Here is a 60,948-nt window from a genome sequence, read left to right as displayed (position 1 = left end):
ATGAAATACACACTGGGCAAAGGGCATCCTATTCAATAAATAGTGCTGGGACAGCCATATGCAGAAGAATGAAACTGGACCCCTATCTCTCATCATATACAAAAGTAACTCAAGATGGACAAAAGACTGAAATGTAAGTCTTGAAACTCCAATAATTCTAGAAGAAAATGTAGGAAAAACTCTTCTGGACATTGGCCTAGGCAAAGAATTTATGACTCAGACTCCAAAAGCAAATACAGAAACAAAATAAATAACTGAGACTTAAACTAAAAAGCTTCTGCACAGCAAAGGAAAGAATCAACAGAGTAAATAGACAACCTATAAAATGGGACAAAATATTTGTAAACTATACATCCAACGAAATGTTAATAGCCAGAATCTACAAAGAACTCAAACAAATCAGCAAGAAAAGAAACAACCCCACCAAAAAGTAGGCCGAAGCCAAGAACAGATTTTCCTAAAAAGGAGATATAAAAAGGCTAACAAACATGAAAATATGCTCAACATCACTAATTATCAGGTAAATGCACATTAAAACCACAATGAGATACCACCTTACCCCTATCTGAGTCACCATTATTAAAGTCAAAAACAACAGATGTTAGCGCAGATGTAGTAAGAAGGGAACACTTACACACTGTTAGCAAGAATGTAAACCTCTATGGAAAACAGTATGGAGATACTTCAAAGAATTAAAAATAGACCTACCATTCCATCCAGCAATCCCACTACTCCCTTACCCAAAGGAAATGAAGTCATTTTATCTTAAATTAAAAAGACACCTATACCTGAATGTTTATCGCAGCACAATTCACAATTGCAAAGATATACATCAACCTAAGAGCCTACCAGCTAATGAGTGAATAAAGAAAATGTGGTATATATACACCATAGAGTATTACTCAGCTCTAAAAAGGAATGAAATAATGTCTTTTGCAGCAACTTGGATGAAACTGGAGACCATTATCCTAAGTGAAGTATCTCAGGAATAGGAAAACAAATACCCACAAGTTCTCACTTATAAATGGGAGCTAAATGAGGGGTGTATATGATCATAAAGTGGTGTAATGGACATTGAAAACTAAAAAGGGTGGGAAGGGGTGAGAAATTAAAATCCAGCTGTTGGGTACAATGTGCACTACTTCTGTGACAGGTATACTAAAAGACCTGACTTCAGTATTATACAATTTCTCCATGTAACAAAAAACACTTGTACCCCTAAATGTACTAAAAAAAAATTTTTTTTTTTGAGACAGAGTCTTGCTCTGTTGCCTGAGCTAGAGTGCCGTGGTGTCAGGCTGGCTCACAGCAACCTGAAACTTCTGGGCTCAAGCAATCCTGCTGCCTCAGCCTCCTGAGTAGCTGGGAGTATAGACATGTGCCACCAAGCTCAGCTAATTTTTTCTATATATTTTTAGTTGTCCGGCTAATTTCTTTCTATTTTTAGTAGAGACGGGTCTCACTCTTGCTCAGGCTGGTCTCAAACTCCTAAGCTCAAGTAAGCCTCCCAACTCAGCCTCCCAGAGTGCTAGGATTACAGCTAACACAAATGACCAGCAACGATAAGTAGAAAAACAAAATGTGGTAAATATATACAATTAAATATTATTCAGCCATAAAAATAAATGTAGTATTGATACATGCCACATGGATTAACTTTTAAAACATTATACTATGTGAAAGAAGGCAGTTACAAAGGACCATATATTGTATTCCATTTAGATGAGATGTCCAGAATAGACAAATCTAGCAACACAGAAAGTAGAAAGTATGTATAACCTCTTCAAATTAAACTATTTGTTAAATGACTGTTATTCATGTATTTGTATGCTATGTCTTTCTAAATAACATTCTTCTAAAATATTTTTAAAAGCGCCTGAAGCTGGGCATGGTGGCTCACGCCTGTAATCCTAGCACTCTGGGAGGCCAAGGCTGGAGGATCGCTGGAGGTCAGGAGTTCGAGACCAGCCTGAGCAAGAGCAAGACACCATCTCTACTAAAAAATAGAAAGAAATTAGCCAGACAACTAAAAACATATATAGAAAAAATTAGCTGGGCATGGTGGCACATGCATGCCTGTAGTCCCAGCTACTTGGGAGGCTGAGGCAGGAGGATTGCTTGAGCCCATGAGTTTGAGGTTACTGTGAGCTAGGCTGATGTCAGGGCACTCTAGCCTGGGCAACAGAGCAAGACACTGTCTCAAAAAAAGTTGTGTCTGCATGTGACTCCTGGAACTGCTAAAGCCATCTTGCAATCTTCAGGAAAGATCAGCAGAAAAGCACTTGGGTAACTGATGGTACCATTGAGCCCTTTTACCAACAATGGAAAAGTCTTGCCTCTGGGCTTCTCCTTAGATAATGTTATCTTTCTTGATTTATGGTTTTAGCTTAAGCCATTTTTATTTGGGTATTGCTATAGGAGGGTCAAAGCATCCTAACTAATCTAGATAGCAAATATGTGTTTACTTTAAGTATCTGGTTTAGGAAGTTAGACCACTGCTAATTAGCTGACTCAACATTACCAGTGTTTCTACCTTGCTCCCTAATGTTTCACTGACATGTTTTCACTAAGAAGCAAGCTCTATGTAATTATACTCACATCCATGCTTCACAGTAAAGTCTGTTTCTTCTGCTACTCTTCCCTAATGGTCAGTAGGAAGGTAGTTTTTCTTTCTCAGTGTATTTTTCAGTTTTGCCTGCTTTTAACAGCATTACAGATATACCCTAATTTTTACACTGCATTTCCTTTTTTACTATCAAACTCCAAGACTATATTGAAATCACGATTGATTGAAAATTTTCAAAGACAAAATGTTAAAGATAGAATAAAGATTTGTTTTTATAGAGGGTCCTTCATATAGATTAATAAACAGAGCTGGCCAATCCCAGCTTGGATTGGGAGGCCAATCGCAGTCACTGGCTTCCCAATGCCTATAATCCCAGCACTTTCAGAAGCCAAGGCAGGAGGATCACTTGAAGCCAAGAGATCAAGACAAGCCTGGGCAACACAGTGAGACCTAATCTCTACAAAAATTTTTTTTTAAATTAGTCATTTAAAAATTACCATGCAGCTGTGGTCCCAGCTACTCAGGACGCTATGGTGGAGGATCACTTGCACCCAGAGTTTGAGGCTGCAGTGGCTGATGACATCCCAGACTGAGTGACAGAGCAAGACCCTGTTTCAAAAAAAAAAAAAAAAGCACTGAATGGTAAGGCATCTTGAATAACTGAATGTGCTATCCTCTTTATATAAGGAAAACAAAAAAATCTAACCTCAATTAAAAAACAAAGAAAAAGAGACATAATAAATAACATGTAGGTAAAATCAGACTCCTATCTTAGTACAGTTAATTTTTAAGAGACCTCACCTTTCTTGCATAATATGCTTAAAGAGATAAAGATCCTACCATGACTTTCATGTTTACTTACAACATTGAAGGAACCCTTCAGCAAGAGGTGATTAAAACCTTTGTTGATTGTTACTCAGCAATGCAGTAAAATGAAAACTTAACCAAACCAGCCAAATAGATATAATAGGCAATTATTAGGAAATGAATTTTTTAAAAAGAAAAAAGACTACAAACCCTGAAGAGTCCAGATCTTTTTCATTGATATACTTCCTTTCATTGTTTTTTGTTTATTACAAAAGCATACCTCACTAAAGGGGAAGAAAGTCAAATTTACAAACTTTTCTAAAAATTAATTAGAAACACAAAAGCAATTAGAAAAAGTTTTCCTGAAAACTTTGGCACAAAACTTTGAAAAACAACACGACATACCAAAATTACCAATACTTGAAAAAAACTAGAACCAGGGGATATTTGTTTTCAAACAATTTGTTGTTTAAGCCAAATTTTTGTAATGATGAGATTGTTTTTAACCCAAGTGTATGCTACCCTATATTTTGAAACGATAGTCTTATTTATCTGCAAGCTTTACATACACTGCTTCCTTAGTAGAGGGTTCCCTTCTAACCACACTTTCATCTGGCTGATTAATAAAGTATTAACTAGCACTTGTGAACTAAAACCAATTAAAATTAGAAATATTGAGACCTGATAAAAATTTCAAGATTTTTAGTTCTTTGTTTATTCAGAAAAAGCAATCTCTAAAAAAAAAGTCTTTGTTTAAAAAGTTAAATGTTTGATTGTGATATCATTTCTTTTATTGTATCTTTTTATCTAGATAGGGTATCAATGTCAAATATGAACTAAGCAACTTTATAGAAAAATAAAGTTCAGATAATTATTAAATTCTTTCTAAACCCAAATTAACAACTTATACATAAGACAGTGAAGTAATCCTGAGACTAAAGTTTGAGAATTGTCATTCTATGTAACAGATTATTTATTATATCATTATTATAACTGTAAGAAATTGGAAACAATCTACTTACATTTTGCCATCAATGAGAAACTGGTAAAAATAATTATGATGCATCCATACAAAGAAATACCAACCAACAGCAAAAACGAATGAGAAGCATTAGGCAAGAAAATGAAATAAAACACATTCAGATTGGAAAGGAAGAAAACTATCTCTATTTGCAGATGACAGTATCTTATTTATAGAAAATCCTAAGGAATCCACTACAATAACTATCAGAACTAATAAATGAGTTTAGTAAGGTTGAAGCATACAAGATCAATACAAAATAAATGATTGTATTTCTATACATTTGCAATGAACAATCTGCAAATGAAGTTAAGAAAACAATTCCAAGCCAGGCATATTGGCACTCACCTGTATTCCCTGATACTCTTGAGGTTGAGGTTGGAGGATTGCTTGAGTCCAGTAGTTTGAGGTCAGCCTGGGTAACAAAGAAGGAAAAAAAAAATTTTTTTTAAATTCTACTTACAATAGCACCAAAAAGAATAAAATACTTAGTAATAAATTTAACAAAAGAAGTGTAAAACCTATTTTGTATTAGTTCATTACACATTTCGAAATCACATACTGATCCCTTAAATTTTAAAAGCCAATTCTCCTAAAATACGTAAGCCAAATATACACAAGTTTATAAACCCAGAATATTACTGCTGAAGCCTTGATTCTCTTGAATTCCATGCTTGCTTCTAAATTGTCCTGGGGTTCAAATATATTTGCCACTAAGGAAACAATCTTATTCTACAGAATTTTGGGTATTCACTTCTCATACAATTTTGGAGAATTGCCATCACAGCTTGCTGGGCTCTTAACAAATGCAAAACTTACACTCTAAAAATGACAAAACACTGCTGAGAGAAGTTTTAAAAGAGCTAAACAAATAGAAAATAAATATAAAAATATTCCATGTTAATGAATCAGAAGATGTAATATTGTTACAATGGCACTAATTCCCAAACTGATCTATCGATTCAACATAATCCCAATAAAAATTCCAGCTGACTTCTTTGCAAAAATTGACAACATGAGGCCGGGCGCTGTGGCTCACGCCTGTAATCCTAGCTCTTGGGAGGCCGAGGCGGGCGGATTGCTCGAGGTCAGGAGTTCAAAACCAGCCTGAGCGAGACCCCGTCTCTACTATAAATAGAAAGAAATTAATTGGCCAACTGATATATATATATAAAAAAATTAGCCAGGCATGGTGGCGCATGTCTGTAGTCCCAGCTACCCGGGAGGCTGAGGCAGAAGGATCACTCAAGCCCAGGAGTTTGAGGTTGCTGTGAGCTAGGCTGACGCCACGGCACTCACTCTAGCCTAGGCAACAAAGCGAGACTCTGTCTCAAAAAAAAAAAAAAAAAAAAAAAAAATTGACAACATGATCCTAAAATTCATATGGAAATTCAAGGGACATGGAATAACCAATCTGGAAAAAGAACAAAGTTAGAAGACTCATATTTGCCAATTTCAAATATTACTACAAAACTACAGTAATCAAAACAGTATGGTACTGGCATAAGGATAAACATGGATGAATGGAAAAGAACTGAAAGTCCAGATATGAACCCTCACATTTAGGTCATTTTATTTTTCATAGAGTGTGAAGACAATTCAATGAAGAAGAAATAGTCTTTTAAGCAAATGGTGCTGGGACAATTGGATATTCATATGCACAAGAATGAAGTTGGACCCTTTCTCATATTATATACAAAAATTAACTCAAAAATGGATCAGAGGCCGGGCGCTGTGGCTCACGCCTGTAATCCTAGCTCTTGGGAGGCCGAGGCGGGCGGATTGCTCAAGGTCAGGAGTTCAAAACCAGCCTGAGCAAGAGCGAGACCCCGTCTCTACTATAAAAATAGAAAGAAATTAATTGGCCAACTGATATGTATATAAAAAAATTAGCCGGGCATGGTGGCACATGCCTGTAGTCCCAGCTACTCGGGAGGCTGAGGCAGAAGGATCACTCAAGCCCAGGAGATTGAGGTTGCTGTGAGCTAGGCTAACGCCACGGCACTCACTCTAGCCTGGACAACAAAGTGAGACTCTGTCTCAAAAAAAAAAAAAAAAAAAAAAAAAAATGGATCAGAGAACTGAATGTAAAAGCTAAAACTATAAAACAGAAGAAAACATAGATGTAAATCTTCATGATCTCCAGTTATGCAATGATTCTTACATATGATACCAAAAGCATAAGCAGCAAAAGAAAATATTTATAAATTAGACTTCACCAAAATTAAAAACTTTTGTGGAGGCTGAGGTGGGCGGATTGCTCCAGGTCAGGAGTTCAAAACCAGCCTGAGCAAGAGCGAGACCCCGTCTCTACTATAAATAGAAACAAATTAATTGGCCAACTAATATATATAGAAAAAAAAATTAGCTGGCCATGGTGGCACCAGCTACTCGGGAGGCTGAGGCAGCAGGATTGCTTGAGCCCAGGAGTTTGAGGTTGCTGTGAGCTAGGCTGATGCCATGACACTCGCTCTAGCCTGGGCAACAAAGCGAGACTCTGTCTCAAAAAAAAAAAAAGAAAAGAAAAAAACACCTGAAAGCACAAAAGCATGGTATGGGTAAAGAACAACAGACCTGGAATTTTAAAACAGTTAAAGAAGGAAAACTTATATAAACCTCAAAGGCAGAAAACTATTTGTCACTGTTAAATGCTACCAATGACCAAAATTACCTTCAAACTAAATTTTGGTCTTCTTTTGAACTGGAAATTACTATGAATAAACTTAAATTTGAAAATTATATGTATATATTACAAAAACAATCATAAACGTAAAGCTGAGGCCAGGAGTGGTGGCTCACACCTGTAATCCTAGCACTCTGAGAGGCCGAGGTGGGCGGATTGCTCCAGGTCAGGAGTTCGAAACCAGCCTGAGCAAGAGGGAGACCCGTCTCTACTATAAATAGAAAGAAATTAATTGGCCAACTAATACATATAGAAAAAATTAGCCCGGCATGGTGGTGCATGCCTGTAGTCCCAGCTACTCAGGAGGCTGAGGCAGGAGGATTGCTTGAGCCTAAGAGTTTGAGGTTGCTGTGAGCCAGCCTGATGCCAGAGCACTCACTCTAGCCTGGGCAACAAAGTGAGACTCTGACTCAAAAAAGAAAAACCAAACAAATAAACGTAAAGCTGAAACTCATTAGACTTTACATCACAGTAAGTAATTTTAACCTAAAGGGAACAAATACTTAAAATGTTTCTTGGGATAGTAGAAATAGTATAACTTTGGAGTCAGATACAGGGTTTTGAATCTTAGCCTATTTATTTACCAGCTAGGTGATCATCAACAACTTACTTGGTCTCTGTGGGCCTCAGTCTCCCTTCCTAATTAAATTAGGAATTACAATACATACATTAGTCCTAAAAGAAATATTCCAACTATTTACTAAATAGGGGGAGGGGTTGGATAATTTCACTGTTTTTTAAAAATGATATGTACTGTTTGAATTTTTTTACAACTTGTAATTAAAAAACATAATGACGATTTTAAAAATAAAAACATCTATTTTATAGGGTTCTCGTGAAGCCAATTTGTAAGACATGTAGACACAGGAGACTCAGTAAAAAATAATTTCCACAGCTCTTTTCCTCACTCCTTCCAAAACTGCTTGAATTCTACCTTTTTGGATTCAGGTGAACAAAGCATAGAAGAGGCAAAGTTAAACATTTATTGTTCTGAAGGCCAAGGTTATCAAGAAAGAGACAAACAAGGACAATAGAACTGAGCTTTTAAACTACCTTCCTCAAAACATACCAAAGAATTTAATCTGAAAAGAAAAAATTTCCATAAGTTTACTGATGCTAATCACATTATTCTGAAACTTCAGGTTTTGAGGGGGATGGGAGTTGCAATGTAAAAAGGTTAAATGACAATACTACCAAGTGAAAAGGAAATCTGATACCTTAATCTTTTGACCATCAAGACAAATTCTGGATTGAGGCAGAGAGTATTTTCCACTGAAAAACACAATACAAATATAATTAACGGTTTACTTAGAAAACAAGGTAAAATAAAAGTTCCATTTGTAAGGAAAGATCATTTTTGTTTTGAAAGTACATTGAGGCTGGGCGAGGTGGCTCATGTCTGTAATCCTAACGCTCTGGAAGGCCTAGGCAGGCAGATTGCTCCAGGTCAGGAGTTCGAAATCAGACTGAGCAAGAGACCCCATCTCTACTATAAATAGAAATAGAAAGTTTCTTTAGAAGGAAATAGAAAATTTCTTTCTAAAATAGAAAGAAATGAATTGGCCAACTAATATATATACAAAAAATTAGCTGGGCATGGTGGCGCATGCCTGTAGTGAGGCTGAGGCAGGAGGATAGCCTGAGCCCAGGAGTTTGAGGTTGCTGTGAGCTAGGGTGACGCAAGGGCACTCTAGCCTGGGCAACAGAGTGAGATTCTGCCTCAGAAAAAAAAAAAAAAAAAAAGAACTTTCTCTTCCATGTTCTAATAGATAAAGTGAACAAGTCAGGAAGCACAGTAGTTTCACAGGTCAAAACGGTGCCATTTTAAAATCACTAAGAACACTGGGACCTCAAACACTGGTTCATCTAGTGGCTTGACTTAATGACCGTCACTAGACTTTTAAAAGTACCTAATTTATCCATAGGAGTGTGTTACTCTAGCATTTCCCATTAAGTGTGTGTAAGTACATAATTTGACCCTCGTATAGCATAAAGTTTGTAAGTCATATACTGGATCATTTAACGAATACAAATATTTCTGAGAAAGAATTTCCTGGGGGCATTATTGCATTTCTATAGGTTCCTTGTCTTATTTTTAGACTGCTTTGGAACCTATTTCGGAAAAAGAAGAACCACAGTCAGTAAATTGTAAAGAGATATAACAATGATCTGCATAGCTACTTTTCTCAACATTGCTGACTAGATGACTGGGACAAAACTCAAAACCTGAGCGGTAAAAGCTAGTGGGTAATGTTATTCTGATGCGGCCTCGAGGACAAGTGCCGAGCTTTCGGCCACAGCAAGATTCCCCAGGCCCCTGGCTTTGTCCTTTCCAGTTTCTGCAGGCCACCTCGAAGCCCCGCGCCGGATGTCACTAAACTCTCCTCAATCTCAGCGGATGAGGCCAAGCCCTCAGCCCGGCCTTCAACCTCCGCCGCCCGGCCTCGCCTTCCGGCCCGCGTCCAGGCGCCCCGCGCCAGGCCCCGCGCAGCCGGCCCCCGCCCGAGGCCGGGCCCGGGTGGCCGCCCTGCCGCGCGGCCGGAAAGGAGGGGCGCCGTGACTCACTCACCCAGGCCCGCGGCCAGGCCGCCCGGCCCTCCCCGGCCCAGCGCCCCAACTCGCGGCCCCCCAGCGCCCCCCAGAGGCCCGGCCCCCGCCCCGGCAGGCCCCGTCGTCGCTCGCAGACCTGAGGGCCCAGCAGAAGGCAGAGGGCGGCCTCCCCGCAGCCCCTGCGGCACGCAGCCCGCCCCCGCTCCGGCCGCGCGGGCATGCGCGCTAGGCCCGCCCGCGCCTGCGCGCCCCCGCCGACCCGCCGGCACGCGCCTCAGCCGCGGAGGCCGGGCGAGGCCGCGGCGGAGGCGGAGGCGGAGGCCGAGCGCCCTGGGCGGCGCGCGGCCCCCAGAGTCCGCCCTCCCCGTTAGGCGACGAGCGCCCGAGGGGAGGGGACAGCCGGGCGGGCAGGAAGCTGCGGCTTAAAAGGGCGGCCCGCGCCGGGCCCTTCCTCCCTCCGCCGCGGGGACTCCGAGCGCGCGTCTCCGGCCGCCTCACGCACCTCGCCTCCGCCCGCCGCCATGTACCGCTACCTGGGCGACGCGCTGCTGCTGTCCCGGGCCGGGCCGGCCGCCCTGGGCTTGGCGGCCGCCGACTCGGCCGCTCTGCTGGGCCGGGCCCGCGGGCAGCCCGCCGCCGCCCCGCAGCCGGGGCTCGCGCCTGCCGCCCGGCGCCACTACTGCGACGCGGTGGCCGAGCGCGAGGACGACCCCAACTTCTTCAAGATGGTGGAGGGCTTCTTCGACCGCGGCGCCAGCATCGTGGAGGACAAGCTGGTGGAGGACCTGAGGACCCGCGAGAGCGAGGAGCAGAAGCGGAACCGGGTGCGCGGCATCCTGCGGATCATCAAGCCCTGCAACCATGTGCTGAGCCTCTCCTTCCCCATCCGGCGCGACGACGGCTCCTGGGAGGTCATCGAGGGCTACCGGGCCCAGCACAGCCAGCACCGCACGCCCTGCAAGGGAGGTGAGCTCGGCGCCGCGTCCCGTCCGCCCTGCCCCAGGCCCGGCCCCTCCGCCGCCGCCCGCACGCGCGGGCCGCTGCTCGAGCCCGGCCCGGCACCGGCTGGCGGTGTCCCCTGCCCGCCGGATCACCCGCCTCGGGCGTGGCAGGCTCGGTGGACGGTGATTTTTCCGCCTTAAAACCACCCTGCCGTTGGCCTACCCCGTCCCCCGCGAGCATCATCCCGGGCCTCTGCATGTGCGGGTGTGTGCAGAGTGGACACTACACGGGTCTCCTTTGGGTGCCAGTGTCTGTCCTGCCGAAGTGCACTTCTAGGAAAGGGAGTGACCGGCCCGTCCGAGGCTGCCCTGCGAGTTTTCGTGGGCTTCTGTGACTCTCCCCCGAATGCAAACTATGAAATAAATTCTCTGGGTTTTTTCACTCCTGTTAACAACAGTGACAGATGATACAGGAATAGAAAAAATGACTTGCCTTCTGGGCTTGAAATTTAGGCAGTTTTATTAACCAAAGGAATTTACTAATTACACGTTAATCTTTTAAATTAAGTTAGTTTTCCATTCTGTTTTGTGCAAAAAAACAAAAAACACGAGCAGTGTAACATATGACAAACACCCGGCGTCCTGACAGTAAATCCTAAGGGTGTAGGCTGCCGGAGGGCCTGCCAACCAATGGAATGAAATAGCCCCGGGGGTGTGTACTGGTCCTGGCTAGCACCAGATTTCAGCTTTGGGAAAGATAAAGTACTTAAGAAAGGAGTTGAATCTGATACAGTTTGGTAGTCACCGAGTTATCCTGTAGTTTATGTTTTTGAATGTCTGTAGATTTGGCTTCTGTAGTTAGATTGCTTTCTTCAAGCAAAGAAAAGCTTTTAATTTCCCCCCCAAATACATCTCAGTACCTGATTAAAGGTACTTAAAAGCAATCTAAAATAGAAAGGACAAAACCATTTTTTCCTACTGTACAACACAAAAATTACGTAGAATAAAGGACCGAGGCAGATGAGGAGTCTTTCTGGATGTGGATTGGCTGATAAGCACAGACGATGTTGGGCTAGACCCTTTGTCTCCCTAAACCCAGTCTTGCTCTTTTTCTATTATGCCAGCTGACTTCAAAGGATAATTTTTAGAATTCTCTCTAGACCAGAAAGAAAAACTTGAGCTGTGCTGGTGTTCCCCTGGAACAAAGGTTGCTTCCAAGGGTTTAATGATTTACTAAATTTGCATTGACCCCACCCCCTGCTAGGACTTACCTTTGGAGCTTAATTATCCTCTAGCTCTCTGGTTTCCTCTGCTAAAACCAATGTTTGAACGGCTTTGACCTCTAATTTCCCTTCCAGCTCCAAAATCATATAAAGTGTACACACTGTCAATCTCCTGCACTGCCTTCCTTCTTCCTACCACTCCCTTATTCTTTAAGCCAGGAATACAAGTTCAGACTCCCAAGAGAAGCAAACAAGGATGTTGAAGGAAGAGGCAATTTACAGCAAATATGAAATTGCATTGTTTCCTTAAAATGGACATCAAGTTTATTTTACTGTCTTGTTGGCAGCATTTTCCAGTCCCTTAAAAGATAAATAAATAAACCAATCTGTTTGGTTTTCTGCAGGATCTGATTTGGTCTCTTTAAAGTTCTTTATATTCTTCTGTTCTTCAGATGCTCAGCTCTTTCCTATCTTTGTAAGTCACAGCTTGGCAAACTCACTAGAGCAACTCACATTTATCATAGTTTGTCAGTCCTCTTTCTCTTGTTGCCACCGCAGTTTTAATGCCAAAATATTGAACCTAGCAACAAATAGCATCAGCCAAACCAAAGCATTGTTATTGTAGCACTTGCTGTACTGGAGTGTAAGATACAATTCTCTGTTCCTGTTTATTCCGTTTACCAGAAGGCATGCTACTGAAAGCATTATTAACTCCCAGCATATAAACACAGAGAAACTGAATTGTAACTAGTAAACTGTAGCAGCATTGCAAGATGATAAAACAAGAAAGAAAATTGGCCTCTGTGAAGTGATAAATGTATTATCTTTAGGAATTTGAAAGGCTTTGAGATTAGGGAGGATTATATAGCTGTGAAAAAACCTTAAAAATATTTTAGTGTGCTTAATATAATAAATAGTATACTAAACAGATGATCAACATAATTTGGGTACTGTAGATGTCCATGTTCTGCTTGCGAGACACTCCAAGATCTTCCTACCCATTTATCACCCTTGTCTGATTGCAGAGAATGTACACCCTAAGAAGGACTTATTTTCTGTGGGTTTTTTCCTCCACTTAAACATTTAAAGCTTTTTTAACTTACAAAGAAATCGTTAAACTTCTTGGTCCTGCTCTGGTCTTAGAAATACAGAATATATTAGGTGATTTAGATAAAATATGCCTTGGGTAATCTCTATGAACTTCTGAAGTCTTAACCTCTTAAATATGTTTTAGTACATTCTTTTCCCCCTACCCCACTATACTGTTGCCTCTCACAGTTTTCTTTGTGAAAGAAACCTCATCTGCCCCTCTCCATCCTTTTTCCCACCCTCAGCCTTCTATATTCTAATCTTTCCCCAAAAGTGACCTTATACATGAACATTCTAAGATAAAATTCTCAAGGTTGAGGCAAAGCAACTATCTTGTTACAATCTCTGTAAGGGAAACAGGTGGTTTTAAGACCTGCAGGTGGCAGATATGTACTTTATTCAGAGTAAATATTTAATAATACATACTGTTTTTGTGTTTCATTTTTCCTGAATACCATATTTAACCAAGACCGTTAGATTTGCCTTTGCTAAGGATTTGGAGGAGCATGCTATAGGGTTTGAAGGGAAGTTTAAGTGAGGCCTTAAAAATATTTCTAGCAAAGGGGAATAGTCTGAATAAGCAACTTCTTTGAGAAGACTTAACCAAAGGTTCTGGTGTGTTGGAAAATATTATCAGAGGTTGTTCCTATTAATTTTCTCCAAGTAAATTCTCATTATTTTATTGGCCATGATTCTGCCTGAGAACAGTCTACCTTTTTAGGAGGAAGTTTTAAAAGACAGTTTGGGGGTGGGGAGTATGGATTGATAGCAACCCATTGATGTAGGAGTCTATTTACTTTCTCTTCCAGCCTGCCCCCCCACCCTGTTGTCTTTTTCTTTTTTTTTTTTTTTCTTTCTTTTTTTTTTTCTTTCTTTTTTTTTTTTTTTTCTTTTTTTTGGAGACAGGGTCTCGCTCTGTTGCCCGGGCTAGAGTGTAGTTGCTTCATCATAGTTCACTGCAACCTCAAACTCCTGGACGCAAGAGATCTTTCTGCCTCAGCCTCCCCAGGCCAAATACCCCTTTTTCCCCACCAAGCTTGCTATAGAATAAAGACCTATGGTAATGGTGGAGATCTATACATCAGATTGTCATTCAGTCTTTCAGTTTTGTGAGTTAATCCATTCAGCACATTTGCTTTGGCAGTAAAACCCCATGTGCAGGAAGACAATTGGGACTACAGACATACTCCACCACACCTCAGCTAATTTTACTATTTTTTGTAGAGATGGGATCTCACTATGTTGCTCAAGCTGATCTCAAACTCCTGGCCACAAGTGATCCTTTTGCATTGGCCTCCCAGAGTGCTAGGATTGCAGTTGTGAGCTGCCACCACACCAGGCACCAGTTGTCTTGATATTAAAGCTAGTAAGGCAAATTCCCTGTCAGTGATTCTGTCTTCTGTCATAGAGTTTTCTAATATTATCATCATTTAAGTGTAGTTGATGGCTATAAATGGAATTCTCTCATACATTGACCCTAAATCTTTAATTACAAATATTAGTACCCAAAAAAGTGTACCCTGTGTTAACTCAGTGACTTGTTTTTAAGAACAAAAATATTAATAAGTAACAGTAGGAAGTAGATGACCTTTGGTTTTGTCTTTGGTGACCTGATGCTAGAGAAGATTGGAATCAATGCAATGTGAAAGTCCCCCTCAGCCTCTGGGATGTCACTGTTTGGTGAGTGAGTGGTAGTGCTTAAGGGAAGACTACAGAAAGTACTGATACTGTTTTAAAGTGAGACATCGGCCTCCATGGGGAAAAAAATGCTGCTGACTTATTTCAGATATCCATGGAAAAAAATGTTTCTCACTTATTTCTGCTATGCTAAATAGACAGCCCTCAAAACGTGTAACTTTGAATAAGTTACACTTATTCAAGTGAGTAAGTTACACTTACACTTTCTAATATGTTTTAAAGACTGTGTGTCTGCATCTGCTGCCACAAGATAAAATAGAGCCTTTGGAGGTAAATTTAATTTAGGAGTTAACCTTTCCGAAAGTTCAGTTAAATTAAAAGTCCTTAGCCCTGAGGTTGTTGATTTTAATACATTTTAGTTAAATATGGAATGGTGTTGACATTATAAAGCCTTTTTTATTTCATGGAGGCCAAATGCCTCTTTTTCTCCACCATCTTTCCTATAGAATGAAGACCTATGATGGTGGTGGAGATCTTCAGATGGTCATTCAGTCTTTCAGTTGTGCGGGTGAATCTATTTAGCAAGTTTGCTTTGGCAGTAAAACCTCATATGCGAGAAGACAAATAACTACTCGTTCATTATGCAAAGTATACTTTGTAAGAATTGAGGCATCAGCGCCAGTAACATATACTGCCCCGATGCCTCAGTTGGAGGATAAGCACCAGTATATATATTAAAATCCAATAAAACTGATAGCCTTTACATTTTAAGTACAAGAAATATATATATATATAATTTTTTTTTTCTTTTGGAGACTCTGTCTTGCCTGGGCTAGAGTGCCATGGGGTCAGCCTAGCTCACAGCAACCCAAACTCCTGAGCTCAAGCAGTCCTCCCACCTCAGCCTCCCAAAGTGCTAGGATTATAGGCGTGAGCCACCGTAGCCAGCCAAGAAATAAAAATTGAGCTTGAACTTTCTGGCATACAGTGGAAAGAAATTGGGTTAACGACTTTTGCTGTTAATTTAGAATGCTTAAGAAAATTGGGTTTTATCCACTATGGTAAAGATACTGAGAGTTCTGCCTGTAACCAATAAAGACTAAAATATTAACTTGTGGATGTTAAAAGAAATCTTACACACTAGTCTCTGACATGTGACTTCTGAGTTTGGTTTGTTTGGCTTTTTTATCTGTTTGTTTTTTCCTATTTGCCCAATAATTAGGTTTTTATAATCCAAGTAATAAAGAGAAAAGTCCATAATATCACTTTAATAATTCCTGTGCTCAACAAACTCATTAAAATACATATGTATGATTCAAATATTTAAGTAGTAATGAAAATTACAAAATGAAAAGTGAAGCATCTCTATTCCCAACACCACCCCTAATATAACCATGAACATTCTTAGATCCAAAGTTGTTATCTAAAACTCACCTAGCTATCCCAATAAATTAGTACTTTCCCCTTTCCAGAAATAGAAATTAATGCAGCTTGGAATGTTAATAATATATAAAATACTACAGATAACGGCCGGAAAAGGTTTGATGAAGGGCAAAAAGACAGAGCAAAAGGGAGAGAGTTGCACAAGGCCTTACAAAAAACCATACCTGGGAGATTCGGCAGCCACACACATTCTGCCTTCGCAGAGGTCAACTGGCATAGAAAGGGATAGCAGTAATAGCTAACATTTATTGAGCTCTGTTTGTGTGTGCCAGGTGTTCTAAGAACTTTTCATGCATCGTTGCTTATATGTCTCATAAAATACACTCTTGTCCCCAGTTTCCAAATGTGGGTACTAAGACTGAAGAGCGAAGTGTCGTTTAGCGTGGTGACAGGATTAGTATATAGTGGAGTTGGGGTTCAGATTGCGGTCATCTGAATCCAGCATTCACTTTAACCATTATTGTCTGGGATTTTTTTTCCCAGACATTTTATTACATTTTTTATTCATGTAAAATGTTACAAATTGGATCTTGGGGTGCGCACTGATTGAGAACCATGTCATGCCATCAGCACAATGATCCCCAGTACTTTCGATAGTGATACCTTTGAAATTTGTTAAAAGCTATTAGAAGACTTCTTCTGGGAAATAATGCACATTCAAATGACTTTGCATGTAAAAAGTCATCACAGATGATATCTTAGAGGTGCATTTATTCTAATTGCTAAGGAAAAGAAATAAAGAAATAACATTTTGAAAACAGTTTTCCATTAAAGGAGGCTTGAAGACCTTTGGTGTTTAACATATTAATGCGCTAGGCAGAACAACTCATTTTTCTACCCACATGTTATTTATCTTTAAGGGTTTTCCATTGAATAATTTTGAAATGGCTTTCTTCTAAGTGTCTCTTCATTAAAAACTAGGAAAATTCTTTGTTTGCCATGAGTTACTATTATTTCTCTTGATTATTCTTGGAGAAAGCCAGGCCAAATTTTTCTGAATTGCTTATAGGCTAGAGGAAAATGTGAAAGATGATACGAATGAAAATTATAAAGGTTGTCAGTAGTATGGCTCCTTTTTTCATTCATCATTATCATAAATATGTCAACATAGGACTTTTAAAAAGCATTTTGGGGCCAGGCGTGGTGGCTCACACCTGTAATCCTAGCACTCTGGGAGGCTGAGGTAGGCAGATTGCTCGAGGTCAGGAGTTTGAAACCAGCCTGAACAAGAGTGAGACCCTGTCTCTACTAAAAATAGAAAGAAATTAATTGGCCAACTAATATATATAGAAAAAATTAGCTAGGCATAGTGACGCATGCCTGTAGTGGAGGCTGAGGCAGGAGGATCCCTTGAGCCTAGAAGTTTGAGGTTGCTGTGAGCTAGGCTGACACCATGGCACTCACTCTAGCCTGGGCAACAAAGTGAGACTCTGTCTCAAAAAACAATTTTTTTTAATTAAAAAAATAAAAAAATAAAGCATTTTGGGCCAGGTGCAGTGGTTCACGCCTATAATCCTAGCACTCTGGGAGGCCGAGGTGGGAGGATCACTCAAGGTCAAGAGTTGGAAACAAACATGAGCAAGAGTGAGACCCTGTCTCTACTAAAAATAGAAAGAAATTAATTGGCCAACTAAAAATATATAGAAAAAATTAGCCGGGCATGATGGCACATGCCTGTAGTCCCAGCTACTCAGGAGGCTGAGGCAGAAGGATCACTTGAGCCCAGGAGTTTGAGGTTGCTGTGAGCTAGGCTGACACCACAGCACTCTAGCCCAAGCAACAAAGTGAGACTGTTTCAAAAAAAATTTTTAAGGCATTTTGTACCTACTGGGCATTAGTATGATTTACATGGCTCTTTTTTTTTTTTTAATCTCTTGCCAAGAGACAGAGCAAAGGGATAATCAAGGGTGATAGTAGCCATGTTGGGGATTTACTGAATAAGGACTGTGTTCATTATAAACTGTACTCTATATTCTAAATAAATCAAATTTTCTATTATGTGGGGGTTTTTTCCCTGTAGGCAAGATCTCTGAACTTTATGCTTAATTTAGGAACACTCCTTAGTTCATAGGGATTTCTGATAGTTAACCTGTTTTTCCCCCGCTTGGAATATGTTTTCATTGATTTCCTCCAAATAGAGCAAGCTTCAAAATCTCTTCTGTGCTATGTCTTTCTGTCTTTCTTGTTTTGAGTTTAGCTCAGTATTCTGTTTCTACATTTCCTTTCTGGGAACTAGTCAATAAATGACAGTTGAAAAAACACTAAACCATGTGTTACCGCAATAGAGTTCAACTAGGGAGAGACAGTCTTGAGCTGAAAGTAGGGGAGGCTGGATAGATGTTGGATCAGGGAAAGACCGTTTCAGATAAAGAGAAGAGGGGGTGGTCTCAGCCAAGGCAGGAGATGGAAGTATATGTGAGGGGTCAGGACAGACTGTGTGTTTGTAAATAATGAGAAATAAAGATTGTGATATAATAAATATATTAATATTGGGTCTCTGCCTTGTTCTTGACAAAGAGCTTCTAAGTTCCTAGGAATTTCCTGGGTGATAGGAGTGTCTTTTGATATAACTAGGCTACTCTTGGTGGGCTCCACATGGGGACTGGTTGCCAGAAAGAGCCATAGTTAGAAATTTGGAATTTTCAGCCCTACCCTCCAACCTCTGGGGATTGGAAAGGGATTACAGATTGAGTTCAGTCACCAAACAGTCATGACTTTGTAAAGGAACCTCCATAAAAACCCTAAGTGTTGATTGGAGGAAGAAGGGTTCAGAGAGCTTCCAGGTTGGTAAATGCATCCATATGTGGGGAGGGTGGTGTTCTCCCATTCCACAGCGACAGAAGCTCCTGTGCTGGGGACCTTGCAGACATCACCCTGTGTGCCTCTTAGACTGGCTGTTCATTTGTATCCTCTACATAAGTAAAGTGTTTCCCTAACTTCTGTGAGCTGTTACACAGATTATTGAATATGAGGTGGGAGTTGTGGGAACCCCTGCTTTATAGCCAAGTTGAACAGAAGTATGAGTGCTCTGGGCATCCAATACTTGGCAACTGGCATCTGAAGTGGGGAACAGTCTTGTGAGACTGCACCCTTAAGCTGTGGGGTCTGTGCTAATTCTGAATATTTATGTCAGAATCGAGTTATATTGTAGGACATCCAGTTGATGTCCAAGAGAACTGGAGAATTGCTTAGTGTAGAAAACCCACAAATTTGGTGTCAAGTATGAGTAGAAACAGTTTTCCTTTTAGGTTTATTGAATATTCCAGTAAACGTGGGAGAGGATACAGAAAGTTAGGCAGCAGTAGAACTGAGAATGAAGTGACAGGTAGGTAATAGCAGAGGAAATGAAGAGGAAAGGACAGATAAAACATTTTGAAGAAAGTACAGTACAATATTCCCCAACAGGTAAGATATATAGGATGAAGGAGAGTAGAGTCAGAGATAACTGCACAATATATAGTCTGAGAAACTGGTGGAAAAGGGTAAATGAGAAAAAGGATTGGATTCTGAAAATAAAAATCTGGTTTAAAAATGATCCTTAGGAAAATGGAAATACAAGCATGTGTTTTTCTCCATCTTGCCCTTGCCTGGTGGTGTCCCTGGGCCTGTGGTGCTTGCCCATGCCTTTCCTCCTGCCTCCCTGTAACTCCTCTTCCTCTCTAAGAGCCATCTCAAATATCACCTTGACTTGTAAATGATTTATATGAAACTGGATACCTGAGGTTTCAAGCCTTTACTCCCTTGAAGCTTTTTATAATGTTACCACTTTTGCTAAATGTTATCCAACTTCATATTTACCAGTTTACCATCAATCTAAGACCTGTTATGAAGATGTGGCTAAGTTTACTGTTAATCATTAGCAAGATTCCTCTTTTAATGCATAATCTTCTCTCCATTGGGCAGTAAGTTAAATAGTTCATGAAACAAAGCCATATGTTTTATAGATATGTATGGATATAAATGCAGGGAGAGTGATTTGGAGGGATATACATTTAAATGGCTAAGAATGGGCACCCCTAAGGAGAGGCTGAGGTCATAAGTGGTAGTCAAGGGAGTCTTCAGCTTTTTCTGTATTTAAATTTTAATGAAAACAGGCTAGGCATAGTGTAGTCCCAGCACTTTGGGAGGCCAAGGCAGAAGGATCCCTTGAGGACAGGAGTTTGAGACCAGCCTGGGCAACATAAACAAAACTCATTCTCTACAAAAAAAAGTTTTTTTAATTAGCTGGGCATGGCATGCACCTGTAGTCCCAGCTACCTAGGCTGAGGCAGGAGGATGGCTTGAGTTCAGGAATTCAAGGCTGCAGTGAGCACTGCACTCCAGCCTGGGGGACAGACCAAGACTCTGTCAATCAATCAATCAATAAAGTAAATATTGATGAAAATGTATATATGCTATGTAATTTTAAAATTTTAATGAAAAGAATGAAATATTTTTCCAATATCAGCTAAACATTTGCTTCCCAGAAAGCTTGAGTTTTTCCCTTCAAAATGGTTAAAATAAAAAATTTAGATAATGGATTAAAAATCTAAAGGGGACCAGGCAAGGCTATTTTCAGTCACCCATAATCCTAGCACTGTGGGCGAGGCTGAGGTGGGGAGCATCGCTTGAACTCAGGAGTTCTAGGCCAGCTTGAGCAAGAGTAAGACACCCCCCCCCACTAAAAAATATAAAAATTAGCTGAGTATGTTGGTGCATGCTTGTAGTCCCAACTACTGGGGAGGCTGAGGCAGGAGGATTGCTTGAGCCCAGGAGTTTGGAGTTGCAGTGAGTTATGATGACACCACTACACTCTAGCCTGGAAGACAGAGCAAGACTTTGTCTCCAAAAAAATATATAAAAGTGATATTTCCCTGCCTTCCTACACAGAACAGTACATTGATGCTATCTAAAGCAATTAAAGAGTATGGTTTTTCTTGGCTCCTGTGTACAATGCTCCTTCCCCATGGTAAAGATCTGAATTTGTATCCAAGACTTAGTATTTCACATGGTCTTTACTTGCTGATTGATAGTCCTAACTAATTCCTCCCTGCTTTTTCCTTCGTCACCTCATTGTGAATTAAGTTACAGAACATTATTGTGAGTTAGGAGGGTATATTAAGTGAGAAAATAGGTTCTGGTGAGTAAGTGACAGGAGTGTGAGTGCATGAATTTTGAGAATTGTTCTAAGGCCTTCTTGCTTTTCTGTGCGTTCTGTGCTTGTGTTAGAACTCTTGGTTATTGAATTAATAGTTTCTGAAAAGTAGGAGAATACAGCTGGACATTGGATTTCTGACGAATGAATCAAACCCTGTTAAGAGATCCAGGTTAAAGTAATTTTTAAAACCATTTGGATTTTTATAAATGTTTAGTTAATGATTAATTATAAAAAACAGTTGATGACTCAGTGGCTGAGACGTGTGTGTGTGTGTGTGTGTGTGTGTGTGTTTGGTTTTGAGTCAGCTAGCCAAAGGAAGAAAAATTCAAGCTAGTCACTTGTGGTTTTCACTGAATCTTATTTAAAGTAATAAGCTTGTTTGTTTTCTCCATCACTATAGCAACTTCAGCTAGTTTTTGCTTTGGATTTTTATTTCTAGAAAAATTTAGTACATTCAGACTCCTGAACATGCTAAGGAGTATCTGGTAATTAAGTTAAAAGGCATCAAAAGGTAAACTACAGGACACAAAGATAAAAGAAAAATAGATAAGAATTAAATTTTTAATAATTTAAAGAAAAAAAATTTTTTTAAAGTTAAAAAGCAGAACAGTCCTTTGCTGTGTATGGTTTGCAGATGTCTGAATTTCATTAATGTTCTTTGGAAACATCTAGATACTGTTTAACTCAAAATAACTATATGGTCAGTTTCTGTTGAGAATTGAAGGTATGATTTCAAAGTTCCCATTGTAGTATGTGCTTCATTCTATCCCTAGCCCTTCCCCCAACTTTACTGAGATTGATAAATAATAAACATTGTCACAGGTGGTGTTTCTTTAGTTTCCTCTGGTGAACTGGATGCATAGATTACTTAGTCAGCAGGTCGGAATGTGGTCCTTGGTTTTTAGGCCCTATTTCCAGTGGCATCAGTTCTGTGGTCCATGCCTGTGTAACCAACCCACTTGCTTTGTAGCTTAGCCAGCCATGGACTCCTGCTCTTTCTTAAAAGCATCACCTCCATTCTTCTTGGAGTGATAATCTGCTAGCACTGTCAACCAAAGACCAGATGATCTCTTCCCAAACACTAGTGATGTCAGTATCATTAGAGGCTAAGACATAGTGCTTTAAGACTTCAGGATACAAAAATATTATAATTTACTTTCTTCCATTTCCAGAATAAAATGTTTATCCTTCTAGTTTGTCTTGTGCCCCACCCTATCCCTCTTGGTCCTGCTCACCTTCCTTTAGCATTCTCTGCCACATGTTCTAGCCCAAGGAAAAGGAGGAAAGACTTGGTTTTATAAAAAGTGACAATATTCAGACTGTAAATAAGATCCTTCTTGCTTCATTTTTATTTAAAATATTCTAAGATTTTCTGGTTTTCTTGTATGTATGTGTATATTAATATTTTGCTTTATTGAACAACTTTGAATTGAGTATGTTTGAGATATAGTAGGCATTCAGAAATGCTAGGTTTTCCCCTTGTTTCAGAACTTTGATAGATATGTTGCATTATTTTGTCCTTCTCATACTCCTATTATGCTAATTTCTCCAAATCCACTGAATGAAGAAGTTTGCTTGCTTCCTTCCTTCTTTTCTTTCTTTTGTTTGTTTCTTTCTTTCTGTTTAGTGATATTCTTACTGAAATCTCTTAGTATCCATGTGGTTAAAAGTTTTCAGGTGACAGTTTATTTTTAGTTATCTTTGGTTCCCATTCCCAGTGGTGGAAGAGCAACTGGTTTTCCCTAATGCAGGTATCTCTTGTCTTACTGGAGTTTGTTTTGGCTCTAGTATTGCTACAGAATAGTTTATTTATGGGTGTACTTTAAGATTTTTGTTTTTCAGATTAACAGTTTAAATAGCCCTAAAATAGTATACCTACCAGTTTCCAGAATTAAAAACATGTATGTGTCACTGATTAATTAGAAAGTTAAAATGAAAACATGTTTCTTCTTTAGCTCAGGCAGTACCAGCTGAATTAACTTCTGTCTCCTGCCCACCTTCATCTGCTCCAGGGCCTGTTCCAGGGCCTGTTCCACTAAGGCTCTGCTTCTTTCTTTATAGCTCTTCCCTTGCCTCAGTACTCTGAAAGTTCTTCATTGGTCCATAACCGGAAGAAAGTGCGGTATAAGAAGTAATCAGTAGATCTACTCTCCAGTATCTGGCAGTTGTGATCTCTAAATGGGTGTGGCTGAGAAAGAAAATTTCACATTACAAACAAGAATTCCTGGGTTCCATCCAGTGGAAACTTGTTTTTTATTATACACACAAAGTTTATGACTCATATCATTCCAGGACTTTTGTAAAGAAATGGATTTATATTATTTTATTTATATTGTTTTGTAGAAGGAGAGGTCTGGTTTCTAATTAGCATCTGTGTCTAGATTATTAGGCTTGCTCTTTGAATGGTTTTGCTGTTTGATTTATGAATTTACTTGTTCAAACAGTTTTTAGTTTCCTACTAAATACATTACATTATAGGTACTTTTTAAGTTTCTAAGATAAGGGAAAGTAACTTTTCCCCCCCCATTTAAGAAAGCAAGGAAAATTGGAATAACATAGTGACTACTTCCACAGGCTCCTAAAAGGTCAATGAAAAGTGATTCATGTATAGAAGGAGAAATACTAATTCTTAATTAATACATTGTTTTATTTCTCCCATGAATTTATCTGGAGAAGTAATGAAACCAAGGTTTGTTAAACCATTTGTTCTGCCTGTCAGTTTAGACTTTTTTGTTAAATAAATTGCTTTGTTATGTGCTGCTACTGTATGAAACTTGCTACAGCAGTGGTAATAGTTGACATTTGAGGATTGACCGCTTGCAGGGCACTGTGTCAGATGCCCCACGTGCGCTGTGTCATGCAGCCCGGACACCTCGCCTTGAGAGCAGTGTTAGCACCCCTCCAGGTGAGCAGATGCTGCAGGCGGTGTCACCTGGACACGGCACCCCCCCTGGCTTCCCCTGGCTTAGTGCAGTTTTCACTAAGTAATATGCTGTATTACTTAGTGGTGTTTTTAATAATTTGGAAAGCACATTTTAGTTTTTAAACAAATGTTTGCTTTAAAGATATAAATGTTTCATATTAAAAGTATTTATAAATTTTATTTCTTTCTAATTTTCATTTTTTAATTATAAATCGACAAATTATAGTTGTGTATGTTTATGGGGTACAAAGTAATTTTATGACCTATTAGTACAATGTGACATAATTAAATCAAGTTAATTTTTTTTAAGTCAAGCTAATTAACATGTCTATCACTTCAAATACTTATCATTTTTTGTGGTAAAAGCATTTAAAATTTACTCCTAGCAATTCTGAAATGTACAATACATTACCATTTACTATATTCACTATGCTGTGTATTGTATCTCAAAAAAACACCTTATTCCTCCTGTCCAGTTGAGGATTTGTACCCTTTGACCATGATCTCCCCATTATTTCCACCCCCCACAAATTTTATTCTGATTTTTTTTTTTCTGGAGTACTTTTTAAGACCTGGTACTTTAACTTTTTAGTATTTTCATGATGTGTGTAGATACTTATGGTAAATAGCTTAAAACTTAAATGTATGTCAATTTTTGTGGCCATGGCTTTTTTATCTTTTTTTTCCCCCCCTTAAATTTTAAGAGTGAAGAATATTCATATATTCATTCAGCATGAATTTGCCTAATATATGCCATTTTCTGTGTTAGGAATCAGGAATTAAAGTAGTGAATAAAACAGGTCTGTCATAGTGCTGACTTGCCAGGTGGGGAAACCAAGTTAGTAAACATATATATAAGGTCAGTAATAATAAATGTTATGAAGAAACAAATAAGGTAAAAGGGGCTAGAGAGTGGTGGTAAGGAATAGGTGCTCTTTTAAATAGGGTGGTTAGCCTGTAATCCTAGCACTTTGGGAGGCTGAGGTGGGAAGGTTGCTTGAGGCCAGGAGTTCAAGAACAGCCTGCACAATCTGGAAGACCCTGTCTATACAAAAAATTTTAAAAAACAGTAAACTGGATGTGGTGCACACCTGTAGTCCTGGCTACTAAGGAGGCTGAGGCAGGAGGATCTCTTGAGGCTGTAGTGCGTTGTGATTGCACCATTGCACTCCAGCCCGGGTGACAGAGTGAGACCCTGTCTCTAAATAAATAAATAGATTAGAGAAAGAAAGAAGTTGGAGAGAGCCCCTCAGAATGAAATAAGCTTTCAGCAGAGACCTGAACAAATTGGGGAATAAGCTATAGAGATACTGCTATATGCTAGAAAAATTACCTGTCATTTCACATTCTAAAATTTTAATAATGAGTACATTTATTTCATAAATAATTTGAGAACTCGTTTTTTTTCTTTTATTTCATTATATTATGGGGGTACAGATATTGTTAGGGTTACATATATTGCCCCTGCCACCCCTTCCCCCCCAACTAGTTTTTTGAAAGATATAATTCTAAGAGCTGACTCTTCTAAATCTAATCATTTTATTTTTCTAGTAGACCGAGGAAATATGTTCAGCTTCAGAATTCGCTTTTTTAGGCTGGGCGCGGTGGCTCACACCTGTAATCCTAGCACACTCTGGGAGGCCGAGGCGGGAGGATTGCTCGAGGTCAGAAGTTCAAAACCAGCCTGAGCAAGAGCGAGACCCCGTGTCTACTATAAATAGAAAGAATTGGCCAACTAACATATATATAGAAAAATTAGCTGGGCATGGTGGTGCATGCCTGTAGTCCCAGCTACTTGGGAGGCTGAGGGAGCAGGATCGCTTGAGCCCAGGAGTTTGAGGTTGCTGTTTTCTGAAATGTATAAAAAGACAGCTTTTAAAATTGACTAGGCTGGGCATGGGGCTCATGCCTATAATCTCAGCACTTTGGGAGGCCAAGGCAGGAGGAATGCTTAAGGCCAGGAGTTTGAGAACAGCGTGAGCAACATAGCGAGACCCTGTCATGAAACTGCATGTTGATGAGATGTTATATATATTCGATCTGGAAAATCTTCTGTTCTCAGAATTCTTCTTTAAAAGAGATGTCCCTGGGACGCCCATTATTTAACCTCTGACTCTCAGTGGAGATTGTACCCAGCCCCTCTAGGGGAGCTGAATCTGTTGGAGGAAGGGAGAAGGAAAAAAGCTGCAGCTTCATATGGGTATCCTTCACCCACAAACCCAGGGAGCCCACGCAGTGTGCAGTCAGACATCACCCCACTCAGACTTTCCTCCTTCAGATTGAAAAGCAGTGGACTATAACAGAGAAAGGTGGCTTAATCCTGCAACAATTGGAAGAGTGATTGACCAAGACCCCCAAAGCCAAAGCAGCGGTCATCCTCACTTCCTGTGTCCCAACCACCAAACACCTAATGGCTTCTGGGTACAGGTCATTACGACTCAGAGTTGCTTGTCTGCTTGGCCACCTCCCCTCCCTTCAGAGATGGTGAAGGGAATTGCTCATCCCCAGGAAGAGGAAATGGTTTTCTTATCTTCTGGTTGAAAAAGGTTGGCAGTAGGTGAGGAAGGTAACAGGTAAGGATCTCTGGGTGTACCCATTTGGAGCCAAAACCTCTATTTAGATATCTGGCATTTCAAACTTGGTGACTATCCATTGCCCATGTTTATCTATTATCAGAGTTCTTGAACTCTCAGCTACCAAGTCACCCAAACCAAAAGGAAAAGAGTTAGTTGCCTTCTGGAAAATATAAAAAACATTCATTCCTGTGTAATTTTTGTCTTGTGAAATCACAGTTGTTGTTATTAGCAGTTTTTCCTTTTAGCTTTTAATATTGACTTTTTATAGTGTTCTGACACATGTTAACTTGTAGTGTTCTTGGAAATAGCCTGGTTGTAAAATGTAAAAAGTGGACATTTTCAATTTGCAGTTTTGTTTAGTTTTGAAATTTACTGAAATTTGTTCTAAATAACATCCCCTTCTTTCTTCTTTGACCCCCTTTTTAAAAAATAACTCCACCAGGTATCCGTTACAGCACTGATGTGAGTGTAGATGAAGTAAAAGCTTTGGCTTCTCTGATGACATATAAGTGTGCAGTGGTTGGTAAGTGATCACCTTTTTTTGCTACCTAATAACTCTTTGGGAAAACACATTTACACACAAGGTTACTTTTTAAGATGTCTTAGAAATAGACCTTATCAGAGCTGATTTTTTTTTTTTTTAAGTTGTGCTCTTTAAGACTTAACATCATTTTTTAAATACTCTTAATTAACATTTAGTCTTTTTTTTTTCCCTTTTTTTAAAATTTCAGCATAATATATATGGGGGTATAAATGTTAAGGTTACATACATTGTTATTGCCTTCCCTCCCCCCAAGATTTAGTCTTTTCTTAAGTGGGGGGATTTTTTTATAGGAGCTAATTGGATTTTCTTTTAAGTATAGATCTTTATTCTAAATCATTTTCCATATTCTATAAATAACAGTAAAACATAGCAGAAGGAAAGTAAATAGGTCATTATCTTTTAGAGCAGTAAAGAGAACTGATTTTTTTAAGAGCACTGGTTAAATACACATTATAACTTGGCTAGCCTTATAATTTCTGTTCAAGAAAGTTTTATTTACAACATTTTAGAAAGAGATCAATGTGGGTTTATTTCTGAATTTTCTGAAATTCAAGCTTAAAGCATCATACATTTTCTTAATATTGCACAGTGCTTTCTGTTGCTTTATTTTTTTTTTTACTTTTATTTGGAATAACAACTTTCCTTTCAGATGTGCCATTTGGGGGCGCTAAAGCCGGTGTTAAGATCAATCCCAAGAACTATACCGTAAGTATCAGAGTGCTATTTGTTTGTTTACAGTGGACTTGAAATTGCTGGCCCTCTGTGTATCCCCCATGCCAGTGAGATTAATGGTCCCAGTTGCTTTTTGACTGGAATGGAAAACAAGTAAATAATTAACTCATTGCGCCGGACGCGGTGGCGCGCGCCTGTAGTCCCAGCTACTCGGGAGGCTGAGACGGGAGGATCGCTTGAGCCCAGGAGTTCTGGGCTGTAGTGCGCTATGCCGATCGGGTGTCCGCACTAAGTTCGGCATCAATATGGTGACCTCCCGGGAGCGGGGGACCACCAGGTTGCCTAAGGAGGGGTGAACCGGCCCAGGTCGGAAATGGAGCAGGTCAAAACTCCCGTGCTGATCAGTAGTGGGATCGCGCCTGTGAATAGCCACTGCACTCCAGCCTGGGCAACATAGCGAGACCCCGTCTCTAAAAAAAAAATAATAATAAAAAAAAAATAATAATTAACTCATTGAGTGTTTTCCCACATAAAAGGTCACCTACTTAACATCAATGTCCTTTTTCATTACTTAGTTAAAAGATGATTAAGGACATGTGTGGTGGCTCATACCTGTTATGCTAGCACTCTGGGAGGCCAAAGCAGGAGGATTGCTTGAGCTCAGGAGTTCAAGACCAGCCTGAGCAAGACCCCTTCTCTACTAAAAATAGAAATATTAGCTGAGTGTCATGGTGCAAGCCTATGGTCCCAGCTATTTGGGAGGCTGAAGCAGGAGGATCACTTGAGCCCAGGAGTTTGAGGTTACAATGAGCCATGATGACACTATTGCGCTCTACCTGGGGCAACAGAGCGAGACTGTCTCAGAAAAAAATTTTTTTACCATTTAAATGGAAATATACCATAGGGGAGGCTAATAGGGTCCATATTAATACAATTACCTCATTTTTCAGTTAGTGTTAGTTAAAATTCAATTTTTTTAAGTGGGGAATTAATACAAAGAGGAACTGGGATTTAAGCCTTTGTTCTATCTTGTTTTTATAACCTGATTTCTGATCCCTTGTTTTCTCATCTTTATACTATTATAGAAATGCCTAATTTATGAGTCATTCTAAAGATTACATGAGATGTATGAAAATGTCCTATAAATTGAAAATATATAATGCCAACTGTAATCTGCAAGTAATTTTTATATCAAATTTTTTTTCATTGTTGCTTTTGTTTTTGTTTTTTTCCTTTATAGGACAGTGAATTAGAAAAGATCACAAGGAGGTTCACCATGGAGCTAGCAAAGAAGGGTTTCATTGGTATGTATTGCCGTGTATTAATAGATTTCTGTATAAAGTGGAAACACCTAAAAAGTGATTATCTTAAACTCCTTCTTTTATGTGTATGTGCATGAACAGAGTTGCCCTTTTACTTTGAGAAATTAGGTTCTGTGATAGACCTGGTGAGCATGCCTGGGCCTGTGTGTGACACATTTCTAATAGAAAGGTTCAGATTCTCAGTGTGCAGTGTAGGCACCAGGTAGGGATCTCTTCCCCCTCTTCTTGTACAGATATTATAAGAGTTTTGATCAGTATAACAGCATTTACATTATCTACTGAGACATGCAGAAAGACCAAGGCCATACTTTTAGAACAAATAATATCTGAATTTAAAACATATTTTTAATATGTGAAAGCAGTTTTTATAATAGCAGTCCTGTAGTTCCTAAAGCAGTAAGAAATCTGATGCTTTTTGGAGCTGAAGGTTTTAAATAGTCATAGCTGTCTCTTTAAAGCAGTGGGATAGCCAGGGAGGTTAATGTGATCTCCATTGGAGAATTCCTGAGACTCCTACTATTTGTTATAGGAGCTTTTGCCAAAAACACTAAATATCACCTAAATTATATCTCCCAACTCATTTTATGAGGTCATTATTACCCTGACACCAAGATTCAACAAAGGCATCTCAAGAAAACTATAGACCAATATCTCTTACAATAGCATCAAAAGAAATAAAATACTTTGTTGGACTTCTACACTGACTACTACAAAACTTCATTGAAAGAAAGCAAAGATTAAAGTTCTCAGTAATGTGTTTAAAGAAAAAAAAAAAGAAAGAAAGCAAAGAGACCTAAATAAATGGAAAGACAGCCTATATTCAGGATTGGAAGACTTAATATGATTAAGATGTCAGGACTCCACAAATTGGTCTACAGACTCAACACAATCCCTATCAAAATCGAAGCTCCTTTTTCTGCAGAAATTGAGAAGATGATCATCAACTCACAATGTGACAAGGCCAGGGCTCAGACTCAGGTGTGAGCCTCAATCTGAAACATTCTATGGAGACGGAAGTCAACAGGTAACAGATAAACAATTCAAGGATTGCCAAGAAGTGAAGAAAAACTCCCTTTGCCTACCTGCCAGGTGCAAAGCTTTGTGGTACAGAAGTCAGTTTAGTTCTATAGGGCTTGTGTTGAATCTATGCAGTCTTACTATCAGGGTAATACTGACGCCATAGAACAAAGTGGGAGGTGTTCCTTCCTCTTCTCTTTTTTGGAAAAGCTTGTGAAAGGTTGGTGTTAATTCCCTTGTGTGAGTTTAGATACCACCGTCATAAACTATGAAGTGCTCCGGCAGGTCTCTGAAGTCTACACACTCTTCTCTTCCCCTGTGTCTCCATGCACACAGTTACCCTTTCAGCTCTCACCATGTGCTCATGCTCTGTTATAGCAGTTGCTTTTTTTTTTTTAAAGGATGGACTTCTATCCCAGATTTGTGCTCTGTATATTTGAGACTTTTATCTGTTATTCAGGAATTACTTGTTATCTGTGCATCCCTATACATTGGTTTGATATGGAGTAGAAAACTCATAAGCCCAATAATTAGTACTTTGTGCTTTGTTTTGGGTATGGAAACTGTCTCATCTTTAATGTGTCTAGACTGATGTTTGTGAAGCAGATGATCATTCTACATGTCTGATTTGTCAGCTCTATCCCTCAGACCTGCCACTTGCCCTTCTCCAACTGGAATTGTTCTCTGAGGCAACAACTTATTTAACTCTTAATGTTGTTAAAAACAAGCAGTACGTTTGTAGATACCTCTAGAAGGATTCAGGAACAAGTTGTCATTTGTACCTTGGGAGAGAAGGAATGTGGTTAAGCAGAGTTGCACTGGCTATGGCTTTGGTATATCTCTCTAAAGGCAGAGAGAGGGAATGAACGGGAGCAGCAGAGCCCTTTGTTAGTGGAGGAGGATAGATTATGGCCTTAACCCTTCCAAGTAAGTGCTGTGCGGGGTGAGGGTAGCTGTGGGTAGGTTGGACTTCATGAGATGTATAAGGTGGCCAGGGGAAAGGGTGCTAAGGCATAGGAAAGTTACAGATTGGGCCGGGGTAGGAGTGTGGAAAACAACCCTTGAGCATTTCAAAGTTGTCTTATGCCAGCCCTGTGCCCTTGACGACACTACTTATAATTGAGATAATATAGAAAATTATAAATAAGGCTGAAATTCAAAGAGAACACAATGAATAAGTTTGTACATAACTTCTACATACTACATACACACATGGAAGTAGAGAGGGAAGGAAATAGAAGAAAGAAAAAGAATTTTTTGGAAAGGGAAACATACATGCTGTATGAAACGTGCCTTTTTCCGCATGTATGCTTTGGTGATGATTCCAAGTCACGTAGATATAAATTCTTTTTAATAGTTGTTTAGTTCTGTAAGTATACCATAATTCATTTAATGGACATACTAGAAACTTAGATGGTTTTTATTTTTACTATTTTTCAGAGGAGTATTTCTGTGCCTTTACAGATTTGAGTGAGCATCATTTAACACATTTGTATCAGAGATCTCATGGTGGCCATCAGTCTTAGTGCTATTAGTGATATCTGTAGCTGCCTGTGAGCTTATCCTCAAACTTTTTAAGTTGCTGTGATCTAAGGAACAGAAAGCCAAGGCCTAAAACTTTATATATGCTAAGTGTTGAATAATAGGTCAAACCAGCATTCTTCCACAGGTAAGAGTGTGGTGCTTAACACAGTTGCTTCAGCAATGTGACCTTCTCTGTCTCTTTCTGCTTGGCGAGGAAGGCTTACACTCCCAGTAAGCGGTGTTACTGTGCTGTCTCATAGACGTATATCCCCAATCATAATAATCCTGCTTATGTGGAGCAAGATGGGACTGTTATCTCTGATTATAGTTTAGGGAACCAAGGTCAAGAGAGGTTCACCTGATTAGCCTCTGGTCACACACTCAGGAGTCCTATGGGGTGGCTTATACCTGTTGCGCATAGCTAACTTCCACACATAGAGCAAGTAAATGCCCGTGGGATAGATGCCCATGTAACGTGTGTTTCTGAGTTTAGTAGTGAAATATTTAATGGGTCTTTTTATGACTTAGTTGCCTAAATGAGATCTAGAGTGTTCTAGCCATGGTGACTTTGTTACTATAGAGAATTATAAGGATTTTTGTGTTTGAGAAGAGTTTATCTTAAAAACTGGTGCATCATCTTACAGTTTTTTCTCCCAAGATGCTTTGTCATTTTACCTTTTCATCATCTGTTTCCCTCCTACAATGGTCTGGGAAAATTGGTTTGTTCCTAAAGTATGGTGTCTGTTTTCATACTGGATTTTGAAAACCTATTTTGGATGTAAGCTCCAGGGCCAAAATAACCACTGGTGAGGTTTAATTATTCCTTTCATGCATTCAACGAATCTTTATTAAGTTCCGTGCTGTGGGAAACACAAGGAAAGATGATAGAAACACAAAGAAACAAAAATGTCCTCATTGCTCTTAAGGAATCTTTCGGAGGCCTCAGTTTCCTCATGAAAAATGACAGTAATCATAATAACCCCTATATTTCACAGTTGTAGTAGTTAAACAGGGTAATACATAATTAAGTTTTTAGCAGAGTGTCCAGTGCATTGTAAGCACTCAATACAAACTGGCTGTTATTAATTTAGGTAGAAAGATGATAATACTAGTGTTTCAACTGATAGGCAAAAAGTATATTGTGGTTTTATCATAGTTTGAATAAAGAAGTACTTACAGAAGAAAAAGTAAAAAAAAAACCCGGTGCACTACCCTTTCCCTGTGTCCCCAGGTCCTGGCATTGATGTGCCTGCCCCGGACATGAGCACAGGCGAGCGGGAGATGTCCTGGATTGCTGACACCTACGCCAGCACCATAGGGCACTATGTGAGTACCCACTGGGTGCCCCACGGCTACTGCATATTTGCTGTCTGTGAGAAATAGCAATCCAATTGATTATATGAGACATGAAGATTCACTGGGTTTTTTCTTCTCCCCTTTAATCATAATCTTGATGTGCATATTATTTTACATTGATTTCTCTATTCTTAAATTATAAATGTAATGAACAATGATGTTAGTAAATGGAAAGAAATTTTGCTTATATCCTGTTCTATACTGGGCACTGGAGTGGGACCCTCACTAGCCAGGGAAGCACATACTGCTGAAATGTTAAAAGGTAGATCAAGAAGCCTTCAGTTTTGACTTTTCTCACAAAGAACTTTAATTTAAAGAGGAGCTAAGACACATGCAGATTAGGTATGGAAACAGTGTGGATAGTGTGGTTTCTGAAAGAAGGCTTTCTAGAAGAGATATTTGAGCTAGACCTTGAAAATGAGTAGAATTCAAACATCTGGAGATTCGAGGGATAAGAGAAAGAGAAACAGCAGAGCTCGGATTGTCCAAACGTAAGGCATATTCATAAAGGTGATAGAAGATGATAGTAAAGAGGTAAGTGAACAGACCAAAATACCAAGCCCTAGTGTTTGTGTCTTACCTGGTCATCAGTGGAGAGCCTTTGCTGCCGACCCTTCCTTAGGAAGAATAGGCTGATAGCAGTGTCCAGCTGAACTGCCTCTAGGAGTAAATCCTTCTATGGTGTCAGTGCCCAGAAGCCAGAGGACTGGGGCGGGTCATTGGCACCTGTGAGGGACAGGTGAGTGGGGTGTGTGGGATCAAGGACAGGTACCAGGTTGAGTCAGAGAGAACCAGGAAGAACTGAGTCTGGGAACTGAGCAGAGATAGTGCCACCAAACAGAACACAAGAGGAAAAAATAACCCCCATCCTAAGAGAGATGGAACCTTGAAGAACAGAAACATTTAAGGAGTAGGAAGAGAAATAGAGTAGGAGACATTCAAGGCTAAGTGTAAGCAAGGTGTTTGCTACAATTGGGATAAATGCTAGAAGTTGTTTTGAAGCTATGAAAAAGAATAATGGATCCATCCAAGCCTTTCAAGGTAAGGTCGGAAAAGGCCTCCTAGGCGATGGAAACTTCAGGTCTGTGCTCTGAGGGATGAGTGGACATGGACTAGGGGAAGAAGTAGTGGCAGGTATTTGAATCACAAGGAAGCACCTGGGTGCAAGTCCTGAAGTTCCAAAGCAACGTGAACTCAGGAGGCTAAAGGACAGCTATTATGGCCAAAATTGAGAGTGAGGCGGGAGAGAGGTCAAGAAAGGCCAGTAGGAGGACGACCAGGCCAGGTTACTGCCTGGTAAGTGACCATAAGGACTTCGGTGTTCATCCTGAAAACAGAGAGAGAACAGTGGAGAGCTTGTTATCAGGAAGTGTGTGACATAGCTGAGTGCATATTTTAAGCCTTGCTCTGTGTGTGGCAGAAAATGGGATTGTTGAGGGCAGGAGACTATTCCAGGGGCCCAGAGGGAAGAGGGTTGTGAAGAGGGACATGGGGCCTCTAACTAAGAAAAAGGGCACCGAGGAGAAACAGAAAGAAGACAGTTTGAGAGGTGGCCATTGCCTGAAGAAAATGGTTTTTGTTGTCCTTTAGAGTGTTTTTTGGCTGTGGGCTCAGATTCATTGGTGCAAGGGATAGACAGTTCAAGAGAGATGCAGGATGGTAGATTTAGCAAAGTCCTCAAAGGAAATAAAGGCTGGGGGACTTTTTCTCTTAAGGGCCCTGGTGGAAAGATGGGCCTTGGGAAAGAGGAGGAAGGTAGAGGTGAGCTGTCTCCAGAGGCGGGGTCAGGCTGTGGGGGGAGCATGGGCAGCCCTGGGCCCTCCGCCTCTCTGGGCCTTGGTCTCCTCTTATGTAAAATGACAATGATGATAGTACCTGCTCTGTGAGACTGTTGTGAGGATTAGATGAATAATAATCTAATGCACTTAGAGCAGTACACAGCCCTTACCTAGTAAGCATCAAAAAATAAACATTTGTAAGTGTTACATCAGGTAAGTTATGCAACTCCCCTGAAATAAAATGGGAGCATCAACACTTCAAAGAATTGTGATTTCCACTGCCATTCCCAAAAGGGACACTTTCAGAATCTGTCGCTTTTTTATGTTAAATAAGCTCTGGGCATGGTCTCTTGCTTGTTTTAAGCAAGACACTAGATTAAATAGTGCAAACTAGTAGGCAGTATATTGTTATTCATAGTTCATTCTCAATGGTGGCAGCAAAAGAAAGTTTTGTGAGGCGCTGCCAGTTAAAACCTTGGACTAGTAAAGAGGTTTTCCTTCTTTAAGTGATAGGAAAATCCAAAATCAAGGCCTAAGGTAAGGAAGCTATAGTTTTTGTTACTCATGTCTAGATGTGAACTGAAACCACGTGGCTCCCTTTGTCTAGCTCCACCTAGTAGTGTGGTGGTGGTGGAAGAGTGTTTTCCCCGGGCTTCCAGAACCACTGGGTATGCTGGGGTGCCTGGCAGTTGGCACCGGGCCTGACCTCAGACAGTATTTCCTTCAGCTCCAGCATTTGCATTCTCACTGTCTTAAAAGCATTTGGCACTAGATTTGCAATTCTGTATTCATAAGTGTTAATTATTCATGAAAGCAAACTGTGGGAAAACTACTACTAATTCAGTAAATCACTTTACTAGGCTGCCTTTTTTTTTTGCTTGCTTTCATTTTTTTCTGTTGGTAATTATACAAGTAATATACTTTTAAGTTCTCTCTGTAAAAATGTTTAAACAATACGGATAAAGACCAAGGGACTTTCTAAGTCACCCAGCAGGAACATAGGAGTATGCTGATCGTTAGGGATGTGGCACGAGGTAGGGCACCTATCTTGTTCACACAGGTAGCAAGTGGCTTCAACGCATTTATTGAATAGCTCATACTTTTGCCACTTATTTAAAGTTTTGTATTTATTTTCATTTTATGTTAATCATAATATACTGATTCACTCTATATAATAAGACCGTCTCTAGTTTCTCCTGTTCCACAGGTTGATTTCTCTATTCTGCAGTGTTCTGGTTGTCATGTTTATAGCATATCTGGTGCCCTGGAAGGGAAGCCCTCCCAAGCACCATTCTTTGTTTTTCTAATTATACTTGTTTCCAAACCAAGAATACATGCATATCCTCAATTCAAAGGGGACCGAAGACAGGTGGTGAGGACTGGTAACTCCGGTCTCTACTTTGCAGAGCTGGTCGCTGCTGCTGAAGGTGCTCTGCTCACATACAAGATGGGACTCTGTGTCTCACCCACATGGACCTTTCTTTTTTTTTTTCCTTTTTTTTGAGACAGAGTCTCGCTTTGTTGCCCAGGCTAGAGTGAGTGCCGTGGTATCAGCCTAGCTCACAGCAACCTCCAACTCCTGAGGTCACGCAATCCTACTGCCTCAGCCTCCTGAGTAGCTGGGACTACAGGCATGCGCCACCATGCCCAGCTGATTTTTCCTACATATATTAGTTGGCCAATTAAATTCTTTCTATTTGGAGTAGAGACGGGGTCTCGCTCTTGCTCAGGCTGGTTTTGAACTCCTGACCTGGAGCGATCCACCCTCCTCGGCCTCCCAGAGTGCTAGGATTACAGGCGTGAGCAACCACGCCCAGCCAGACCTTTCTTTTTTAATTTCTTAAATACTTTTGTTAATCTACTCATTTACATGAACATCAATATCATCTTTAAAAGCTCCTTTTAAAAAGTGGCATTTTATTGGATTTCTAGATTTGTTTGGCAGAAGAATACATCATTGAGTCCTCTCATCCAAGAAAATTGTAATGCTTTCTCCTGTCTTGGGGCTCTGTTTTGGTGGCATCTTTTGATAGATTTTAAGATACATTATAACTGGGATGTGTACTCTGACTTAGTAGGGCTTAAATATTTGGTGAAGGAATAATAGCTTTAAGATGAACTGTCTCTACTTCCGTGATAGCAATATTGTTATTTTTATTTAATTAATTCTAAATTCCTAAGCTCTGTTTCTCCCATTGGAGAATATAGACTACTTTACTGTGTATTTTCTAGGACAGAAAGTTGAAAAAGTGCATCTTACCTCTATTGGTGAAAGTGTACCTTGAATACACACATTCACACACACACATATTCCTAATGAGCATTTTTTAGTTAAAATGAGAATGTGCTTTGACTTTAATTCATTACATTGGTTAATCAGAGAATGGACATGACATTTTAGTCTTTAAATGATAACTTCCTCTTACAGGACATTAATGCACATGCCTGTGTTACTGGTAAGCCTATCAGTCAAGGAGGTATCCATGGACGCATCTCTGCTACTGGCCGTGGTGTTTTCCATGGGATTGAAAACTTCATCAATGAAGCTTCTTACATGAGCATTTTAGGAATGACACCAGGATTTGGAGATAAAACATTTGTTGTTCAGGTAAGAAAAAAATAAGTTTTTAAATGTTTTTAGATCTGCAATTTTAAAATTCGATTATTTTGAACTTCTTACATTTTAGAGTGATTGTTTTCAGAGTAATACATCCTCTGTATTTTGAACCTTGGTATGATTTCATGTGACTAGAACTGAAATAAGTATCTCTCAACTACACACAAAACAATCACCAGCTAACTTCTTTTGATCAATATTTAAACTTGAAATTGTATCCAGAAAAGGAGGTTTCTTAACATAATTTTCTAAAACTATTGTGGATAGAAGGTTTGCACATTGACCCAAACTTGTTTGATGTGCTTACATGTATTTTCTTAAGGGGATAAAAATTAAGTTGACCGTTACTTTCTTTCTTTTGAGGCAATAAGGTCTCACTCGGTCACCCAGGCTGGAGTACAGTGGCACGATCAGACCTTACTGTAGCCTTGAACTCCTAGGCTCAAGGGATCCTCCCACCTCAGCCTCCCAAATAGCTAGGACCACAGGCATGCACCACTTCACCTGCCTAATTTTTTGTAGATATGGGGTTTCTCTGTGTTGCCCAGGCTGGTGTTGAAATGGCATCGTGATCCTCTTACCTCAGCCTCCCAAAGTGCTAGATTACAGGCATGAGCCACTGTGCCCAGCCCACATTCTTAAACATAGAATTTTATTGTTGAAGAGAAGCCAATTAGTACATTTTCTTCTGGCAAAAAGATTTTGATAATTGCTTCTAAACTAACAGAATGTGGATTTATACTGGCCAAAATATGGGACTTTAACTTTTGTGTCATGGGTAATTTGTTCTTCACAGGGATTTGGTAACGTGGGCCTGCACTCTATGAGATATTTACATCGTTTTGGTGCTAAATGTGTTGGTGTTGGTGAATCTGAGGGGAGTATATGGAATCCAGATGGTATTGACCCAAAGGAACTGGAAGACTTCAAATTGGTATGTTGATCTAATATCTGAAGAGTTTGACTACCAGTTGCCTTATAAAGTTAAAATAAGTTTTATTTTTTTATTTAAATCTATTTTCATTGCTTATTTTTTTACTTGTAACTCATAGAGCTCTTAATAAATATTTATGTCTTAGGCAGTAAATGCAAACATTTAGATTCTGGTGTAGCCATTAATTCTGATTGAAAAATCAATTACAGCAACATGGATCCATTATGGGCTTCCCCAAGGCAAAGCCCTACGAAGGAAGCATCTTGGAAGCTGACTGCGACATACTCATCCCTGCTGCCAGTGAGAAGCAGTTGACCAAATCCAATGCACCCAGAGTGAAAGCCAAGGTGAAAGCATTTTAGAAATTGAAATCAACATTGTCAATGTGGAAAGCTATTGCGAGAGTCAGAGAAAAGTCAGATTGAGTTTCTTTCTTTTTTTTTTTAACAGTTTTATTACCATATAATTTACATATCATACAGTCATTCATTTAAAGTGAATACAGGGCCAGGCATGGTGGTGGCTCACGCCTGTAATCCTAGCACTCTGGAAGGCCGAGGCAAGTGGATTGCTCAAGGTCAGGAGTTCGAAACCAGCCTGAGCAAGAGCGAGACCCCGTCTCTACTATAAATAGAAAGAAATTAACTGGCCAACTAATATATGTAGGAAAAATTAGCCAGGCATGGCGGCGCATACCTACTCGGGAGGCTGAGGCAATAGGATCACTTGAGCTCAGGAGATTGAGGTTGCTGTGAGCTAGGCAATAGGGAGGCTGAGGCAATAGGATCACTTGAGCCCAGGAGTTTGAGGTTGCTGTGAGCTAGGCTGACGCCATGGCACTCACTCTAGCCTCGGCAACAAAATGAGACTCTGTCTCAAAAATAAATAAATAAATAAATAAATAAAGTCTCAAAAATAAATAAATAAATAAAGTGAATATAATATCATGGCTTTTAGTATAATCACGGAGTTGTACAACTATTACTATGGGTTTCCTCTTAAACCAAGCTTCTAAAAAGTAAAGAAAACTAGGGAAATAGAAAAGTGAAAGGTAGTCTTATATACTTGTAGAGCAAAATAACTTTTATTAATTTCATTTTTTAACTGAAATTATGCCTCTCCCCACAACCCCCTGTTCATGTGCACATATCTCTTGCCCTCAGTGGAGGGAATTCGACATTGTTGGCATTTCTGTATTTCTGACTCTCTTATAGATCATTGCTGAAGGTGCCAATGGGCCAACAACTCCAGAAGCTGATAAGATCTTCCTGGAGAGGAACATTATGGTTATTCCAGTAAGTCATTTATATTTGTCGGGTTTTATATGTACTTGGAATCATAATTATGTTTTGCAAGGAATTCAGAGAAGAGAGGAATTACTCTCCCTAGCTATAGTGAATTCTTCATCTTCATTTCGCTTTTAAGAAAATATAGTAGAAGCATGGTTAGTGTAATAAGCCTGTCTGTCACTTTTTACTTTGACATGAATGAACATTTATTCCAACTTCAGGCTCTTTCTTAAGTATGTATTTTAGTCTTAATTTAAGAGTCTGGTTATATAAATATATATATTGTGCTTAGAAATAGTATTTTAACTTAAGCTGTAAGATTTTCTATATGATTCCTAGCCTTGTACATTTCAAGTGTCCCTATTTCACTCAGAAAGCTAATATGAGGAACATGTTCTCAGGTTTTTTCAGCAAGTAAGTGTGAGTCTACATCAAAAGGTTATTGGAGGCCGGGCGCGGTGGCTCACGCCTGTAATCCTAGCACTCTGGGAGGCCGAGGCGGGCAGATTGCTCGAGGTCAGGAGTTCAAAACCAGCCTGAGCAACAGTGAGACCCTGTCTCTACTATAAATAGAAATTAATTGGCCAACTAATATATATAGAAAAAATTAGCCGTGCATGGTGGCGCATGCCTGTAGTCCCAGCTACTCGGGAGGCTGAGGCAGGAGGATTGCTTGAGCCCAGGAGTTTGAGGTTGCTGTGAGCTAGGCTGACGCCACGGCACTCACTCTAGCCTGGGCAACAAAGCGAGACTCTGTCTCAAAAAAAAAAAGGATATTGGAAGTTACTGTGGGCTCAGAATGCATTTTGAAGGACCGCCCCCCCTTGCCAAAAGCCCTTAAGATGATTAGTGTAACTAACATAGGCTGCCCTTGGATAGAGGGAGAAGGAATGCTAACCTTCTGGTGAGACGCCCTGTAGTTGGTCCAATCTAGTGTTGGTGGGCAAGCAGTTTAGTCTGAGAACTTTTGGTGAAGAAGAGGCTCTAACCAAAGTTGATCATGTACTTGATTAATAAGCCAAATAAATGATTTATTTTTTTCTTGAATGGAAAAGTTCTTAGGCAGATTGGGTAGGAGTTCTGTTAAATTAAGTGTGAAATTCTATATTTGGGAAGTTTAAAGTATAATTTCAATACCTTGGTATTAAAATTGAGTATTTAGGTTCATTTTAAGGTTTTACTAAGACTATCATCTTCTAATTTCTTTGGTGTCTTCTTGTCACATTTTTGTGTATAGGATCTCTACTTGAATGCTGGAGGAGTGACAGTATCTTATTTTGAGTGGCTGAAGAATCTAAATCATGTCAGCTATGGCCGTTTGACCTTCAAATATGAAAGGGATTCTAATTACCACTTGCTGAGTGAGTGCCAATAATTTTATTCTCTAAAACTAATCTTTTGGGCCAGCTAAAAGGCTGGAAAAAGCTACACTTAAAAGAACTTGTCCCAGGCTGGGCTCGGTGGCTCACACCCATAATCCTAGCACTCTGAGAGGCCGAGACAGGCAGATTGCTCGAGGTCAGGAGTTCAAGACCAGCCTGAGCAAGAGCAAGATCCCGTCTCTACTATAAATAGAAAGAAATTAATTGGCCAACTAATATATATAGAAAAAAAATTAGCCAGGCATGGTGGCACATGCCTGTAGTCCCAGCTACTCGGGAGGCTGAGGCAGGAGGATCGCTTGAGCCCAGGAGTTTGAGGTCGCTGTGAGCTAGGCTGATGCCATGGCACTCCAACCTGGGCAACAGAGCGAGATTCTGTCTCAAAAAAAGAAGAACTTGTCCCGGCCGGGCATGGTGGCTCACGCCTGTAATCCTAGCACTTTGGGAGGCCAAGGCAGGAGGATCATTTGAGCCCAGGAGTTTGAGACCAGCCTGAGCAAGAGCGAGACCCTGTCTCTACTAAAAATAGAAAGAAATTAGCCAAACAACTAAAAAAAACTATATATATATATATATATATATACATATACATATATATATATAATTAGCCGGGCATGGTGGTGCATGCCTGTAGTCCCAGCTACTTGGGAGGGTTGCTTGAGCCCAGGAGTTTGAGTTGCCATAAGTCATGCCACAGCACTCTAGCCCAGGCAACAGAGTGAAACTGTGTCTCAAAAAAAGAAAAAAAAACTCGTCCCTTTGGTAATCTTAGAGAATTTAGTCTCAGAACAGAAAATTTATTGTATTGTCTCATGAGGTTTAGATGAGAAATATATAATTTCTTTACAGATACTTAGTGGATTAACTCTCAAATATACCTTATATTTGGATTTTTATTCTATGATGTAATATTCCCAGAACATAATCTATAAGTTAGTACTATTATAAAAAGTGTGATTTTAAAACATGAACTCCACTGCAGTACTCATCCATTCCTGTCTCTGGTTGCTCTTAGCAAAGGCCTATCTAGTGTCAAGAATTTTTTGAGCCTGCTGATGAGAATACTTATTTTTCTGTGACTAGAGTATAAGCTCCACAGTTAATAGTAGAATCTCTCATCAAGCTGAAATAAAACCAAGACCTCCAACTGAGCTTCTGTACTCAGCCTACTCTGGAAATCTGGATGAAATGTTCCATCTATTTCCATTTCTTTTTCCCTCAACATTTTCTTTTTAATAGAGCCAAGGAAAAACCCTGGTAATGGGTGTTATGGAAACAGAGCAGTGACCTAAATTCACATTTATATAGAAAATTGGCAAAGTGTTGTATTCCTTTTTAACCGAGTTTTAAATGATTAACTCTTTTATGTCATTAGTGTTGAAAATTTCTTGAACTCCATGTTAGTTTTTGGGTTGTGGATATATTTTGAGACTACTTTTGGTTCTACTTTTTTTATAGTGTCTGTTCAAGAGAGTTTAGAGAGAAAATTTGGAAAGCACGGTGGAACTATTCCCATTGTACCCACAGCAGAGTTCCAAGACCGGATATCGGTGAGTGTGGTGACCCCAGAGTTGTGCTCCACACATGCTTCCTGTTCTTCCCTGCAGACAGAGCCAGGTAGATTGATCTGAGTTGAGTGGTGATCAGCGGGACCATAATTGTGTGATGCATGGGTTCTGTACCTTCCCTTGTCATTACGTCTTTAAAATGTGGTAAGAATCCTAGTGACTAATAACAAATATAAAATAAATAATGGTTCTGTGTTTGGTACTTTTTGCAATACAAATGTCTTAACAATGATTCTGATATAATCAAAGAAGGATTATTATGTGTTTGAATTCTTGTAAGCTTCAAAGAAATGGAAATAATTGAAAAGTAAGCATTAGATAACTGTATGAAAATTTGAAATTGCTATATGGATACAAGAGAGTTAAAGAAAACAGAAGAAGTATTTTATATATTACATTAGCAAAAACAGTTAATGAATGGGTAAATGTGTGTGGTAAAACAGTTGTACCTTTGTTTTGATGGCAATCCAGATTGGTGTAGCTCTTTGAAAAATTTGAAGAGTTATTAAAGTGTTCCTGCCCTTTGCTGCTATGATAATCTTCCCTCTGGGAGTTTGTCCTAAGAAAATAATTCAAAAGAAGAGGAATGACTCCATGCATGATGCTGTCATTGGAACTATTTGCAGTCAGTTTTTTTTTTTTTTTTTTTTTTTTTTTTTGAGACAGAGTCTCACTTTGTTGTCCAGGCTACAGTGAGTGCCGTGGCGTCAGCCTAGCTCACAGCAACCTCAAACTCCTGGGCTTGAGTGATCCTTCTGCCTCAGCCTCCCGAGTAGCTGGGACTACAGGCATGCGCCACCATGCCCGGCTAATTTTTTATATATATATCAGTTGGCCAATTAATTTCTTTCTATTTATAGTAGAGACAGGGTCTCGCTCTTGCTCAGGCTGGTTTTGAACTCCTGACCTTGAGCAATCCGCCCGCCTCGGCCTCCCAAGAGCTAGGATTACAGGCGTGAGCCACAGCGCCCGGCCTGCAGTCAGTTTTTAAGTTAGATTTAATAGTCCAATGACAGATAAATGGCTAAGTTATATCTTCTTATTAAATATTCAGCCATGAAAATAATTTTATATTATTGTAACATGGGAAAAAGTTAAATGTTCTGGTTTGAAGGAGAAAAGGTGCTCTAGCCAGACAGGATACTGTTTCCCTCAGTACACCTTCCTCTTTCCCAGAGCCACATCTCTGTTAGTTCTGGTCCTTCTTTCTGAAATGCTCTGGCCCCTGCCTGCTTAGGTGTGGCCATGTGGCTTTCTCTGAATGTCCCGTCTGTGTGCCAGAGTTGTGTATGTACTTCCCTTCCGTCACAGGTGATGTGCAGGGTGCTGGAAGGGCTTGCGGCTGCCACCATTAGAGGGTTGCTGGCCCTCCCTGGGGTCACCCCCTGCCCAGTGTGTGCTGGGAATGTGGCCCTCTCTCAGACGGAACCTCGAGGGAGCACAGAAAGAGAACGGACAGCTAGTTAGGAAGATAGCTGTGAATAACTTTTTATCCTTTTTAAAAGACAATCGATCTCCCAACTTTTGAATGCTTTCAGTGCTTCTAATTTTAGGCTTCCATGCTATTTCTCACCTCTTGCAGAGTTACTTATTACAGGGAGTCTTATAATTGTTAATTGAAAAACCAGTGTTTTCCAGCTCTCTCCCTCTAGTTCCCACCTGTCCTACCTACCCAGCTTTGGCCCTGCCAGGACCTACATGATTGACCCAGTCCTCATCCCCCCAATGCCCTCACTTCTCTCCTTGTCTAATTTAAATTCCATGCACCATCATTACAGCCACTCCATGGTCTTGTTGTGCTTCATGATTCCCCTTGTTAACACCTAAACCCAGATTAGATCCCAGCTCTCTGCCTCTGCCATGCCTGTGCACCTGTAGCAGAGGCCCTGCTGACAGCTCACATTCTGACCATTAACCTCAAGTGGGTTCCACTGCCCAACAATCATACTGCTTTTCCATGTTCCATTCATTCTCTCCCCATCCTGAGTGATGTTTCCTCCTCCCTTGCACACCAGCTCATGACCCTGGTATTTATTCACAGAGAAAATTGAAGCAGTCTGAGAACTTCACCTCTCCCCAGCCCCTGGTATCCACATCCTGGCCTATGTCATCTATGCTCTTGTTGTAGATTGGCTCCTTGTGCTTCCATCTTAGCCCAGCTCTGAGCATGGGCTGGCTGGTCCTCACCTTTGCAGATACACTTCTCTAGCAAGTCTTCCCCTCTCTCTCCTGCACCAGCAGTTGGCCCTCTACTGAGTCATTCCTCTCAGCGGACCAAATACCGTTTTGTTTTTTTTTTTAAATACAAATCTTAATCCCAATTCCCCTTCCAATTATTGCCATTTCTGTTTCCCTTGCAGCAAACCTCCTTGAAAGAGTTGTTGTATATACTCTGTCTCCAGTTCTTCTCTACTTGAACCTGCTCCACCAAACCATTCTTGTCAAGGTAGCCAGTGACACTAGCATTCCACATTCAAGGGTCATTTTTCAGTCCTTTTATTTGACCTGTCAGCAGCTCTTATCACAAGTGGTCACTCCACTCTTGAAATAATTTCTTCTCTTAGCTTCCAGGACACCACATTCTCCTGGTTTTCTTCCTACCTCACTGGCCATTTCTTCTTGTTGCCTTTTGCGGGTCCCTTTTCAATTCCCCATCCTGTTACCATTGGAAGGCCTCAGTCTCTGAACCACTCTGTCTTGATTCAAAACTTCGTTGATCTGCTTAGCCCATGGTTTAAGTCCATGTATGTGCACTCTCCTCACACTAGGATGTAAACGCTGTGAGAACAGAATTTTAATTCTGTTTTCTGCAGTGTCTCCAGTATCTGGAAGAGTGTAGTGTGTACTCATTAAATGTTCGGTAAATGAAAGAAACCACAGTATTCTGCCTGCAAAACAAGTTTGTTTCATCATCTTCATCCTCCCACCTCAGCCTCCAGGGTAGCTAGGGTTAGGGGCACATGCCACCACACCAGCTTTCAAATGTTTCTTGATTAGTATAAATGTTATAGAAATAGACTTTTTTAAGTGAACACAGTATAAATTAATGATATTCACTGCAGATAACTTTTATTGGTGACTCACTTTACGTTTTTATCTGACATTTCAGGATATGTGTTTTGTAGCTCTGTATGTCACATTATTAGGAGTGCTTAGTGATAGTTGATTGTCCTTAACTTTTCAGAAAGCATTCCAAGAAATAAATTAGATGAAGGTAATTAGCATAGGAAAGAGGTAAGCTTACTTGGTGTTGGAGGCCCAGCCCTAGGTTATATCCCAGCTCTAAGAGTAGCTGTCTGTAACCTTAGCCAGCCGCTCGTCCTCAGTTTCCTCATCAGTAGAATCAAAGAGCTGCCAAGGCCATGTAGCTTTGAAAGTTGATGGTACTACTGAACACACAGACAAGATTCTCCCCAGAGTCACTATTTTATTTAACTAGATTCCCGTGTCTAGGGTCCCTGTTCACAGGGACTGCACTGTGATGTGGACAGTGCACCATGTTGCTCCAGCACCTCTGTATCTCAGACCAGTGGAGCGTGCTGATCTCACTAGGTGCCCTCGTGTTTCTTGTTCCGCACTTTTCTATGTTCATTGTTTTACCATAATGTTATTTCATGAGTATTTGTTTTTTGTCAAATGTAATTAAAATTAAATTTTGGTTAAAGTGCAGCTACTTCAATAAATATCAAGATACTGTATCTTGATACTGTAGATTACATATATTTTTACTGAAAAATAAAATACTTCTGTCTGGTTGTTTATTGACTGAAGAATCATTTGTAATCTTACACAGAGACACAGCGTGTGTTTGTGTGGTTTTGTTGAACTCATGTTCTTTTTCCTAATAGGGTGCCTCTGAGAAAGACATCGTGCACTCTGGCTTGGCGTACACGATGGAGCGTTCTGCCAGGGTAGGTGTGCAGATGCTGTTTGTTTCTGGAAGTCATATGAAATACAGCTCAGTCGTGTTATCTTAGCTGCCAAACTCTATGTGCTCATAGAAAATAGGAATCTGTGAAATGGTCCTCATTTGTGTGTAGCGAAACCCACGCCTTATCAGTCACAAATGATCAGCAGTTTTTTCAGCGTCTTCAAATATGTTTACTAGGCTTTGGAAATAAATGACAATGCCAAGTTAGGAGGGAGCGATGTTTGGCAGTTAGCCAGATGTAGAGTAATCAGCCGAACTGGATTGCAGCTCAGCATACCACTGAGTATAGCTTTGGGAGGCTGTAAGTCAAAGTTATTTTGACTCCTGATTCCTCGTTTAAGTATTAAACACAGTTTGAGACCATATTTCCCAATTTCTTCATCAGTTCAGATTTTATCCACTTGGATTTAAGTTGAAATAACATAAACAGATATTGATAAAGAAGGTGATGCTTCTTAGTGATGTTTTTGTTAATTTTTTATTGAGATAATTGATATACCATAAATTCATCTTTTTTTTTTTTTTTTTTTTTTGAGACAAGAGTCTCACTTTGTTGCCCTGGCTAGACTGAGTGCCGTGGCGTCAGCCTAGCTCACAGCAATCTCAAACTCCTGGGCTCAAGCAATCTTTCTGCCTCAGCCTCCCGAGTAGCTGGGGCTACAGGCATGCGCCACCATGCCCAGCTAATTTTTTCTCCCTATATATGTTAGTTGGCCAATTAATTTCTTTCTATTTATAGTAGAGACAGGGTCTCACTCTTGCTCAGGCTGGTTTTGAACTCCTGACCTCAAGCAATCCGCCGCCTTGGCCTCCCAGAGTGCTAGGAAGACAGGCGTGAGCCACCGCACCCGGCCTCATCCTTTTAAAGTATACAGTTCAGCAGCCTTCAGTACTCACTATGCTGTGTAGCCATCACCGCTATGTAATTCTAGTTTTCCTCAGTTCTTCATTGCATTGTTAACTCCTTTTTTTTTTTTTTTTTTTTTTTTTTACATAGGGTCTTCCTCTGTTGCCTGGGCTAGAGTGCAGTGGCATCATCGTAGCTTACTGCAACCTCAAACTCCTGGGCTCAAGCAATCTTCCTGCTTCAGCCTCCCTAGTAGCTAGGACTATCGGAACGTGCCAGCACACCCAGCTAATTTTTTCTATTTTTAATGGAGACGGGGTCTTACTCTTGCTCAGGCTGGTCTCAAACTCCTAGCCTCAAGCAATCCTCCTGCCTCGGCCTCCCAAAATGCTAAGATTATAGGCATGAGCTACAGTGCCTGACCTGTTGTTAGTTCTTTTAAACAATCATAAAGTATATCAAATGAACTTGTACCAGATAACAGGATGTCTAAAGGGTGATTTCTTACTGCCTATAATTATTTTTATTAATTCTAGAGAATGCGTCCTTCCTGCCTAGAGATTGTTCTAGTAGTTTGGCTTTGGCTGTCTATGTCCTGTCCTGAAATGTTGACAGGATAATTTGTACCAGGCCAGTCTGGGTCTTGTGTGTTCATGGCCCAGCTACTTAAGTTAGAGTGGTCTTCACTATGCTTTCTCTTTCATTTCAGCAAATTATGCGCACAGCCATGAAGTATAATCTGGGATTGGACCTGAGAACAGCTGCCTACGTCAATGCCATTGAGAAAGTCTTCAAAGTGTACAATGAAGCTGGTGTGACCTTCACATAGGTGGATCATGGCTGACTTCTCACTACCCTCTTCCCCTATAACTTCTGCAGACCTATCACAAGTTTACATGTAACCACAAAATCCCTTTCTTTCCTGACTCATTAGATAAAGGACACCATTCTCAACAGGTCAAACCAAATCAGCCCCTTAGAAGAAAGAAATTAAGGGTAGGGAATCATGTATAATCTGATGCATATGAAAGTAGATTGCACCTACAGAGAGCCATTCTAGGTGTTTTGCCTTTAAATAAAAATTCTCATTCTGGCTTTTCCCAATACAGTGCTGTCGCTAGGGAAGGCATGGTCAAGAGCAGTAACTTCTTTTGCTCTAGACAAGTCTGGGACATGCTGTAACTTTAACACATTTAAGAAGTAGGTGTGTGGCATTTGCAGAAGTTGGCATGGTCCTCAAGTGAGTTATTGATATTTTACATCAGCAGAATAACTCAGATTTATAGATTGCAAACAAAAATAAAAGCTGTTTCTGTTTATGCATTTTATTCTTTTAGAATAAAATAAGTACATGCTGCTGTAATAAAATTGCCTTTAATCACTTAACAAGTCTAACCTTGACTCAAGCAGTGAATGCCTATAAACATAATAAATGAAAAAAGCTAGTATTTTTATATCATAAAACACTATCATTTATAGTTGTCAGTCATGTATTGTCATCCAACAAAAACAAAAAGCCCTATGAAGAATTAAGTTATCTTCATACCTGCAAGTGATGCAGGCTATTTTTGTTAAGACTGTCAGAATTTGCTAACTATAATTATGACACGTAGTCCAAAGAATGCAGTAACCTCCTTATCATGTTAATTGATTGTTCTCTTTTGAAGATCTGTTGTGTTGACTAATTGAACAGTAATTCAAGTAGAATGTCCCAGAAAAAAAAAACCACTTGGGCTCCCAGTTTGGAGTCTGGCTGGCTCTGAGTGTTGCCAGTGGCCCCTTCTCACCTGACCTTGAGTCTCTCCTTCTAGAGGCTTTGCATTCTGCACCCAGCTGTGTTAACTTGGGGCTGAACACAACCTTGGGTTGAGTGTTCTGTTTGGGAGCTGTTTGGCCAGGGCCTTTTGAACAGTAGTGTCCCAATGAAGTGCTAGATAATATATGTGTAAGAATGAGCTTGTTTTTTTTTTTTTTTTTTTTTTTAACTATAATACTCTTTCAGAAATTTCTAACTACTTTGTAACTGCATGACTTAACCTGGTGATAAAAGCAGTTATTAAAAGCCTACCTTTTCCAAAACTTACGTTTCTTTTCTGTGTTTTTATATTTGGCAGTTTGTGTTTTAGTAAGTGACATTGGGTTTCAGAAATTTTTATAACCTACGTACCATTTCCTTCTACTGTGTTGTGAACTACCCAAATTTTATTTCTGAATTTCTTTGTATTTTATTTTATTAAACAATATCAATGGCTGTTTTTGGGGAAGAGGCTTTAATGCCTAAAGCGGATATACTGAAGTAATTTTTAGTGCCTTTTTATTTTTTTTTTTTTTTTTGAGACAGAGTCTCACTTTGTTGCCCAGGCTAGAGTGAGTGTCGTGGCATCAGCCTAGCTCACAGCAACCTCAAACTCCTGGGCTCAAGCGATCCTCCTGCCTCAGCCTCCTGAGTAGCTGGGACTACAGGCATGTGCCACCATGCCCAGCTCATTTTTTCTATATATATATATATATATTAGGTGGCCAATTAATTTCTTTCTATTTATAGTAGAGACGGGGTCTGGCTCTTGCTCAGGCTGGTTTCGAACTCCCAACCTCGAGCTATCTGCCCGCCTAGGCCTCCCAGAGTGCTAGGATTACAGGCGTGAGCCACCGTGGGCGGCCAAGGGAAATTTTTATTACTAGCTCAATCTCTATTTGTTACAGGTCTGCTCAGATTTTCTGTTTTGTCTAAAGTCAGTTTGTCTGGTAGCTGTGTCTTTCTAGGAATTTGTTCATTCCAACTGGGCTATTTAATTTGTTGTTATAGTTCCTCATAGTAGCCCTTTTATAATCCTTTTTATTTTGTAGGGTCAGTAGTAATGTCCTCTCTTTCATAGTAGTATGTCCTTTTTCATGGCACATATTAAAATGTCACAAAAGCCAGCTTTAAGGAGTTTCCACCAGCCAATTCTGAGACAGCTGAACACCAAAATATATAATGACAGAATAGTATAACCACTGAATAAAGAATGTGTGAGGCCGGGTGCAGTGGCTCACGCCTGTAATCCTAGCACTCTGGGAGGCCAAGGCGGGCGGATTGCTCAAGGTCAGGAGTTCAAAACCAGCCTGAGCGAGACCCCGTCTCTACCATAAAAATAGAAAGAAATTAATTGGCCAACTAGTATATATAATATAAAAAAATCAGCCAGGCATGGTGGAGACCCCGTCTCTACCATAAAAATAGAAAGAAATTAATTGGCCAACTAATATATATAATATAAAAAAATCAGCTGAGGCAGGAGGATCGCTTGAGCCCAGGAGTCTGAGGTTGCTGTGAGCTAGGCTAACGCCACGGCACTCACTCTAGCCTAGGCAAGAAAGCGAGACTCTGTCTCAAAAAAAAAAAAAAAAAAGAATGTGTGAGTCCATGCTAATATAACTAAATAAATGAATTAAGGAAAGAAAAACTCTCGCAGGAACATGCCAACTAAACATGGAAGGAATAAGGCCGGGCTCAGTGGCTCACACCTGTAACCCTAGCGCTGTTTGAGGCTGAGGCAAGAGGATTGCTTGAGCTGAGGAGTTCAAGAGCAGCCTAAGCAAGAGCGAGACCCCATCTCCACTAAAAATATAAAAAATTAGCCAGGCGTGGTGGCATGCACCTGTAGTCCCAGCTACTTGGGAAGCTGAGGGAGGAGGCTTGCTTGAGCCCAGGAGTTTGAGGTTGCTGTGAGCTAGCCAAGGCACACTAACCCAGGCGACAGAGCAAGACTCTGTCTCATAAACAAACAAACAGGAATAAAGTCAGAAAATCTCCATCAATACTAAAACAATTGAATGAATGTTTAATGGGGAAAAGGGTATTTAAATAGTCTCAAAGTATCTCTCCATAAATTATTACAAAAGGGAAAAACAGGCTGGGCGTGGTGGCTCACGCCTGTAATCCTAGCACTCTGGGAAGCCAAGGGAGGGGGGTGGATTGCTCGAGGTCAGGAGTTCGAAACCAGCCTGAGCAAGAGCGAGACCCCGTCTCTACTATAAATAGAAAGAAATTAATTGACCGACTAAAAATATATATACAAAAAAAAATTAGCCGGGCATGGTGATGCATGCCTGTAGTCCCAGCTACTCAGGAGGCTGAGGCAGGAGGATCGCTTGAGCCCAGGAGTTTGAGGTTGCTGTGAGCTAGGCTGAAGCCACGCACTCACTCTAGCCTGGGCAACAAAGCGAGACTCTGTCTAAAAGAAAAAAAAAAAAAAAAAAAATCCATCAGTCTATTGCCAGGAGAAAAGTAAAAAAAATATATAAAAAAAAAGGGAAAGACAGTAATTTTGCAATTGAGAAACCTATTGAACACTTAATCAAAACTGATACCACTAATATTGGGAACTCTGGAATCACGTGATTCTAGACGTGATGCGTTGAGAAGGATAAAACCTCCACTCTTGTTCTATTCCTGCTAAGTGACAACAGCATTAACATGAGAAAGCACCAAGCAAACCACAAGTTGATGGACATTCTACAATGTGCTTATACTAATGTCAAGAAACGGAAACTTGTGAATTATTCCAGATTAAAGGAGATTCATCACAATTATGACCATTTTAATTCCCTTGACAATTTTTTTATTCTACCTTTTGGGGTTATTTTCTTAGTGGTTTCCCTGGGGGTTACAATTAATATCTTAATTTATGACAATCTAGTTCATATTAATACCAACCAAATTTCACTAGTCTACAAAAGCTCCTATGTAGCTCTGTTTCATATCCCCACTTTTCTGCTATTGTCATTGTCATACAAATTACATCTTTGTGTATTGTATACCAATCAACAAAGACCTTTAATTATTTCTTTATGCAGGTGTCTTTTTTTTTAAGTTTTATATTTAGTTTTCACAGATGTCAGAGGTCTGACTTAGATAATAGGTATGGACCTAACCACAATAAAATAGCATTAAAATTAAAAGTTTCATGACACAAAAGAACTTAAGCAATTTGGAGTTTCCACTAAGCTGGATCTGAACGTGGGAGCACTTTCTTAACTTGATTCTTTAGTATGAGAACACCAAGCACAGAGTTCCTAAGATTTCCAGATAGTGAACATGATATCAAGCCAAGATGGCAAAGCAGGAAATATGAAGGCTCTGGAAGCTGATACGCTAAAACTTTACCCATGGGTCATTACCAGCATGCATTTATAAAACCTTTAACATTAAGTGCTTAGGAGTTTGATGACCAAAGTGAGTTTGATCCGTAAGTGCTGAAGGAGAGAAGAGAGAGGTGACTGTCAGTTGGCTACCTCCCACTCTCTGTAAGTGCCAGAGATGTTCTTAGTTTCTCCACACACCAGCTTCAATTTCTGTCCCCAGCACCAACTGCGGGGGTGTAAGACATTCCTAGGGTTATCTAAACAGATGGCTGTGCTGATATGGTAATAACGCTCCTGAGATGTTCTTAGGCTGGAGTTAAGCAGACCTTGGCAGAAGCCGAAAATGTTCGAGTTCCCAGGCATCAGATTCTGCCCTGGTCATTATGGGCTTCATGACTCTCTGATAGCCAAAGAACTGGTGTAGAATGTACTAATTCCCTCTCTTAAATGCTAGAAAAGTAATGCCTGTTAAGGCCTTACAGTCTTTCCTTCTTAGGACATACAATATTTTGGCCAAAATCTTGGGTATGATTAGGAAAATCTTAACCACTGGTGGTGAGATCCTCATGGAGGGCCCAGGGTGAGGGGAACTGGTAAGGGTCAGAGTTACCTGAGTCTGGAAGCCTGTCAGAGTCTTCTCCAACTGCGCCACTTTGCGCAGAAGCCAGAGCTGAGCTGTGTCTTTGGAAAACCTGATACTTAAAGTTCTTTCTAGGCTGGGCGCAGTGGCTCACACCTGTAATCCTAGCACTCTGGGAGGCCGAGGCAGGTGGATTGCTCAAGGTCAGGAGTTCAAAACCAGCCTGAGCAAGAGCGAGACCCCGTCTCTACTAAAAGTATAAAGAAATTAATTGGACAACTAAAAATATATCCAAAAAATAATTAGCCAGGCATGGTGGCGCATGCCTGTAGTCCCAGCTACTCGGGAGGCTGAGGCAGGAAGATTGCTTGAGCCCAGGAGTTTGAGGTTGCTGTGAGCTAGGCTGACGCCACGGCACTCACTCTAGCCTGGGCAACAAAGCAAGACTCTGTCTCAAAAAAAACAAACAAAAAAAACTTCTCTCTAGAAACCGCCTTCTAATTCTGTAAACACAATAGTCACAAAAGCACCCAACTTCAGGTGGTGGTGTGGAAGATGGTAAAGTAGAACACTTCAGGAATTACTCTTTCATTGAAACAACTATTAAACAGACAAGAACTCAACTCTTCTGGAATTTTGGAGTCTAGTCAAATACTTGCAGTGTCCAGGGGAGTACTTGAGGAGAAAAGGCTAGTAAAATTCAGTGACTTTCAACCGTTTACATAACAGCTACCATTCCCTATCCCACAGCCGTAGGGAATACAGCCCCTATGTGACATGCTGGTGCCATGGTGGGCAATAGAGACCTCCTCCACCAAAAATCAGGGCTGTGTGTTTTCATCAGCCTGACGGTTTGATGAGGGGCTAACACAGAGGCTGGCAATAGTTTCAACCCCCTCAGGTTTAAGTGACTACCCCAGTGAAGTCAGTCAAGGAAATTTAAAGAGAACACTTTTTTTTCCTTCTGTTTTCTTATTGGATTCAGACATTTAAGGAAATCTGTCAGTTCACTGCCTGACCACAGAGACAGTGGAACAGAAACTTCAGTAACCATGGAAGATAAGGAATATAGTCTGTAGAAATCATTTGGAAAAGTCACTAAACAAATGGATGACAGCAACCTTCATCAAGCAATGACAGTAGTCCCTTGGGAGGGAGGAGACCCAAATTTCTAAAGTTACCATATTAAGAATTTTCAAAATGTTCAATTTCAACACAATTTTGCAATGCATACAATGAAGCAGGAATATTTGGCTAATTCACAAGTGGGGAAGGGAAGAAGAAATTAACAGAAACCATCCCTGAGAAAATCCAATGACTTCCTAAACAAACACTTTAACTTTCTTAAATATTCTCAAAGAGCTGAAAGTAACCATTGACAAAGAACCAGAGGAAATCAGGAGAATAATGTATGAACAAGTAGGAAATGTCAATAAAGTGAGAGGAACTCTGTAATCCTAGCACTCTGGGAGGCCGAGGCGGGCAGATTGCTTGAGGTCAGGAGTTCGAAACCAGCCTGAGCAAGAGCGAGACCCTGTCTCTACTATAAATAGAAAGAAATTAATTGGCCAACTAATATATATAGAAAAAGTTAGCCGGGCATGGTGGCGCATGCCTGTAGTCCCAGCTACTCGGGAGGCTGAGGCAGGAGGATTGCTTGAGCTCAGGAGTTTGAGGTTGCTGTGAGCTAGGCTGACGCCACGGCACTCACTCTAGCCTGAGCAACAAAGCGAGACTCTGTCTCAAAAAAAATAAAAAATAAAAATATACAGAAAAGGAATTAAAAGAGGATCAAAATGGCACAGGAGAAATAACCAAACACAAAAGAAGACAATATTGGAGGACTTGAGAAGCAACAGAGATATAAGACATGTAGAAACAAACAGCACAATGGCATAAGTAAGTTCTTCCTTTCAGTAGTCATTTTAATTGTAAATAGATTACACTCACCAATTAAAAGACAGATTAGCACAATTAATTTTAAAAAGAAGCAAAGTGACTCTGCAGTTGTCTCCAAGGCGGGCTGCACTGCCTACACCACTGGGCTGGGGAACGCTGGCAGTTCACTGAGGGGCCAGCTCCTCCAGGCACTCTCAGGCACACAGCCTGGGAGCAGGTGCATGGCCCAGGATGCTGCTAAGCTGGCTGCATGGCCCGGCGGGGACCAGCACCAGCAGAGCTTCTCCCACCTTGCCCTGGGGCAGATGAGTGGCACCTTGGCTCGCCCTCTTTGCCCACAGCCCCACCAGCATCACACCCTGTGGGCCGCAGGGGCTCATGCAGCCACCAAGCAAAATGGCACACTAGAAGCAGCCTATACAACCATGCTCTTCCAGAAAGAATCAAAAGTGGTAAACAGATATTTACCTTCAGATCAATCATCTAAGACAGAGCTTTGGGAATTAACAGAGTGGTGAGGAGAGGCAAACAAAGTGAAGGGGAAGGAAGTAGGATGACCCGCTCAGCAGGATCGGAGGTACCCAGGAAAGGCACCTGCACATGGGGTGGGACAGAGGAGAGAAACCCGGGGTTCCACCTTCCCCAAAGGACATTGCAACTGGAGCTGCAGGAGGGCGCCTCCACTGCAGCAGTTCTCTGACTGACACAGAGACCTGACTAGGGGCTGTACGGTGGCATTGCTCTGAAGAGAAGGCACAGCTGGCTTCCAAACCCCAGGCACTGCTGCTAGCACCATTTTGAGGTCCCAGCCCCAGAGTGCTACAGGTACCTGGAGGTCAGATCCATAGCTGCTGCTTCTCCCTAGCCCCTGCTGGGCCAGGGAGGGATTGGGGCGGTCAGGCATTCTTTCATGACCCATGGTCTAATACTGCATGCTCCCACCACAGCTGGGAAACCTGAGCAGAGCAGGCACCCACAGACCCAGCACCTGCTGTGCAGGGATCTGGGAGAGACAATTGCCTATGCAGCTGCAGCCACTGGACCTGCCGCACCACATGACTGCTCCACCGCAGTAGCCCTGTGGCAAACACAAAGGAAGAGGGAGATGCAGGAGAGCAGCAATGATAAAGGTTCACAATGCATCCACTCCTCTCCTGCCTGGTCAATCTTCTAGAGTAGGACTCAAGCACACCATCCAGCGACCTCTTCCTCACTTCACTGAGCAGCTAAGGTCCCAGCAGGAGAGAACAGGTGTACTGCAGAACTGTTTGTTTTCAGCCGAGAGAAGAGGTTCCAGATGAGAAGGAACCAACATAAGAATTCTGGCAAGATGAAGAAACAGATTGTTGTGACATGCCCAAGCTCTCCAGAAATGAACTCCAACCAAAAGGAAATTGTTGAAATGTCAGATAGGGAATTCAGAGTAGGGATCACAAGTAAGATCAATGGGATTGATGAGAAAGCAACACAAAGAAACAAACAAACAAAAATTCAGGACATGAATGAAAAATTCACTAAAGAGATAGATAATATGAGAAAAAAATATAACAGAACTTCTGGAAATGAAAGAGTCATTTAGGAAATTTCAAAATATCACAGAAAATTTTAACAACACACTAGATCATGCAGAAGAAAGAATTTCAGAGCTAAGGACAAGACTTTGACACTAACCCAGTCAATCAAAAACTGAAGAAAAAAGAATTAAGAAGAATGAGCAATCTTTCTTTTTTTTTTTTTTTTTTTCCTGTTCTGATGCTGTTGGATATCTTTCTGAGGAATATGGGACTATGTAAAGTGAATGAATATAATAACCATAGATAGCCCTGAGGGAGAAGATGAAAAAGCAAAATGCATGGAAAACCTATATGAAGGAATAATGAAAGAAAACTTCCCTGTGATTGCTAGAGAATTAGACATCAAGATACAAGAAGATCATCAAACACCAGGAAGATTCGTGGCAAACAGGACATCATCAAGGCAAATAGTCATCAGTCTGGCCAAAATTAGAGTGAAAGAGAAAATCCTACAAGCTGAGAGATGAAAGCATCTACCGTAACTTAAAAAGTAAAACCTATAAGACTAACGGCAGACTTTTCAACAGAAATCTAGCAAGCCAGGGGGTCCCATTTTTAGTCTTCTTAAACAGAGTAACTGCCAGCCAAGAACTCTATATCCTGCAAAACTAAGTTTCATAAATGAAGGCGAAATAAAGTCTTTCCCAGAGAAGTAAACACTAAGGGAATTTGTCACCACTAGACCTGTCCTACAAGAAATGCTGAAGAGTACTCTATACATGGAACAGAACATTCAACACCCATCAGTGTAAAACCATCCAAAAGTTACAACTCATAGCTGTTATAAAACAGCAACACAAGGGAGATAACAAAACAACTAGATAGCAATCAACATGATGACCAGAACAAGATTGCACATATCAATACTAACATTGAATGTAAGTGATCTTAATTCCCCACTTAAAAGATATAGACTGACTGAAGAGATTTAAAAAACAAACAAAACCCTATATATATGTTATTTCTAAGAAACCCATTTAACTTGCAAAGATTTTCATATACTCAAAGTAAAAGTGTGGAAAAAAATATTCCACACAAATGGAAACCAAAACTGAATGGATAAAATAGACTTTAAATCAATCATGGTAAAAAAAAAAAAAAAAAAAAAAAAAACAACATAAAGGTGGTCATTACATACTGATGAAGGAATCAATTCAACAAGAAGCTATAACAATCCTAAATACATATGCACCTACACAGGAGTTCCCAGATTCATTTTTTTTTTTTTTTTTTTTTGAGACAGAGTCTCACTTTGTTGCCCAGGCTAGAGTGAGTGCCGTGGCGTCAGCCTAGCTCACAGCAACCTCAAACTCCTGGGTTCAAGCGATCCTGCTGCCTCAGCCTCCCGAGTAGCTGGAACTACAGGCATGTGACACCATGCCTGGCTAATTTTTTCTATATATATTAGTTGGCCAATTAATTTCTTTTTATTTATACTACAGACGGAGTCTCACTCTTGCTCAGGCTGGTTTCAAACTCCTGACCTCGAGCAATCCACCTGCCTCAGCCTCCCAGGGTGCTAGGATTACAGGCGTGTGCTACCGTGCCTGGCCCAGATTCATTTTTAAAATCCTACTAGATCTAAGGAAAGAAATAAACAGAAGCATCGTAATAGCTGGGGACTTCAACACTTCACTGACGGAATTAGACAGAAAATCAACAAAGAAACACTCTACTTATGTGGGATTCTAAAATAAATGGAACTAACAAACATTTACAGAACACTCTGTACTAAAACTGCAAAATATACATTCTTCTTATCAGCACGAGTGACATTTTCTAAGATAAATCATGTTTGGCCATAAAATAAGTCTCAGCAAATTTAGAAAAATTGACATCATACCACAGTGAAATAAAAATAGAAATCAATTCCAAGAGGAACTCTCAAAACTACAGAAATACATGGAAATTAAACAACCTGCAGCAGAACGATCCTTGGGTCAATGACGAAATCAAGAAGGAAATAAAAACCTTTTTGAACTGAACAACAAAGATGACACAAGCTTCTAAAATCTCTGGCATAGAGTAAAAGCAGCGCTTAGAAGGAAATTCATAGCCTCAAATGCCTACATCAAAAAGATAGAAAGGGCCAGGCATAGTGGCTCACACCTGTAATCCTAGCACTCTGGGAGGCCGAGGAGGGTGGATCGTTCGAGCTCAGGATTTCGAGACCAGCCTGAGCAAGAACGAGACCCCATCTCTACTAAAAAAATAGAAAGAAATTAGCTGAACAACTATATATATATATATATATATATATATATATATATATATATATATTTAGCTGGGCATGGTGGCGCATGCCTGTAGTCCCAGCTACACGGGAGGCTGAGGCAGTAGGATTGCTTGAGCCCAGGAGTTTGAGGTTGCTGTGAGCAAAGGCTGACTGACACCACAGAACTCTAGCCCAGGCAACAAAATGAGACTCTGTCTCAAAAAAAAAAAAAAGATAGAAAGATTACAAATTAACAACCTTATGTCACACTTCAAGGAATTAGAAAAAGCAGAAGAAACCAAATGCACAGCTAGCAAAAAAAATAAATAGCAAAGATCAGGGCAGAACTAAATGAAATGGAAACCAAAATAAAAATACAAAGGATCAATGATACAAAAAGTTGGTTTTTTGAAAAGATAAACAATACTGATAAGCCACTATCTAGATTAACTAGAAATAGAAAACAAAGAATTCAAATAAGCTCAATCAGAAATGAAAAGGGAGACATTACAAGTGATCCCACAGAAATACGAAATATCATACAAGATTACTATGAATACTTCTACACACACAAACTAGAAAATGTAGAGGAAATGGATAAGTTTTTGGAAACACACAACCTCCCAAGCTTGAATCAGGAAAAAATAGAAATCCTAAACAGATCAATAATGAGTAGCGAGATTAAAACAGCAGTAAATCTCCCAACCAAAAAAAAAATCTCAGGACCAGATGAATTCACAGCTCAATTCTACTAAACCTACACAAAACTGGTACCAATCCTACCAAAACTGTTTCAAAGGATTGCAAAGGCAGGAATCTCCCTAATTAATTCTATGAGGCCAGTATCACCTGATACCAAATCCAGGAAAGGACACAATAAAAGAAAACTATACACCAATATTCCTGATGAACACAGATGCAAAAATCCTCCACAAAATACTAGCAAACCAAATCCAACAACATATTAAAAAGATACTGCAGGCTGGGTGCGGTGGCTCACGCCTGTAATCCTAGCACTCTGGGAGGCCGAGGTGGGAGGATTGCTCAAGGTCAGGAGTTTGAAACCACCCTGAGCAAGAGCAAGACCCCATCTCTGTATAAATAGAAAGAAATTCATTGGCCAACTAATATATATATAGAAAAAATTAGCCAGCATGGTGGTACATGCCTGTAGTCTCAGCTACTCAGGAGGCTGAGGCAGGAGGATTGCTTGGGCCCAAGAGTGTGAGGTTGCTGTGAGCTAAGCTGACACCACGGCACTCTAGCTCAGGCAACAGAGTGAGACTCTGTCTCAAAAAAATAAGTAAATAAAAAATAAAATAAATAAAAAGATACTTCATCCACAATCAAGTGGGTTTCACTCCAGGGATGCAGGAATGTTTCAACATACACAAATTCATAAATCTGATTCACCACGTAAACAGAATTAAAAACAAAAACCACATGATCATCTCAATAGATGTAGAAAAAGCATTTGATAAAATCCAGTATTCCTTATATATATTTATATGTCAATATACATATATATATTTTAATATAATGTCTTTGGCCAATCTTTCAGACATAATGATCTTGAAAATGTGGGCTAAAAGTTTAGGACCATGGCAATCACTTTCTAATCTTAAAGGGTAGGGAAAGATGAAAGATAAATAAGATTGTTGGGTTATTGCAAATAAACTCCATTAAGAACTAAAAAAAAAAAAAAAAATCCAGTATTCCTTCATGATAAAAACCCTCAACAAACTAGGCATAGAAGGAACATGACTCAAAATAATATAAGCCATAGACAACTAACTCACAACCAATATCATGCTGAACAGGGAAAAGTTGAAAGAGTTCCCAGATATAAAACCATCCTCATATAGCCAACTCATCTTCGACAAAGCAGACAAAAACATACACTGGGGAAAAGAATCCTTATTCAATAAATAATGCTGGGAAAACTGGATAGCCACATGTAGAAGACTGAAACAAGACCCACACCTTTCACCTCTCACAAAAATCAACTCACACTGGGTAACAGACTTGAACATTAGGTGTGAAACTATTAGAATTCTAGAGGAAAACATTGGAAATACTCTTCTAGACATTGGCCTAGACAAAGAATTTATGAAGAAGACCCCAAAGGCAATCACAGCAGCAACAAAAATAATAAATGGGACCTGATCAAATTAA

The 60,948-nt window shown here is 40.1% G+C and overlaps 1 protein-coding gene across 1 annotated transcript; it reads left to right on the top strand.

Moving 5' to 3' along the window:
- The first annotated feature begins 10,032 nt into the window (after window positions 1–10,032).
- On the top strand, window positions 10,033–49,320 carry GLUD1 (glutamate dehydrogenase 1). The gene is made up of 13 exons (XM_012788037.3): window positions 10,033–10,593; window positions 27,040–27,120; window positions 27,791–27,846; window positions 29,054–29,117; window positions 32,908–33,002; window positions 37,239–37,418; window positions 38,224–38,361; window positions 38,571–38,708; window positions 39,576–39,656; window positions 40,888–41,011; window positions 42,491–42,582; window positions 46,449–46,511; window positions 48,088–49,320. Exons 1-13 carry the CDS (start codon window positions 10,149–10,151, stop codon window positions 48,205–48,207), a joined length of 1,677 nt encoding a protein of 558 aa, XP_012643491.1. The 5' UTR covers window positions 10,033–10,148; the 3' UTR covers window positions 48,208–49,320.
- Window positions 49,321–60,948: the final 11,628 nt, after the last annotated feature.

Source organism: Microcebus murinus, chromosome 14 (assembly GCF_040939455.1).
Source record: "Microcebus murinus isolate Inina chromosome 14, M.murinus_Inina_mat1.0, whole genome shotgun sequence".
NCBI lineage: Eukaryota > Metazoa > Chordata > Mammalia > Primates > Cheirogaleidae > Microcebus > Microcebus murinus.
This window is presented reverse-complemented; position numbering and strand designations above follow the sequence as displayed.

What these genes read in the sequence shown, in the direction of transcription:
- GLUD1 (XM_012788037.3), top strand. Translation starts at nt 10,149, where the DNA reads ATGTACCGCTACCTGGGCGACGCGCTGCTGCTGTCCCGGGCCGGGCCG. An exon ending in CCGCACGCCCTGCAAGGGAG is followed by an intron (nt 10,594 to 27,039) that starts GTGAGCTCGGCG and finishes TAACTCCACCAG; the next exon opens with GTATCCGTTACAGCACTGAT. An exon ending in CGATGGAGCGTTCTGCCAGG is followed by an intron (nt 46,512 to 48,087) that starts GTAGGTGTGCAG and finishes CTTTCATTTCAG; the next exon opens with CAAATTATGCGCACAGCCAT.